At 38.1% G+C, this 72089-nt stretch overlaps 4 protein-coding genes across 5 annotated transcripts; all 4 read right to left on the minus strand.

The window, feature by feature from the left end:
• Positions 1-2974: 2974 nt before the first annotated feature.
• On the minus strand, positions 2975-11760 carry LOC134201602 (CLIP domain-containing serine protease B9-like). 2 transcript variants are annotated; one of them, XM_062676829.1, is made up of 8 exons: positions 11408-11760; positions 10665-10844; positions 9106-9313; positions 8004-8110; positions 7483-7650; positions 5904-6042; positions 5192-5445; positions 2975-4334 (listed from the first exon to the last, which is right to left on the minus strand). In XM_062676829.1, exons 1-7 carry the CDS (start codon positions 11705-11707, stop codon positions 5228-5230), a joined length of 1320 nt encoding a protein of 439 aa, XP_062532813.1. In that variant the 5' UTR covers positions 11708-11760; the 3' UTR covers positions 2975-4334; positions 5192-5227. The 2 variants fall into 2 exon arrangements, with proteins under 2 accessions (XP_062532813.1, XP_062532812.1); XM_062676828.1 differs by having other exon boundaries at positions 5185-5445.
• Positions 11761-15444: 3684 nt separating this feature from the next.
• LOC101738113 (CLIP domain-containing serine protease B9) lies at positions 15445-23854 on the minus strand. The gene is made up of 7 exons (XM_062676830.1): positions 23479-23854; positions 22148-22327; positions 20700-20907; positions 19567-19673; positions 19013-19180; positions 16879-17017; positions 15445-15889 (listed from the first exon to the last, which is right to left on the minus strand). Exons 1-7 carry the CDS (start codon positions 23776-23778, stop codon positions 15672-15674), a joined length of 1320 nt encoding a protein of 439 aa, XP_062532814.1. The 5' UTR covers positions 23779-23854; the 3' UTR covers positions 15445-15671.
• A 4465-nt stretch (positions 23855-28319) lies between these two features.
• Positions 28320-36976, minus strand: LOC134201601 (CLIP domain-containing serine protease B9-like). Its single transcript, XM_062676827.1, has 7 exons — positions 34865-36976; positions 34122-34301; positions 32786-32993; positions 32303-32409; positions 31781-31948; positions 29225-29363; positions 28320-28764 (listed from the first exon to the last, which is right to left on the minus strand). Exons 1-7 carry the CDS (start codon positions 35162-35164, stop codon positions 28547-28549), a joined length of 1320 nt encoding a protein of 439 aa, XP_062532811.1. The 5' UTR covers positions 35165-36976; the 3' UTR covers positions 28320-28546.
• Positions 36977-39237: 2261 nt separating this feature from the next.
• LOC101739378 (CLIP domain-containing serine protease B9) lies at positions 39238-46410 on the minus strand. The gene is made up of 7 exons (XM_062676831.1): positions 45994-46410; positions 45256-45435; positions 43915-44119; positions 42789-42895; positions 42268-42435; positions 39952-40090; positions 39238-39683 (listed from the first exon to the last, which is right to left on the minus strand). The coding sequence occupies exons 1-7, from the start codon at positions 46291-46293 to the stop codon at positions 39466-39468; spliced, it is 1317 nt and encodes a 438-aa protein (XP_062532815.1). The 5' UTR covers positions 46294-46410; the 3' UTR covers positions 39238-39465.
• Between the last annotated feature and the right edge of the window lie 25679 nt (positions 46411-72089).

Here is a 72089-nt window from a genome sequence, read left to right on the forward strand (position 1 = left end):
GTCGAAATCCGACTATAATTATTTGAAATTGTAAGTTTGTACACTATTATGATTGTATTTTATGCTTCTATAATCACAAATTTCGCCAAGACTACACTATAGAAAAATATTAATAAAGACAAATAATATTTAATCTATTCTCAATTTAACCACAGACGTCAAGAAATGTTTGAGAATAAATAGTATGCATGCGTGTGTGCGTCAAATACATGGTATGTAGTGTGCGTAATGTTTTCTTTATTGATTTAATGTATATTTTATGCATTATTTAAAAAAATATTAGCATTGTGCACTTCTTCTCTATATTCTCTATAAGAGTGGAATTTTTCATACTCCCTCGTCCGCGCAATCTTCGTAAAAAGGGATACAAAGTTTTTGCTTCACGTATTAATATATAGATGATAAGGTTCTTTTAATGACATACGTTTTTAATGGCATATGTTTTTGATGACGCGTTTTTAATGACATGCGTTTTAATGGCATACGTTTTTAATGACATGCGTTTTTAATGGCATACCTTTTTAATGACACGTTTTTAATGACATACGTTATTAATGACGAAAATTAATGATACTGTTAAAGCGTATGAGACGAGACTGAGTTAGGTGAAATTATTTTAGTACGCGATAATATCATAAAGTCCACGACTCCCAGTCCTGAAGATATTGACGCGCAGAGGATGACGACGCGGATTCAACATTGATCTCCTTGAGTTACTTTTACTACTTCCAGATCACCCACTCGATATACTTCAAGGCAGAAATGGGTGGGTTGGTGGTACGTACCCTTTTGGATGGACAAACTTACCCAGTCACGGAGTGTCTACCCTATATGACCAAAATCGTAATTTTTTTCACGTTCCTTTATCGTGGTGATTCTTCGTGAACATGAGCTATTTCCGCATTTCAATAAAGAAATTAATAAACAAAATTATAAAATTTGCTGGTTTGGTTTCATTGCATGTGCAATATTGTTACATATATTAACGACTAGCTGACCCGGCAGACTTCGAAGTGCCTCAATCGATAAATAAAAGACCTAAACTTTTGTATAAAATAAACTTAAAGCACACAAAAGGAATCCGTCCGACGGGGGACACATCAAAGGAAAAACAAAATTGTTTGTTTTTATTTCATTCCGAGCATTTTCATATTTATCTACCTTTTAAACCTTTTCTGGACTTTCACAAATAATTCAAGACCAAATCGGTCCAGCCGTTCTCGAGTTTTAGCGAGACTAACGAACAGCAATTCATTTTTATATATAGAGATAGTTGTTACTTGTTACTGGTGGTAGGACCACTTGTGAGTCCGCAAGGGTAGATACACCACCCTGCCTATTTCTGCCGTGAAGCAGTAATGCGTTTCGGTTTGAAGGGTGGGGCAGCCGTTGTAACTATACTGAGACTTTAGAACTTGTATCTCAAGGTGGGTGGCGCATCTACGTTGTAGATGTCTATGGGCTCCAGTAACCACTTAACACCAGGTGGGCTGTGAGCTCGTCCACCCATCGAAGCAATAAAAAAATAAAAAATTCTGTTAGAGTTGCTTGTCGTTAAAAATTCTATCTGATGATATTGCATGGTTGATAGCATACCTAATAGAAATGCTTTAATTTGGAAATCTTCAAGCCTCTTGCTATTAAGGATGTGAACGATACTCCACAGCAGACGCCTTGTACCAAATATGTTTTTTTTATTTTATTGCTTAGCTGGGTGGACGAGCTCACAGCCCACCTGGTGTTAAGTGGATACTGGAGCCCATAGACATCTACAACGTAAAATGCACCACCCACCTTGAGATATAAGCTCTAAGATCTCAGTATAGTTACAACGGCTGCCCTACCCTTCAGACCGAAACGCATTACTGATTTTTTTATTTATTGCTTAGATGAGTGGACGAGCTCACAGCCCACCTGGTGTTTAGTGGTTACTGGAGTCCATAGACATCTACAACATAAATGCGCCACCCACCTCTTGAGATATATTATAATTTCTAAGGTCTTCATGGCAGAACATAGGCAGGGCGGTGATACCTACCGGCGCGGACTCACTAGAGGTCCTACCACCAGTAAAGATGGTGTATTTAATGATGAAGTATTTAAAAAGATGAGCGTCTAATACAATGTCTATAACAGTGAATATCCTAGCAGCCCATCACAACTTTGAACCCTCGTATTTTAAGCTTCCGCGTAGGCGTAACTTTTGCATTTATTTCGCGTTAACCAAAATAAAAACTTTTGCCCTAAAACAATATAAAATCGTCTTCCGATTCAGATATAACAATAAATTTTACACCGAAACAAGAAAGTTCCATTTTTGTTGTCGTCTAGTGTTATTTGATGATAGGTATATAATCATATCACTCAATGCGGTAGGCAGCGGCTTGGCTCTGCCCCCGGACATTGCTGAAGTCCATGGGCAACGGTAACCACTCACCATCAGGTGGGCCGTATGCTCCTCTGCCTACAAGGGCAATAAAATAATAATAAAAAAACTCAAATGGCGATGGGCTGGTCACCTGGTAAGAGGACATGACAAATGAAGCAAAAGGGTGACATGGTGGTACCCACGGGAAGGCAAAAGAAAAAGAGGCCGACCACAGAAAAGGTGGGACGATGACGTTAGACAAGTGGCAGGAGTCACGTGGAACAGAGTGGCTCAAGAAAGAAAGGAATGGAGAAGGTTGGAGGAGGCCTTTGCCGACTCGCAAACAGATCTAGGAAAGATAACCAAGCAACAAATATTAATTTAAATTATAAAATATTAGTTTAAATTTATTCATATCTATTACGTTTAAGATTTTAATGCTATTCTTTTAAATAAGTTTAAAAATTCATTGTACTAAGAAATCTGAATAAATGGCTTTATTATTATTATTATTATTATTATATATAATCATAAGGTTGTTATTAAAATGAATAAATGCCAAAATTCTATCAGTTTTCTTTTCATATTACATTAAATAACGATTGATTTATATTTAACAACGTTTTAATGAGTATTTAATATCATCTTCACAAAGAGTATAATAATTGTCATTTTCGCAGATTTAATAACAATTGTACACTAGAGTTCGCAGGGTTTGATGATTGCAACAAATTCGCTTACACGAAAAAGTGCAAAATTTTGGTCGTTTTCATATTTGAGACCAAAAGCGAGTTATTTAATGTTACCGTAATCATAAGTACTGTAAATTTAATGTCATGACAACAGAGACGTGATCCTATAACTACATATTCGTAAACACTTAAATTTGCGGTAGGCAGCGGCTTGGCTCTGTCCCTGGCATTGCTGAAGTCCATGGGCGACGGTAACCACTCACCATCAGGTGGGCCGTACGCTCGTCAGCCTACAAGGGCAATAAAAAAAAAAACAATTAGGAATTTTACAGTAAAAACTACCTCAAATCTCATTCGTATCACTGGGTCGAAATTCAAATTCTAACTTGTTTGCTATTTTTCCAATAATGCGTGTTGAAATTCGGCAATTTTAGTTAATCAGTATAAAATACAATAATAAAAGAAAACTAACTGGATATTAGAACATTATTAAAAACAAAAGAAATACGATTTCCAAGCTTTTTTAAAAAAAATGCGTGCGTACAAAGTACACATGTCAGAAGTGAAACTTCTTTGGCGAACTAATTTATAAGTCTTGCTTATATTTATACAAATCTAAAACTTTAGATTTCCGAGACTTAGAGGAAGGGAAAAAGGAAGATATTATGTTCGCGCCAAAAGTCTGTCAAATGTCAATCTCAAACCTCAGTGTTGACAGTCACATTATGTTTAGATTTCTAAATTGTAAATGACTAATATTTTGCCAATTGAATTGACTAATTTAATTTCATGCTATTTGATTAATGTTCCAAATTCTTTTCATTTCATCTCAATTCCTATTAACATTTTTCACAAAAAATTTATAAAATATTAGGCTGTATGGTATGATACATTTGCCTTTCCAGTTGGAAAAATACAACAACTACTACTACTAACATTTGACAAGTACGACACTTCCGTTGCATGCCTACGTGACGTTACATCTGTAAAATTTTTACCCTCATGCGCCTAAAGAAGTTTCACTTCAAAAAGTTCCTATTTAGATTGTCATCCGTGATGGCGTTATCAAATTCGTATTTAAAATGAAAAATATAAATGAATATTATATAATATTATCAATAAATGATTAACTTGATTGTGATGAAGCATTTTTTATTTAGAACACGCCTAAATACATAAAAAAAATATAAAAAAATAGAGAAAGTTTAAATTCATGAGATCGTTACATTTTTGTACCGCAAAATTGAAAACGACCCTATTACAATGATGGTAATCTATACATTAATACGCGAAGCAAACACTTTGTATCCCTTTTTACGAAAATTGCGCGAACGGAGGAGTATGAAATTTCCCATACTTATAGAAAACATAGAGAAGGAGTGCACAATGCTAATTTTTTTTAAATAATGCATAAAAGATACATTAAATCAATAAAGAAAACATTACATACACTAACATGTATTTGACACACTCACGCATATATATATTATATTTATATATATTTTTTGTTTATTGTTAAGTCTATAGATTAATATTTATTTCGTCTTTTTTTAAGGGACTTTATGACCTGGTAACTGAGACCTTTAAGTCATGTCTTATTTTAATGTATATTCATATTTTTATGGAAAATGATATTATGGAGTGAAATGAAATGAAGATGATTAATTTGAGACATTAATCAACTGGGATGAAATAAGAATGAAAAAAGAAATGAGATGATATGAGATGAAATATAATCTCAGTAAAATGGTGGTCATTTACTAAAAAATTTTCAGTGGACTTTTTGGAGGATCCCGATAAGTTACGGCTTTGTTTCATTTTCCCACATTAAACAGTTATTAAACAGTTAATAACCAAGATATTAAACAGTTAATAAACCACCATTATTACAAATTTAAATCCGAAGAAACACTAAATAGACAAAATAAAACAAATCACACAACTTCACTCCTCGCGTTCCCGCCAAAAAGTCTATTTATTTCTTTAATATTATTTATCTATAGTGTACCCTTAGCGTAATCTGTGATTATAGAAGTAAAGACTTTGACAATAGAAACAAAATAATGTTCAAACTTATAATTTAAATCAATAATTATAGTCGAATTTCGACTACCGGACGACCACTAGTAACTATTGTTACTCGATAGCAATCAATAAAATAACAAATCTAATAAATACTATAAGATCTGTTCTTTTTGTTCAGGACCCAGCCTCTGAAGTAGTCTAAGTTGATGAAGTCAGTGGGATCGCTAGAGTCGCATCTTAGTGTCGAATCGTTCGTAGCGACGATTCCGTGGATGTACCACGCTCCGGTGCTATTCAATTCACGGGAATCCGGAACAAACACCATAAATCCGCTACCAACTAGCTTGCAGGCTTCGGATTCTACAAAAAAAGGGAGTCATAAAATATCAATGTCATAAAAATATTTTTACTGGTGGTAGGACCTCTTGTGAGTCCGCACGGGTAGGTACCACCACTCCGCCGATTTCTGCCGTGAAGCAGTAAAGCGTTTCGGTTTGAAGGGTGGCGCAGCCGTTGTAACTATACTGAGACCTTAGAACTTATATCTCGAGGTGGGTAGCGTATTTACGTTGTAAATGTCTATGGGCTCCAGTAACCATTTAACACCAGGTGGGCTGTGAGCTCGTCCAACCATCTAAATAATAAAAAAAGGACTTATTTTATTAAGCAAGGTTTTGTTAGTCAGTGATAATAAAATCTACCACTGTTTCAGCTAATAAAGCGCATCAGACAAATACGACAATAGTTGTATGATCCTTAATCCTTTGAAAGCACGTGGGTAGACGGACAGCTACGATAAACTTTATTGTTCCACTTACGATTGATAGACGTGGCGTTGAATTTGGATCCAAATTTCTCCTCCCTATAAACATTTACTTCTTTAGAAGACTTAAGCTTTTTCATATTCACTACCTCGAGACCTTCATCAATATCTTCGCCGAGAGTTGTGCTTATGACCTGAAAAAACCAGTTGTTTATTTGCTGGCGATGGTAGACATGGCCCAATAAATTGGAAGCCAACCAACAATAGCATTACGGTAGTTGAGATGAGACTAATTTAGATTTGTTTTGGATTTCATTTCACATTTCTTTGTACCCATGTTATTTGGTGTAAGCAGTATCTATACCCTTGTTCCGTACTATAGTGTACAATGCCTCTGGTTTTAAAACTGAACAAGGACAATCCAGATTGTAAACCATACGCGCTACCAATAAGTCGTATCAACTTCCCAGATTAATGTCAAAATACACTCTCTATCCTACGGGAAAATATTTTATGCAACATGAGAGCCTATAAAAAAAATCATCCTACACAGAATTATTGCTACTCGGGACGTATGATTGGCATGGAATGTTAATGTTTATAAAGATACTTAAAATCGGGCTGCATTTTGTTTTCTTTTTTTCGCTATGACCAGATAGTAGTCACTATGGCACAAAGCCGTCGTGGCCTAATGGATGAGACATCCGGTGTATTCGTGTTGAGCGATGCACCGATGTTCGAATTTCAGGCGGGTACCAATTTTTCTAATGAAATACGTACTCAACAAATGTTCACGATTGACTTCCGTGGTGAAAATTATAATTTGCGTAATTACTGATGGTAGGACCTCTTGTGAGTCCGCGTGAGTGGGTACCACCACCAGGATAGGACCAGGATACGGCACTGCACCTCCCAAGCGGGGCAGACAGCGAGCGTATGCTCCGCCGTGTCCAGGTCGTGTCCACAATGGTGGGCCTCGTCGTCGGCTCAGCTCCTATCCGGTGCAGGTACTTTCCGAAGCATCCGAGCCCAGTCAGCACCTGCACCAGACGGAAGGTGGGGCGTCCTCTGCCACGATTCACCCAGTCATCAAAGACTGGGTAAACCCGCCTCGGCGGCCCGTAGACGGTAACCCACGGCGGTTGGTAACCCACGTGGGGTTGACTAACCGCCTCGACCACGATTCGAGCACGGACTGCCGAGAATGGCCCTCCGCGCCCGCAGCTCATTTTTGGAGGGACGCGCCACGCCCAGAGCACGAAGCTCGCTGTGCCACCGATAGTCGGCAGCGAGCGACTCCGCCTCCAGCTCCTATGGCGATGTCCCCGCCAACACACACGCCGTCTCGAATGAGACGATGCGATATCCACGGATGACCCTGATAGAAACGATGCGCTGCGGCCGGCGCAGGAACCGAGCCATAGCGGCCTGATGATACAAAGTTAGAACCACTTTAACGATTTAGTTTTGCGTTTTTTTTTATAGTCACCTTGCTTCCAACGCTTAAATAAGTTATTACAGTTTTCGTGGTCGTGTAAAATTAGTTTTAATTATGTCTATGACTCTTGATACTATGTCACGAATTCTGAAGCCGACACGTGCTAAGTATGCAGCGGATAAATCAATATACTCACAGATCCCTTGATGTCTTTCATATTTAACTTCTTGTATGCGCTGAACTCCCACAGACACGCAGGTTGGACTTTTTCGTTAAACACCACATCGTTCTTCAGTTCTAACAACGCAATGTTATTTGTTCCATTTTCATAATTGTATCCGTCGTAAACAAATACTGTTTCCACCTGGAATATTATGAATTAGAGCAATGTTTTTTTTTCTATCAATAAAATACCATCTCCTGATTCGTTTTGCTTTGAAATGCTGTTTTAAACAACGCGAAATGGGAGAAAAATACGTCGTAAGTAGTACTAAGGGAAATAGAAGAATTTTATTTTAGAATTATAGCAATTTTTAATCTTTAATTTAAAAAAAACTGTGCAGTCTTCAGGATCGATCGGTCACTTGTCACTCACTTCAGCTTCCGAACTCATATCTCAAGCCTGGATGAGGATCCGAAAGATTTACGTTGTAATCTTTCGTCGTGACGGTGTCTGATTAGAGATCCGTAAAACGAATGACTAGTAAATTGACTAACCTCCATTTCCTGTAAGCATTCATCACTGGTGTTATTAAATTTCCCAAGAACCACAGACAGAGTTGTGGCGTTCTTCGCAACGCCTAAGTTTGTGACGCATTGAGCGGCTAAAATCAAAGTTTTTCAATTATTAGATTGTCATTTTACCATCTTACCTCTAGACGTAATCAGCGTTGCTTATTTCGGCAGTTTTAGGCATTTTTACTTGTTATCATATATATTATAAAATAAAAAAGCTGACCAGCAAAAAAACCAGCTCTATCTAGTGAGACATGGAAACCACAGCTTGGGCAATGAGGCTTACCCCGGGATCTGAATCGTGCCCCGTAAGGATTCCCGAGAAATCGAGGACTTTTCATATACATTTTAGGATATATATCTTACGCATTATTTTGCCTCTAGTGTTGAACATTTACAAGGTTCGTGTGCCAAGAATGCGTGGGGCTATGTGCTCAATGGTCGAATATGGTAAATGCCTTTCATCCAACGCCCAATCTCCACTCAAGAGAGATCATCATCATTCTCCTGCCCTTCTCTCAGTTACCTGGGATTATCGCAATATGTTTTCTCCTTTTATACTCCTCTATCGTGTACCATTATTTCGCTCACTCCCCTTTTACACATATAGTCTTTCACTCAATCCATCCATTTTTTTCTTACGTCTACCTCTTCCTCTAAAGCCCTCCACATTCATAGTTCAAACTCTCTTACCACTTATCCCACTCAAGACAGATCCCGAGCAAAATTACGATTACGGAGCTTACCGCGGTCAGCACTGTGTAATAAGTTATTATTATTAATTTTTATTTATTTACTTAATGGCTCGAGTATCTTCTTTGTCGAATGACTCTGCCAATGTTAGGTAGATAGAATATCAGTGATATAGTTAAATGATAGTAGACGAGACGAATGAGAACGGGAGAAAATTTGTAAATATTTTTATAGTTTAATATTAGTGCGGGAAATAAAATAAGCTAATGCATTTACAAATTTAGGTTAAGAGATAGTTCATATTAACTGGGAACGGGATGTTAGTGTTAGTTAGTACACAGTATAGTGGTGGGCATTCATCATTAAGATCTATTGTGGGATTAAACCTCACCTGTCAAAACATATCTCTGTAATATCAACGTTCCAGCGCATATTGTAGAGTTGTCGTCTCTGATAAGAGCATGCCAGGGCATAGGTTCTTCTTCGTTTCCACCGCATTGTTTTTCGGAGATTTTAATTCTTCCACAGTTGTCATCGTGTTCTGTATAAGTAGATGAGGCTGTTGATTTATATCCGTTGATATATCCATCTAAGATTCCCTTGTGGAAGAAAATGTAATTTTTTAAATCGTGTGTGGTTTGTACATTTGTTTACGGACAACCATTAAAGGCCGGCTAAAATTGGAAAAGTTAATGTGATTTGTGGCAAATAGAAAATAGTCTGGAAAAAATTGAACAAGTATGTAACTTAAAAATAAAAAAAAATTAAGCCATAAAAGAGTGTTTGATTTAAAAACAGAACATCAACGTTCGTTGGCTTAGCGACTGAACTTCTTAAATATCTTCTTTATGCTGCCTTTGTTGTTAAGTTACTATGATATGGAAAAAACATTGGTGCCTATTCCAGCTACAGGCTCAGAATGGACCAGACCAGATCGAAATAATAGATAAAGTAATAAAAAAATACTGATTGCAAAAAAATACTCTGGAAGAAAACGATGATCAGACAATTCTTAACATTGATGTGAATAAATACTATGTTGGCTTGTTTTCATTCTTTGATAAGTGATTGATCCCACGGTCCATCCGATGTTAAGTTGTTCCATTTGCCGTTGACGGTCACGTCACTCACAAAGGACGACAAACAATTGCGAAAATCATAAAATTCGCGGGTCTGATTTTTATCACTCGATGTTATTCTTTTATACAAGTTGTTGGTGAACATGTGTCAAATACATTTTTCGTTGGGAAATTTGATTAATGATATTGTCTGCGGGATTCGAATAGTCGCATTGCTGGATATGAGTGCATCGGACATCTTATTCATTATCCCATAACAACGATATAGCTTGATTTCACTGCTGCTTGAGATACAGGTTTTATCACCTAGTTCAAGCACAGATGCACATTATGCTTGTGTTTCTACTTCTATGTTAATAATAAATAAATAATAAATAATAAATAATAAATAATAAATAATAAATAATAAATAATAAATAATAAATAATAAATAATAAATAATAAATAATAAATAATAAATAATAAATAATAAATAATAAATAATAAATAATAAATAATAAATAATAAATAATAAATAATAAATAATAAATAATAAATAATAAATAATAAATAATAAATAATAAATAACAAATAACAAATAACAAATAACAAATAATAAATAATAAATAAAATAGTTGTACAAAGTCTACTGAGGTTTATTTTTAATTACTTTCTGAAGCTATAATCCAACTATATTTTCTTTATTGATTTAATGTATATTTTATGCATTATTTAAAAAAAAATATTAGCATTGTGCACTTCTTCTCTATATTCTCTATAAGTGTGGAAAATTTCATACTCCTCCGTCCGCGCAATTTTCGTAAAAAGGGATACAAAGTTTTTGCTTCACGTATTAATATATAGATAAAACATACATTAGGCTTTTACTTACAAGTGCCGGGTGCTCGCAGTATTCGACAAAGTTTAAGTTAATAGTAGTCGGGTAAGGTACTACGGATAAATTTAAACCTATCACATCTGCACTGAAATAGGGTCCGCCTTTAAAGTATTTGATGAAGAACATTCCGTCAGCAGACGAAGACACTCTTGCTAATTTGCCTATGTCGTTGCTCTGAAAAAAATAATACATAAATGTGATTAAATGTAATATAAGAGGTAAAACTAAAAATAGTACCAAATTAAAGGAATTCACAGAACTCAAGACATTTTTACTGGTGGTAGGACCTCTTGTGAGTCCGCGCGGGTAGGTACCACCACCCTGCCTATTTAATTCTGCCGTGAAGCAGTAATGCGTTTCGGTTTGAAGGGTCGGGCAACCGTTGTAACTATACTTGAGACCTTAGAGCTTATATCTCAAGTCGTAGATGTCTACAAGTCGGTGCTCTTAGGCACTTCAAGCACCGGTCATCGTTCTCGTCGAACCCGTCGCCCGCGACGAAGGGTGCGGCGAGTAAATTAAACCACACACACACAGTCCACTGAGTTTCTCTCCGGATCTTCTCAGTTCATTTTAGCAACATCGTCAGGTCTGAACCCGTGAGCTCACCTACTCGTTAAGGTTACGCTGATATGATCTCTCTAGACCATCAGCTTAGGAACAAAAAAAGTTTATGAAGTAAACAAAATATTTGATTTTAACCGAGACGCTTAGAGAAACGATAAAAAATTACTTACCAGAGTCACATTGGCGGGCGAATCAAATTTCATTTTGATTGTCGTGTGTTCGGGGAAAGGGCCGTGTATAAATAAATTGTATTTAGTTTCTACCTCCGGTGCCAGACTCGGTTCATATGATATAGATACTTCACTGTTTCCGATGCACGGGGCTGCATGAAGAAGTGGATTCCCAATCAAAGCCCAATGCTTATCATAATCTTTAGCATTCGTACACACTAAAATCCCAATCAGGAATAAAACTTTGCTTAAGCTGTACATTTTCCCGCACAAAATTTTATTATAATCGGATATAAACATTTTAGCGAAACGTCCAGTCGCTAAGAAGTTTCTATATTGAATCCGCAAGATACAGTCTTGTATTAGATTTTATTCTATTTTTCCTTAACAATGACCTTTGGTAGATAAATCACTAATAACCGGCTTTAGTGGGGATTTGTTGTGATGCTTAGCTAAAACTGGATTCCGTTTTTTAATTTACTTTAGGCTCCGTGATTGAGGAAATTGGTTATATTTAATTCTTTTAAAGTGAATACATAGGTATTACCATGGGAATACACAGTGAGTCATACCAGAACAGAGTAGCAAGTTACATAACCGATCTATTTATAGTAATAATAAATAATATAATTGACATTATAGAGTTATCATAATAATAAAATATATCGTATACATTAAATTGTGTAAAGAAAAAAATGGACAATGGTATGGCGTGGTATGGACATGTGATGCGTGTGAATATAAATTAGCAATAAAAAATATTATTTATGATTTTATTCAATCCTTCTAATTTATCGATATTTAAGTCTCTCTGATGTTTTTGACTTTAAATAAACCTTGGAACTTATAACCTTTGTCATTTTTAACAAACTATGCGAGTATGAGCATCACTTTTTCACTATAGTATTTAAGAGAAAGAGAGAGAGAGAGAGAGAGAGAGCGTATGCTTTATTGTACACCAAAATAAACAAAAACGTAAAACATTAAATACACAAAAATTACAATGGGTGGTCTTCTCGCTTATCACTTCAGGAAATTAACCTCAGTGCACTACTTATCATATAAAATACAAATATTTATAAATAAATTCATTTTACATTGACCTCCCGCAGCCATTGAACTCAGAATCATGTCTGAGAAAACTGGCCAGTCCACAAACAGCTTAGGTAGAAAAAAAAAGACTTTCATTCCTGCGTAGACCAAATTGTACGTCGGCCCTAGTCGGCCTCAGGAACCCAGGCATCTTTTTTTTTATTGCATATGTGGTTGGACGAGCTCACGGCCTACCTGATTTTAAGTGGTTATTGGATCCCATATACATCTACAACTTAAATGTATATGTTATGAATACAGTATTTTCTTTGGTTTTCGCGAGCTGTAGATAAGATTCAAATTGCTTTTACGGCTTAATCTCTCTCTTTCTCTCTCAAAAGTATAATTATTTGGGTATCCATTTTCTTACTTGTCTTTGTTTGCAAACCAGCATACGATCCACTTTTTTTTTAATTGCTCTTATGAGTGGACGAACTCACAGCCCACCTGGGGTTAAGTGGTTACTGGAGCCCATAGACATCTACAACTTAAATGCGCCACCCACCTTGAGATATAAGTTCTTAGATCTCAGTATAGTTACAACGGCTGCCCTACCCTTCAGACCGAAACGCATTACTGCTTTTTTTATTTATTGCTTAGATGAGAGGACAAGCTCACAGCCCACCTGGTGTTAAGTGGTTACTGGAGCCCATAGACATCTACAGCGTAAATGCGCCACCCGCCTTGAGATATATTATAATTTCTAAGGTCTTCATGGCAGAACATAGGCAGGGCGGTGATACCTACCGGCGCGGACTCACAAGAGGTCCTACCACCAGTAAAGATGGTGTATTAAAATTTAATGATGAAGTATTTAAAAAGATGAGCGTCTAATACAATGTCTATAACAGTGAATATCCTAGCAGCCCATCACAACTTTGAACCCTCGTATTTTAAGCTTCCGCGTAGGCGTAACTTTTGCATTTATTTCGCGTTAACCAAAATAAAAACTTTTGCCCTAAAACAATATAAAATCGTCTCCCGATTCAGATATAACAATAAATTTTACACCGAAACAAGAAAGTTTCGTTTTTTAAACTATTGCATAGCTTTTATCTCGAGCCTTGAGCGCGGCAACCGATTCATGAAATTCCGTAACGAAAAAAACCTAACACCCCTCACTCCGCCTATCATGTAGCTTGTGTTCAACACATTCACACGTTGCGCTTGTGTAGTGTTTGTGAATAAGCGCGTGGCGTGACGTCACACTGCATGCGCATCATGAAAAGTCTGCCCATCTCTCTCTCGCGCGGTCTAGCTTATGAGTGTGAAGGGGACAGTTAATGTTTTGTTTTTGTTAACGTTTATAAATATAGCGTGGTCTTGTTTTATTATTGTTTTAATATTAAATTATCATTGTCTAATTATAATTGCATAAATTGATAAAAAATGCCATGCAATAGCATTACCGCGGCAGTTTCCGAGTGCCACACGTTTTTTTTTTTTGTTGTCTAGTGTTATTTGATGATAGGTATATAGTGATAGGTATGTAGGATATAAGGTTGTTATAAAAATGAATAAATGCCAAAATTCTATCAGTTTTCTTTTCATATTACATTAAATAACGATTGATTTATATTTAACAACGTTTTAATGAGTATTTAATATCATCTTCACAAAGTGTATAATAATTATCATTTTCGCAGATTTAATAACAATTGTACACTAGAGTTCGCAGGGTTTGATGATTGCAACAAATTCGCTTACACGAAAAAATGCCAAATTTTGGCCGTTTTCAAATTTGGGGCCAAAAGCGAGTTATTTAATGTTACCGTAATTATAAGTACAGTAAATTTAATGTCATGACAACAGGCGCGTGATCCTATAACTAAATATTCCTAAATACTGTTAAATTAGGAAATTTACAGTAAAAACTACCTCAAATCTCATTCGTATCACTGGTTCGAAATACAAATTCTAACTTGTTTGCTATTTATCCAGTAATGCGTGTTGAAGTTCGGCAATTTTAGTTAATATATAACATATAATACAATAATAAAAAATGTACGAACGGCAGTATATAATACAATAATAATAAAAAAGTAACTGGATTTTTGAACATTATTAAGTACAAATGAAATACGATTTCTAAGCTTTTTAAAAAAGTTAATATTTAGATTGTCATCCGTGATGGCGTTATCAAAAAATCGTAAAATGAAAAATATAAATGAATATTATATAATGTTATCAATAAATGGTTGACTTGATTGTGATGAAGCATTTTTCATGATTCAAATTCATGAGATCGTTACATTTTTGTACCGCAAAATTGAAAACGACCCTATTACAATGATGGTCATCTATATATTAATACGCGAAGCAAACACTTTGTATCCCTTTTTACGAAAATTGCGCGAACGGAGGAGTATGAAATTTCCCATACTTATAGAAAACATGAGAAGGAGTGCACAATGCTAATTTTTTTTAAATAATGCATAAAGTATAAATTTAGCCAATAAAGAAAACATTACACACACTAACATGTATTTGACACACTCACGCATATATACTATATATTTTGTTTATTGTTAAGTCTGTGGTCAAGTTGAGAATAGATTAATATTTATTTCTTCTTTTTTAAGGGATTTTATGACCTGGTAACTGAGACCTTTAAGTCATGTCTTATTTTAATGTTTATTCATATTTTTATGAAAAATGATATTATGGAGTGAATTGAAATGAAGATGATTAATTTGAGACATTAATCAACTGGGATGAAACAAATTAGATGATATGAGATGAAATATAATCTCAGTAAAATGGTGGTCATTTACTAAAAAAATTTCAGTGGACTTTTGGAGGATTCCGATAAGTTACGTCCAGCGGCTTCGTTTCATTTTCCCACATTTTTGCACTTTCACAGATATTAAACAGTTAATAAACCACCATTATTACACATTTAAACCCGAAGAAACACTAAATAGACAAAATAAAACAAATCACACAACTTCACTCCTCGCGTTCCCGACAAAAAGTCTATTTATTTCTTTAATATTATTTGTCTATAGTGTACCCTTAGCATAATCTGTGATTATAGAAGTAAAGACTTTGACAATAGAAACATAATAATGTTCAAACTTATAATTTAAATTAATAATTACAGTCGAATTTCGACTACCGGCCGACCACTAGTAACTATTGTTACTCGATAGCAATCAATAAAATAACAAATCTAATAAATACTATAAGATCTGTTCTTTTTGTTCAGGACCCAGCCTCTAAAGTAGTCTAAGTTGATGAAATCAGTGGGATCGCTAGAGTCGCATCTTAGCGTCGAATCGTTCGTAGCAACGATTCCGTGGATGTACCACGCTCCGGTGCTATTCAATTCACGGGAATCCGGAACAAACACCATAAATCCGCTACCAACTAGCTTGCAGGCTTCGGATTCTACAAAAAAAGGGAGTCATAAAATATCAGTGACATAAAAATATTTTTACTGGTGTTAGGACCTCCTGTGAGTCCGCACGGGTAAGTACCACCACCCCGTTTATTTCTGCCGTGAAGCAGTATTGCGTTTCGGCTTGAAGTGTGGCGCAGCCGTTGTAACTATACTGAGACCTTAGAACTTATATCTCAAGGTGGGTGGCGTATTTACGTTATAAATGTCTATGGGCTCCAGTAACCATTTAACACAGGGTGAGCTGTGAGCTCATCCACCCATCTAAGCAATAAAAAAAAAAATATCAAGTTCAAAACTCTCATTAAGATTAGCTGTGAAAGAAAAACTGTACCCAAGTTATAATCGAATCTTTTTTATCACAGATTTTCAAGTCCATTCTGACTAGCAATTAGTAATTATCACTGGTACTGTTAAAATTCAAAAGTTTATATCTAGTGCACTAAAATCAGTTATGATAAGTTCAGAAAATTCAAAGACATATTTGAACCTGAATATAGATAGGTATAGTTTTAGGTAAAAGAGAAATAGTACAGAATCGAAAACATATGACACTATGTGTGGCATTGCCTAAATTTGTCTTGGTTTTATTAAGCAAGGTTTTATTAGTCAGTGATAATAAAACCTACCATTGGGCTTACGTTCCACTAGTAGTACTCAATATAATGCAAAGAATTAGGGAACTATTAAGGAAATGGGGAAATAGAATAATATCTCTTAAGGAATTATGGAAATCAAGAATTAGGGCTTAGAACTGTTAGGTGTGAATTGGATTGAAAACGGTAAATTAACGGATGAATTTTGAAGAAACCAAAGTCTCATATCCGAGCTTTCTGGTGAATGGCAAAACCATGTTTGACTATGAGATCGTTTCAGTCAAAGCGCATCAGACAAACACGACAATAATTGTATGGTCCTTAATCCTTTGAAAGCACGCGGGTAGACGGACAGCTACCATAAACTTTATTGTTCCACTTACGATTGATAGATGTGGCGTTGAATTTGGATCCAAATGTTTCCTCCCTATAAACATTTACTTCTTTAAAAGGCTTAAGCTTTTTCATATTCACTACCTCGAGACCTTCATCAATATCTTCGCCGAGAGTTGTGCTTATGACCTGAAAAAAAAAAGTTGTTTATTTGCTGGCGATGGTAGACGTGGCCCAATAAATTGGAAGTCAACCAACAATAGCATTACGGTAGTTGAGATGAGACTAATTTAGATTTGTTTTGGATTACATTTTACATTTCTTTGTACACATGTTATTTGGTGTAAGCAGTATCTATACCCTTGTTCCGTACTATAGTGTACAATGCCTCTGGTTTTAAAATAGAACAAGGACAATCCAGATTATAGACCATGCGCGCTACCAATATCAACTTCCCAGATTAATGTTAAAAGACGCTCGCAATCCTACGGGAAAATATTTTATGCAACACGAGAGCCGCTAAAAATAAATCACCCTACACAGAATTATTGCTACTCGGGACGTATGATTGGCATGGAATGTTAATGTTTATAAAGATGCCTAAAATCGGGCTGCATTTTGTTTTCTTTTTTTCGCTATGACCAGATAGTAGTCACTATGGCACAAAGCCGCCGTGGCCTAATGGATAAGACGACCGGTGTATTCGTGTTGAGCGATGCACCGATGTTCGAATCTCAGGCGGGTACCAATTTTTCTAATGAAATACGTACTCAACAACTGTTCACGATTGACTTCCGTGGTGAAAATTATAATTTGCGTAATTACTGATGGTCGGACCTCTTGTGAGTCCGCGTGGGTGGGTACCACCACCCCGCCTATTTCTGCTGGGGAGCAGTCAAACGTTTCAGTTTGAGGGGTGGGGTAGCCGTTGTAACTATACTTGTAACTATACTACTATTTTTTGTGGAAACATAAAAATTCAGATCAAAAAACGTTAAGATAAAGTTCGCATAAAACATTTTTGCAATGAACATTATGATACAAAGTTTTTTTTTCCACAGGAGAAAATCGCCGGATCCCCACCTGCATGGCGGTATGTTGTATGTGGGAGTTGAACCTCACTAAAAACTCCTGCCGCTCACAGTCGGAGCTACTGAGACGGCGGGACAGGGTTTATGCAGAACATATTACATCTACCACGCCGCCCCACGACTAGGCTCCTTCCCGCACAAAGCGAGTGGAGCCCGAAGTTCTTAGGGGGCCGGGTTACGGATGGGATCTCGGTCCCGACCTCCTGCTCGGCGGCGGCGGATTTCTGCGTAGTGAGGAGAGCTTTGACTCACTCGCCCCGCCGCCTCCTTCTGCGAGATGGTGCACTCGCAGAAGTCGAGCATAGCCTTCCAGGACTCGTCACCGCCAAGCATCGACGCCACGACGCCAGGCAACGACAAGTCTGGTCCTATCTTTGCGACCAGGATACGGCACTGCACCTCCCAAGCGGGGCAGACAGCGAGCGTATGCTCCGCCGTGTCCAGGTCGTGTCCACAATGGTGGGCCTCGTCGTCAGCTCAGCTCCTATCCGTTGCAGGTACTTCCCGAAGCATCCGAGCCCAGTCAGCACCTGCACCAGACGGAAGGTGGGGCGTCCTCTGCCACGATTCACCCAGTCATCAAAGACTGGGTAAACCGCCTCGACGGTTCGTAGACGGTAACCCACGGCGGTTGGTAACCCACGTGGGGTTGACCAACCGCCTCGACCACGATTCGAGCACGGACCGCCGAGAATGGCCCTCCGCGCCCGCAGCTCACTTTTGGAGGGACGCGCCACGCCCAGAGCACGAAGCTCGCTGTGCCATCGATAGTCAGCAGCGAGCGACTCCGCCTCCAGCTCCCATGGCGGCGTCCCCGCCAACACACACGCCGTCTCGAATGAGACGAAGCGATATCCACGGATGACCCTGATAGAAACGATGCGCTGCGGCCGGCGTAGGAACCGAGCCATAGCGGCCCGATGATACAAAGTTAGAACCACTTTAACGATTTAGTTTTGCGTTTTTTTTTATAGTCATAACCTTGCTTCCAACGCTTAAATAAGTTATTACAGTTTTCGTGGTCGTGTATTCGTGTCACGAATTCTGAAGCCGACACGTGCTAAGTATGCAGCGGATAAATAAATATACTCACAGATCCCTTGATGTCTTTCAAATTTAACTTCTTGTATGCGCTGAACTCCCACAGACACGCAGGTTGGACTTTTTCGTTAAACACCACATCGTTCTTCAGTTCTAACAACGCAATGTTATTTGTTCCATTTTCATAATTGTATCCATCGTAAACAAATACTGTTTCCACCTGGAATATTATGAATTAGAGCAATGTTGTTTTTTTTTCTATCAATAAAATATCATCTTCGCATTCATTTGAAATGCTATTTTAAACAACGCGAAATCGGAGAAAAATACGTCGTAAGTAGTAAGTACTAAGGGAAATAGAAGAATTTTATTTTAGAATTATAGCAATTTTTAGAGAGAGAGAGAGAGAGAGAGAGCAATTTTTAATCTTTAATTTTAAAAAAACTGTGCAGTTTTCAGGATCGATCGGTCACTTGTCACTCACATCAGCTTTCGATTTCATATCTCAAGCCTGGATGAGGATCCGAAAGATTTACGTTGTAATCTTTCGTCGTGACGGTGTCTGATTAGAGATCCGTAAAACAAATGACCAGTAAATTGACTAACCTCCATTTCCTGTAAGCATTCATCACTGGTGTTATTAAATTTCCCAAGAACCACAGACAGAGTTGTGGCGTTCTTCGCAACGCCTAGGTTTGTGACGCATTGAGCGGCTAAAATCAAAGTTTTTCAATTGTTAGATTGTCATTTTACCATCTTACCTCTAGACGTAATAAGCGTTGCTTATTTCGGCAGTTTTAGGAGCATGATCAAGCAGGCATTTTTACTTGTTATCATATATATTATAGAATAAAAAAGCTGACCAGCAAAAAAACCAGCTCTATCTAGTGAGACATGGAAACCACAGCTTGGGCAATGAGGCTTACCCCGGGGTCTAAATCGTGCCCCATAAGGATTCACGAGAAATCGAGGACTTTTCATGTACATTTTAGGATATATATCTACAGATGGGGTTACGCATTCTTTTGCCTCTAGTGCCGAACTTTTACAAGGTTCGTGTGCCAAGAATGCGTGGGTCTATGTGCTCAATGGTCGAAGATGGTAAATGCCTCACCCAACGCCCAATCTCCACTCAAGAGAGATCATCATCATTCTCCTGCCCTTCTCCTAGTCACCTGGGATTGGCACAATATGTTTTCTCCTTTTATACTCCTCTATCATGTACCATTATTTCGCTCACTCCCATTTTACACATATAGTCTTTCACTCAATCCATCCATTTTTTTCTTACGTCTACCTCTTTCTCTAAAGCCATTCATAATTAAAACTCTTTTACCACTTACCCCACTCAAGACAGATCCCGGGCAAAATTACGATTACGGAGCTTACCGCGGTCAACACTGTGTATTATGTTATTATTATTAATTTTTATTTATTTACTTAATGGCTCGAGTTTCTTCTTTGTGGAATGACTCTGCCAATGTTAGGTAGATAGAATATCAGTGATATAGTTAAATGATAGTAGACGAGACGAATGAGAACGGGACAAAAATTTGTAAATATTTTTATTGTTTAATGTTAGTGCGGGAAATAAAATAAGCTAATGCATTTACAAATTTAGGTTTAGGGATTGTTAAGAGATAGTTCATATTAACTGGGTACGGGATGTTAGTGTTAGTTAGTACACAGTATAGTGGTGGGCATTCATCATTAAGATCTATTGTGGGATTAAGCCTCACCTGTCAAAACATATCTCTGTAATATCAATGTTCCAGCGCATATTGTAGAGTTGTCGTCTCTGATAAGAGCATGCCAGGGCATAGGTTCTTCTTCGTTTCCACCGCATTGTTTTTCGGAGATTTTAATTCTTCCACAGTTGTCATCGTGTTCTGTATAAGTAGATGAGGCTGTTGATTTATATCCGTTGATATATTCATCTAAGATTCCCTTGTGGAAAAAAATGTATTTTTTTATATCGCTTCTGTGTGTGGTTTGTACATTTGCTTACGGACAACCATTAAAGGCTGATTTAAAAATGAAATGTTGACGTGCTTTTTGCCAAAGAGAAAAAATCTAGCAAAAACTGAATAGACATTTAAATAGAAAACAAAATTATCTTAGAAGAGTTTTTGATTTAAATACAGTACAACAATGTCCGTTAGCTTGGCGACTGGACTGCTTAAATATTATATTCTTTGTACTGTCTGTGTCGTTACCGTCACGTTACCATCATATGGATAAAGCTTTGGTGCCTATGCCAGCTACAGGCTCAGAATGGAATAAAACGATGGTCAGACAATTCTTAACATTAATTTGAATAAATACTATGTTGGCTTGTTTTTCCATCCGATGTTAAGTTGTTCCATTCGCCGTTGACGGTCACGTCACAGAAGACGACAAACAATTGCGCAAATCATAAAATTCGCGGGTCTGATTTTTATCACTCGTTGTTATTCTTTTATACAAGTTGTTGGTGAACATGTGTCAAATACATTTCTCGTTGGGAAATTTGATTAATGATATTTGTCTGTGGGATCCGAACAGTCGCATTGCTGGATGTGAGTGCATCGGACATCTTATTCATTAGGCCATAACAACAATATAGCTTGATTTAAGACTTTTGTACTTTAAATCGTTTAACAACCATAAGCCTTTAACTTCGACCAATTATTCTTACTCTTCAGAGTCTACCACCTCATCTGTATGTACGATCTATCACTTTTTTAATAATACTAGAGGTCCCGCAGTAGTCGAGATTCGACTATAATTAATTGGAATTGTAAGTTTGTATACTATTATGATTGTATTTTATACTTGTATAATCACAAATTTAGCCGAGACTACACTATAAAAAATATTAGCAAAGACAAACAATAGGTATTTAATCTATTCTCAATTTGACAACAGACGTCAAGAACAAAAGTTTGACAATAAATAGTATGCATCCGTGGTGCGTCAAATACATGATATGTAGTGTGTGTAATGTTTTCTTCATTGATTTAATGTATATTTTATGCATTATTTTAAAAAAATATTAGCATTGTGCACTTCTTCTCTATATTCTCTATAAGTGTGGAAAATTTCATACTCCTCCGTCCGCGCAATTTTCGTAAAAAGGGATACAAAGTTTTTGCTTCACGTATTAATATAACTATATAGATAAAACATACATTAGGCTTTTACTTACAAGTGCCGGGTGTTCACAATATTCGACGGAGTTTAAGTTAATAGTAGTCGGGTAAGGTATTACGGATAAATTTAAACCTATCACATTTGCACTGAAATAGGGTCCGCCTTTAAAGTATTTGATGAAGAACATTCCGTCAGCAGAGGAAGACACTCTTGCTAATTTGCCTATGTCGTTGCTCTGAAAAAATTAATACATAAATGGGATTAAATATAATATAAGAGGTAAAACTGAAAATAGTACCAAATTAAAGGAATTCACAGAATACAAGAAATTTTTACTGGTGGTAGAACCTCTTGTGAGTCCGCGCGGGTAGGTACTACCGCCCTGCCTCTTTCTGCCGTGAAGCAGTAATGCGTTTCGGTTTGAAGAGTGGGGCAGCTGTTGTAACTATACTTGAGACCTTAGAGCTTATATCTCAAGTCGTAGATGTCTATGGGCTCGAGTAATCAGTTAACACCAGGTGGGCTGTGAAATCGTCCACCCATCTAAGCAATAAAAAAAAATTCAATAAAATGTTAGTTCTTAAATTTTTCGAAGTTATCTTCAAATAGTTTCTACCTTAAAATAAATGAGTTTACTGAATCGATCGACTGAACCTCAAGTTTCGTGATACGCAAAAGGAATTAACGCTATTATGAGGCGTCCATTAATAACTTGCTTTACAACAAAAAGAGTTGAACCAATAATACAATGAAGCGGTGAATAATTTTAAACAATACCGATTTTCTAATATACAAACAGTTCATTAAACAGTTATTCAACTAAAGACAATGCTTCTTCAGTCGTTCAGTGACCAGGAAAACTGTATTTTTCCTAAAATAATACTTTATGGTGATCACTCCGATAAAGCGACACGACATGAGAATCCTCTCATTGTGGCCGCCGGAAACTACATGGCCGATCCTGCGGACCAAATGGTAAACAGTCGACGTCGCCCAAAACACGTCATTTCGGATCCTCCCGATCCACTAACGGTGCTCTTAGTTACTTCAAGCACCGGTCATGGTTCTCGTCGAACCTGTCGTTCGCGACGAAGGGTGCGGCGAATAAATTAACACACACACACACACAGCCCACTCAGTTTCTCGCCGGATCTTCTCAATGGGTCGCGTTTCCAATCCGATGGCAGATTCTGCGAAGCACGGCTCTTGCTTGGGTTCATGTTAGCAACATCGTCAGGTTTGAGCCCCGTGAGCTCACCTACTCGTTAAGGTTACGCTGATATGATCTCTCTAGACCATCAGCTTAGGAACAAAAAAAGTTTATGAAGTAAACAAAATATTTGATTTTAACCGAGACGCTTAGAGAAACGATAAAAAAATACTTACCAGAGTCACATTGGCGGGCGAATCGAATTTCATTTTGATTGTCGTGTGTTCGGGGAAAGGGCCGTGTATAAATAAATTGTATTTAGTTTCTTCCTCCGGTGCCAGACCCGGTTCATATGATATAGATACTTCACTGTTTCCGATGCACGGAGCTGCATGAAGAAGTGGATTCCCAATGAAAGCCCAATGCTTATTATAATCCTTAGCATTCGTACACACTAAAATCCCAATCAGGAATAAAACTTTGCTTAAGCTGTACATTTTCCCGCACGAAATTTTATTATAATCGGATATAAACATTTTAGCGAAACGTCCAGTCGCTAAGAAGTTTCTATATTGAATCCGCAAGATACAGTCTTGTATTAGATTTTATTCTATTTTTCCTTAACAATGACCTTTGGTAGATAAATCACTAATAACCGGCTTTAGTGGGGATTTGTTGTGATGCTTAGCTAAAACTGGATTCCGTTTTTGAATTTACTTTAGGCTCCGTGATTGAGGAAATTGGTTATATTTAATTCTTTTAAAGTGAATACATAGGTATTACCATGGGAATACACAGTGAGTCATACCAGAACAGAGTAGCAAGTTACATAACCGATCTATTTATAGTAATCATAAATAATATAATAGACATTATAGAGTTATCATAATAATAAAATATATCGTATACATTAAATTGTGTAAAGAAAAAAATGGATAATGGTATGGCGTGGTATGGACATGTGATGCGTAGAGAGAAGATGCATGTGACTAGGAGATTTATGGAAACGGTAGTGCAAGGTAGAGGGGGAAGAGGTCGACCGAAGAAGACATAGATGGAGTGTGTGAATGACGATATGAGAGAGAGAGGAGTGAGTGTTGAGATGACGGCTGATAGAAGAGAATGGAAGAGAAAAATTAGCTGTGCCGACCCCACCTAGTGGGATAAGGTAGAGAAAAAGAAGAAGAAAGAAAAAAATAACTAAAAATAGAAACATCTGTAAATCTCTCATTATTTGCCTTTTAGTAAAGGCTTCCTCTGTGTTTTAGCAATCATGTTCCATGTTGCCGTATTTCCCGTGGCCACTTATAAGTTTTTTTTATTTCTTTGTGTAAATATTGCCATTCGAATTTCGAATATAAATTAGCAATAAAAAATATTATTTATGATTTTATTCAATCCTTCTAATTTATCGATATTTAAGTCTCTCTGATGTTTTTGATTTTAAATAAACCTTGGAACTATAACCATCGTAATTTTTAACAAACTATGCGAGTATGAGCATCACTTTTCAACTATAGTACTTAAGAGAAAGAGAGAGAGAGAGAGAGAGAGAGAGAGAGAGAAAGAGAGAGAGAGAGAGAGAGAGAGAGAGAGAGAGAGAGAGACAGAGAGAGAAAGAGAGAGAGAGAGAGAGAGATTATGCTTTATTGTACACCAAAATAAACAAAAACGTAAAACATTAAATACACAAAAAATTACAATGGGTGGTCTTCTCGCTTTTCACTTCAGGAAATTAACCTCAGTGCACTACTTATCATATAAAATACATATATTTATAAATAAATTTGTAATGTTACATTGACCTCTCGCAGCCATTGAACTCAGAATCATGTCTGAGAAAACTGGCCAGTCCACAAACACCTTAGGTAGCAAAAAAAAAGACTTTCATTCCTGCGTAGACCAAGTTGTACGTCGGCCCTAGTCGGCCTCAGGAACTCAGGCATCTTTTTTTTTATTGCATATGTGGTTGGACGAGCTCACGGCCTACCTGATTTTAAGTGGTTATTGGATCCCATATACATCTACAACGTAAATGTATATGTTATGAATACAGTATTTTCTTTGGTTTTCGCGAGCTGTAGATAAGATTCAAATTGATTTTACGGCTTAATCTCTCTCTTTCTCTCTCAAAAGTATAATTATTTGGGTATCCATTTTCTTACTTGTCTTTGTTTGCAAACCAGCATACGATCCACTTTTTTTTTAATTGCTCTTATGAGTGGACGAACTCACAGCCCACCTGGGGTTAAGTGGTTACTGGAGCCCATAGACACCTACAACTTAAATGCGCCACCCACCTTGAGATATAAGTTCTTAGATCTCAGTATAGTTACAACGGCTGCCCTACCCTTCAGACCGAAATGCATTACTGCTTTTTTTATTTATTGCTTAGATGAGAGGACGAGCTCACAGCCCACCTGGTGTTAAGTGGTTACTGGAGCCCATAGACATCTACAGCGTAAATGCGCCACCCGCCTTGAGATATATTATAATTTCTAAGGTCTTCATGGCAGAACATAGGCAGGGCGGTGATACCTACCGGCGCGGACTCACAAGAGGTCCTACCACCAGTAAAGATGGTGTATTTAATGATGAAGTATTTAAAAAGGTGAGCGTCTAATACAATGTCTATAACAGTGAATATCCTAGCAGCCCATCACAACTTTGAACCCTCGTATTTGAAGCTTCCGCGTAGGCGTAACTTTTGCATTTATTTCGCGTTAACCAAAATAAAAAATTTGCCCTAAAACAATATAAAATCGTCTCCCGATTCAGATATAACAATAAATTTTACACCGAAACAAGAAAGTTTCGTTTTTTAAGCTTTTGCATAGCTTTTATCTCGAGCCTTGAGCGCGGCAACCGATTCATGAAATTCCGTAACGAAAAAAACCTAACACCCCTCACTCCGCCTATCATGTAGCTTGTGTTCAACACATTCACACGTTGCGCTTGTGTAGTGTTTGTGAATAAGCGCGTGGCGTGACGTCACACTGCATGCGCATCATGAAAAGTCTGCCCATCTCTCTCTCGCGCGGTCTAGCTTATGAGTGTGAAGGGGACAGTTAATGTTTTGTTTTTGTTAACGTTTATAAATATAGCGTGGTCTTGTTTTATTATTGTTTTAATATTAAATTATCATTGTCTAATTATAATTGCATAAATTGATAAAAAATGCCATGCAATAGCATTACCGCGGCAGTTCCCGAGTGCCACACGTTTTTTTTTTTTTGTTGTCTAGTGTTATTTGATGATAGGTATATAGTGATAGGTATGTGGGATATAAGGTTGTTATAAAAATGAATAAATGCCAAAATTCTATCAGTTTTCTTTTCATATTACATTATAACGATTGATCTATATTTAACAACGTTTTAATGAGTATTTAATATCATCTTCACAAAGTGTATAATAATTATCATTTTCGCAGATTTAATAACAATTGTACACTAGAGTTCGTAGGGTTTGATGATTGCAACAAATTCGCTTACACGAAAAAATGCCAAATTTTGGCCGTTTTCAAATTTGGGGCCAAAAGCGAGTTATTTAATGTTGCCGTAATTATAAGTACAGTAAATTTAATGTCATGACAACAGGCGCGTGATCCTATAACTAAATATTCCTAAATACTGTTAAATTAGGAAATTTACAGTAAAAACTACCTCAAATCTCATTCGTATCACTGGTTTGAAATTCAAATTCTAACTTGTTTGCTATTTATCCAGTAATGCGTGTTGAAATTCGGCTATTTTAGTTAATCAGTATATAATACAATAATAAAAGAAAACTAACTGGATATTAGAACATTATTAAAAACAAAAGAAATACGATTTCTAAGCTTTTTTAAAAAAAATGCGTGCGTACAAAGTACACATGTCAGAAGTGAAACTTCTTTGGCGAACTAATTTATAAGTCTTGCTTATATTTATACAAATCTAAAACTTTAGATTTCCGAGACTTAGAGGAAGGGAAAAAGGAAGATATGTTCGCGCCAAAAGTCTGTCAAATGTCAATCTCAAACCTCAGTGTTGACAGTCACATTATGTTTAGATTTCTAAATTGTAAATGACTAATATTTTGCCAATTGAATTGACTAATTTAATTTCATGCTATTTGATTAATGTTCCAAATTCTTTTCATTTCATCTCAATTCCTTTTAACATTTTTCACAAAAAAATTATAAAATATTAGGCTGTATGGTATGATACATTTGCCTTTCCAGTTGGGAAAATACAACAACTACTACTACTGACATTTGACAAGTACTTAAGACACTTCCGTTGCATACCTGCGTGACGTTACATCTGTAAAAATTTTACCCTCATGCGCCTAAAGAAGTTTCACTTCAAAAAGTTCCTATTTAGATTGTCATCCGTGATGGCGTTATCAAATTCGTATTTAAAATGAAAAATATAAATGAATATTATATAATATTATCAATAAATGATTAACTTGATTGTGATGGAGCATTTTTTATTCAGAACACGCCTAAATACATAAAAAAAAATAAAAAAATAGAGAAAGTTTAAATTCATGAGATGGTTACATTTTTGTACCGCAAAATTGAAAACGACCCTATTACAATGATGGTCATCTATATATTAATACGCGAAGCAAACACTTTGTATCCCTTTTTACGAAAATTGCGCGGACGGAAGAGTATGAAATTTCCCATACTTATAGAAAATATAGAGAAGGAGTGCACAATGCTAATTTTTTTTTTAAATAATGCGTATAAATTACATTTAGCCAATAAAGAATTTTAATGTATATTCATATTTTTATGAAAAATGATATTATGGAGTGAAATGAAATGAAGATGATCAGTTTGAGACATTAATCAACTGGGATGAAATAGATGAGATGATATGAGATGAAATATAATCTCAGTAAAATGGTGGTCATTTACTAAAAAATTTTCAGTGGACTTTTTGGAGGATCCCGATAAGTTACGGCATTGTTTCATTTTCCCACATTTTTGCACTTTCACAGATATTAAACAGTTAATAAACCACCATTATTACACATTTAAACCCGAAGAAACACTAAATAGACAAAATAAAACAAATCACACAACTTCACTCCTCGCGTTCCCGCCAAAAAGTCTATTTATTTCTTTAATATTATTTGTCTATAGTGTACCCTTAGCGTAATCTGTGATTATAGAAGTAAAGACTTTGACAATAGAAACAAAATAATGTTCAAACTTATAATTTAAATTAATAATTACAGTCGAATTTCGACTACCGGGCGACCACTAGTAACTATTGTTACTCGATAGCAATCAATAAAATAACAAATCTAATAAATACTATAAGATCTGTTCTTTTTGTTCAGGACCCAGCCTCTGAAGTAGTCTAAGTTGATGAAATCAGTGGGATCGCTAGAATCGCATTTTAGCGTCGAATCGTTCGTAGCAACGATTCCGTGGATGTACCACGCTCCGGTGCTATTCAATTCACGGGAATCCGGAACAAACACCATAAATCCGCTACCAACTAGCTTGCAGGCTTCGGATTCTACAAAAAAAGGGAGTCATAAAATATCAGTGTCATAAAAAAATATTTTTACTAGTGGTAGGACCTCTTGTGAGTCCGCACGGGTAAGTACCACCACTCCGCCGATTTCTGCAGTGAAGCAGTAAAGCGTTTCGGTTTGAAGGGTGGCGCAGCCGTTGTAACTATACTGAGACCTTAGAACTTATATCTCGAGGTGGGTAGCGTATTTACGTTGTAAATGTCTATGGGCTCCAGTAACCATTTAACACCAGGTGGGCTGTGAGCTCGTCCAACCATCTAAATAATAAAAAAAGGACTTATTTTATTAAGCAAGGTTTTGTTAGTCAGTGATAATAAAATCTACCACTGTTTCAGCTAATAAAGCGCATCAGACAAACACGAAAATAGTTGTATGGTCCATAATCCTTTGAAAGCACGTGGGTAGACGGACAGCTACCATAAACTTTATTGTTCCACTTACGATTGATAGATGTGGCGTTGAATTTGGATCCAAATGTTTCCTCCCTATAAACATTTACTTCTTTAAAAGGCTTAAGCTTTTTCATATTCACTACCTCGAGACCTTCATCAATATCTTCGCCGAGAGTTGTGCTTATGACCTGAAAAAAAAAAAGTTGTTTATTTGCTGGCGATGGTAGACATGGCCCAATAAATTGGAAACCAACCAATAATAGCATTACGGTAGTTGAGTTGAGACTAATTTAGATTTGTTTTGGATTTCATTTTACATTTCTTTGTACACATGTTATTTGGTGTAAGCAGTATCTATACCCTTGTTCCGTACTACAGTGCACAATGCCTCTGGTTTTAAAATTGAACAAAGACAATCCAGATTATAGACCATGCGCGCTACCAATATCAACTTCCCAGATTAATGTTAAAAGACGCTCGCTATCCTACGGGAAAATATTTTATGCAACATGAGAGCCTATAAAAGTGTTGGGCGACGAAAGTTAAGCATGAAAGAGGAGTGCATGCGGCAGAGATGCGAATGTTGAGATGGATGTGTGGAGTAACAAGAATGGATAAGATAAAGAATGAGTACATCAGAGGAAGTGTGAAAGTGGCCCCGGTAAACAACAAATTAAGGAGCGGACGGTTAGCGTGGTATGGACATGTGATGCGTAGAGAGAAGATGCATGTGACTAGGAGATGTATGGAAATGGTAGTGCAAGGTAGAGGGGGAAGAGGTCGACCGAAGAAGACATGGATGGAGTGTGTGAATGACGATATGAGAGAGAGAGGAGTGAGTGTTGAGATGACGGCTGATAGAAGAGAATGGAAGAGAAAAATTAGCTGTGCCGACCCCACATAGTGGGATAAGGTGGAGAAAAAGAAGAAGATGAGAGCCTATAAAAATAAATCACCCTACACAGAATTATTGCTACTCGGGACGTATGATTGGCATGGAATGTTAATGTTTATAAAGATGCCTAAAATCGGGCTGCATTTTGTTTTCTTTTTTTCGCTATGACCAGATAGTAGTCACTATGGCACAAAGCCGCCGTGGCCTAATGGATGAGACGTCCGGTGTATTCGTGTTGAGCGATGTACCGATATTCGAATTTCAGGCGGGTACCAATTTTTCTAATGAAATACGTATTCAACAAATGTTCACGATTGACTTCCGTGGTGAAAATTATAATTTGCGTAATTACTGATGGTAGAACCTCTTGTGAGTCCGCGTGGGTGGGTACCACCAGCCCGCCTATTTCTGCTGGGGAGTAGTCAAGCGTTTCAGTTTGAGGGGTGGAGTAGCCGTTGTAACTATACTTGTAACAATACTACTATTTTTTGTGGAAACATAAAAATTCAGATCAAAAAACGTTAAGATAAAGTTCGCATACAACATTTTTGCAATGAACATTATGATACAAAGTTTTTTTTCCACAGGAGAAAATCGCCGGATCCCCACCTGCATGGCGGTATGTTGTATGTGGGAGTTGAACCTCACTAAAAACTCCTGCCGCTCACAGTCGGAGCTACTGAGACGGCGGGACAGGGTTTATGCAGAACATATTACATCTACCACGCCGCCCCACGACTAGGCTCCTTCCCGCACAAAGCGAGTGGAGCCCGAAGTTCTTAGGGGGCCGGGTTACGGATGGGATCTCGGTCCCGACCTCCTGCTCGGCGGCGGCGGATTTCTGCGTAGTGAGGAGAGCTTTGACTCACTCGCCCCGCCGCCTCCTTTTGCGAGATGGTGCACTCGCAGAAGTCGAGCATAGCCTTCCAGGACTCGTCACCGCCAAGCATCGACGCCACGACGCCAGGCAACGACAAGTCTGGTCCTATCTTTGCGACCAAGATACGGCACTGCACCTCCCAAGCGGGGCAGACAGCGAGCGTATGCTCCGCCGTGTCCAGGTCGTGTCCACAATGGTGGGCCTCGTCGTCAGCTCAGCTCCTATCCGGTGCAGGTACTTCCCGAAGCATCCGAGCCCAGTCAGCACCTGCACCAGACGGAAGGTGGGGCGTCCTCTGCCACGATTCACCCAGTCATCAAAGACTGGGTAAACCGCCTCGACGGTCCGTAGACGGTAACCCACGGCGGTTGGTAACCCACGTTGGGTTGACCAACCGCCTCGACCACGATTCGAGAACGGACCGCCGAGAATGGCCCTCCGCGCCCGCAGCTCACTTTTGGAGGGACGCGCCACGCCCAGAGCACGAAGCTCGCTGTGCCATCGATAGTCAGCAGCGAGCGACTCCGCCTCCAGCTCCCATGGCGGCGTCCCCGCCAACACACACGCCGTCTCGAATGAGACGAAGCGATATCCACGGATGACCCTGATAGAAACGATGCGCTGCGGCCGGCGTAGGAACCGAGCCATAGCGGCCCGATGATACAAAGTTAGAACCACTTTAACGATTTAGTTTTGCGTTTTTTTTTATAGTCATAACCTTGCTTCCAACGCTTAAATAAGTTATTACAGTTTTCGTGGTCGTGTATTCGTGTCACGAATTCTGAAGCCGACACGTGCTAAGTATGCAGCGGATAAATAAATATACTCACAGATCCCTTGATGTCTTTCAAATTTAACTTCTTGTATGCGCTGAACTCCCACAGACACGCAGGTTGGACTTTTTCGTTAAACACCACATCGTTCTTCAGTTCTAACAACGCAATGTTATTTGTTCCATTTTCATAATTGTATCCATCGTAAACAAATACTGTTTCCACCTGGAATATTATGAATTAGAGCAATGTTGTTTTTTTTCTATCAATAAAATACCATCTCCGCATTCGTTTTGCTTTGAAATGCTGTTTTGAACAACGCGAAATCGGAGAAAAATACGTCGTAAGTAGTACTAAGGGAAATAGAAGAATTTTATTTTAGAATTATAGCAATTTTTAATCTTCAATTTTTAAAAAAACTGCAATTTTCAGGATCGATCGGTCACTTGTCACTCACATCAGCTTCCGAACTCATATCTCAAGCCTGGATGAGGATCCGAAAGATTTACGTTGTAATCTTTCGTCGTCACGGTGTCTGATTAGAGATCCGTAAAACAAATGACCAATTAATTGACTAACCTCCATTTCCTGTAAGCATTCATCACTGGTGTTATTAAATTTCCCAAGAACCACAGACAGAGTTGTGGCGTTCTTCGCAACGCCTAAGTTTGTGACGCATTGAGCGGCTAAAATCAAAGTTTTTCAATTGTTAGATTGTCATTTTACCATCTTACCTCTTATTTACGTTATTATTATTAATTTTTATTTATTTACTTAATGGCTCGAGTATCTTCTTTGTCGAATGACTCTGCCAATGTTAGGTAGATAGAATATCAGTGATATAGTTAAATGATAGTAGACGAGACGAATGAGAACGGGAGAAAATTTGTAAATATTTTTATTGTTTAATGTTAGTGCGGGAAATAAAATAAGCTAATGCATTTACAAATTTAGGTTTAGGGAATAGTTCATATTAACTGGGAACGGGATGTTAGTGTTAGTTAGTACACAGTATAGTGGTGGGCATTCATCATTAAGATCTATTGTGGGATTAAACCTCACCTGTCAAAACATATCTCTGTAATATCAACGTTCCAGCGCATATTGTAGAGTTGTCGTCTCTGATAAGAGCATGCCAGGGCATAGGTTCTTCTTCGTTTCCACCGCATTGTTTTTCGGAGATTTTAATTCTTCCACAGTTGTCATCGTGTTCTGTATAAGTAGATGAGGCTGTTGATTTATATCCGTTGATATATCCATCTAAGATTCCCTTGTGGAAAAAAATGTAATTTTTTAAATCGTGTGTGGTTTGTACATTTGTTTACGGACAACCATTAAAGAACGGCTAAAATTGGAAACGTTAATGTGATTTGTGGCAAATAGAAAATAGTCTGGAAAAAATTGAACAAGTATGTAATTTAAAAATAAAAAAAATTTAAGCCATAAAAGAGTGTTTGATTTAAAAACAGGACATTAACGTTCGTTGGCTTAGCGACTGAACTTCTTAAATATCTTCTTTATGCTGCCTTTGTTGTTAAGTTACTATGATATGGAAAAAAACATTGGTGCCTATTCCAGCTACAGGCTCAGAATGGACCAGACCAGATCGAAATAATAGATAAAGTAATAAAAAAATACTGATTGCAAAAAAATACTCTGGAAGAAAACGATGATCAGACAATTCTTAACATTGATGTGAATAAATACTATGTTGGCTTGTTTTCATTCTTTGATGAGTGATTGATCCCACGGTCCATCCGATGTTAAGTTGTTCCATTTGCCGTTGACGGTCACGTCACTCACAAAGGACGACAAACAATTGCGAAAATCATAAAATTCGCGGGTCTGATTTTTATCACTCGATGTTATTCTTTTATACAAGTTGTTGGTGAACATGTGTCAAATACATTTTTCGTTGGGAAATTTGATTAATGATATTGTCTGCGGGATTCGAATAGTCGCATTGCTGGATATGAGTGCATCGGACATCTTATTCATTATCCCATAACAACGATATAGCTTGATTTCACTGCTGCTTGAGATACAGGTTTTATCACCTAGTTCAAGCACAGATGCACATTATGCTTGTGTTTCTACTTCTATGTTAATAATAAATAAATAATAAATAATAAATAAAATAGTAGTACAAAGTCTACTGAGGTTTATTTTTAATTACTTTCTGAAGCTATAATCCAACTATATTTTCTTTATTGATTTAATGTATATTTTATGCATTATTTCAAAAAAATTATTAGCATTGTGCACTTCTTCCCTATATTCTCTATAAGTGTGGAAAATTTCGTACTCCTCCGTCCGCGCAATTTTCGTAAAAAGGGATACAAAGTTTTTGCTTCACGTATTAATATATAGATAAAACATACATTAGGCTTTTACTTACAAGTGCCGGGTGCTCGCAGTATTCGACAAAGTTTAAGTTAATAGTGGTCGGGTAAGGTACTACGGATAAGTTTAAACCTATCACATTTGCACTGAAATAGGGTCCGCCTTTAAAGTATTTGATGAAGAACATTCCGTCAGCATACGAAGACACTCTTGCTAATTTGCCTATGTCGTTGCTCTGAAAAAAATAATACATAAATGTGATTAAATATAATATAAGAGGTAAAACTAAAAATAGTACCAAATTAAAGGAATTCACAGAACTCAAGACATTTTTACTGGTTGTAGGACCTCTTGTGAGTCCGCGCGGGTAGGTACCACCACCCTGCCTATTTAATTCTGCCGTGAAGCAGTAATGCGTTTCGGTTTGAAGGGTCGGGCAACCGTTGTAACTATACTTGAGACCTTAGAGCTTATATCTCAAGTCGTAGATGTCTACAAGTCGGTGCTCTTAGGTACTTCAAGCACCGGTCATCGTTCTCGTCGAACCCGTCGCCCGCGACGAAGGGTGCGGCGAGTAAATTAAACCACACACACACAGTCCACTGAGTTTCTCTCCGGATCTTCTCAGTTCATTTTAGCAACATCGTCAGGTCTGAACCCGTGAGCTCACCTACTCGTTAAGGTTACGCTGATATGATCTCTCTAGACCATCAGCTTAGGAACAAAAAAAGTTTATGAAGTAAACAAAATATTTGATTTTAACCGAGACGCTTAGAGAAACGATAAAAAATTACTTACCAGAGTCACATTGGCGGGCGAATCAAATTTCATTTTGATTGTCGTGTGTTCGGGGAAAGGGCCGTTTATAAATAAATTGTATTTAGTTTCTTCCTCCGGTGCCAGACCCGGTTCAAATGATATAGACACTTCACTATTTCCGATGCAAGGGGTGGCATGAAGAAGTGGATTCCCAATGAAAGCCCAATGCTTATCATAATCCTTAGCATTCGTACACACTAAAATCCCAATCAGGAATAAAACTTTGCTTAAGCTGTACATTTTCCCGCACGAACTTTTATTATAATCGGATATAAACATTTTAGCGAAACGTCCAGTCGCTAAGAAGTTTCTATATTGAATCCGCAAGATACAGTCTTGTATTAGATTTTATTCTATTTTTCCTTAACAATGACCTTTGGTAGATAAATCACTAATAACCGGCTTTAGTGGGGATTTGTTGTGATGCTTAGCTAAAACTGGATTCCGTTTTTGAATTTACTTTAGGCTCCGTGATTGAGGAAATTGGTTATATTTAATTCTTTTAAAGTGAATACATAGGTATTGCCATGGGAATACACAGTGAGTCATACCAGAACAGAGTAGCAAGTTACATAACCGATCTATTTATAGTAATAATAAATAATATAATTGACATTATGGAGTTATCATAATAATAAAATATATCGTATACATTAAATTGTGTAAAGAAAAAAATGGATAATGTTATGGCATGGTATGGACATGTGATGCGTAGAGAGAAGATGCATGTGACTAGGAGATGTATGGAAATGGTAGTGCAAGGTAGAGGGGGAAGAGGTCGACCGAAGAAGACAGGGATGGAGTGTGTGAATGACGATAGGAGAGAGAGAGGAGTGAGTGTTGAGATGACGGCTGATAGAAGAGAATGGAAGAGAAAAATTAGCTGTGCCGACCCCACCTAGTGGGATAAGGTAGAGAAAAAGAAGAAGAAAGAAAAAAATAACTAAAAATAGAAACATCCGTAAATCTCTCATTGTTTGACTTTTAGTAAAGACTTCCTCTATGTTTTGTCAGTCATGTTCCATGTTGCCGTATTTCCCGTGGCCACTTATAAGTTTTTTTATTTCTTTGTGTAAATATTGCCATTCGAATTTCGAATATAAATTAGCAATAAAAAATATTATTTATGATTTTATTCAATCCTTCTAATTTATCGATATTTAAGTCTCTCTGATGTTTTTGACTTTAAATAAACCTTGGAACTTATAACCTTCGTCATTTTTAACAAACTATGCGAGTATGAGCATCACTTTTTCACTATAGTATTTAAGAGAAAGAGAGAGAGAGAGAGAGAGAGAGAGAGAGAGAGAGAGAGAGAGAGCGTATGCTTTATTGTACACCAAAATAAACAAAAACGTAAAACATTAAATACACAAAAATTACAATGGGTGGTCTTCTCGCTTATCACTTCAGGAAATTAACCTCAGTGCACTACTTATCATATAAAATACAAATATTTATAAATAAATTCATTTTACATTGACCTCTCGCAGCCATTGAACTCAGAATCATGTCTGAGAAAACTGGCCAGTCCACAAACAGCTTAGGTAGAAAAAAAAAGACTTTCATTCCTGCGTAGAGCAAGTTGTACGTCGGCCCTAGTCGGCCTCAGGAACCCAGGCATTTTTTTATTTATTGCGGTGTGGTTGGACGAGCTCACGGCCAACCTGATTTTAAGTGGTTATTGGATCCCATATACGTCTACAACGTAAATGTATATGTTATGAATACAGTGTTTTCTTTGGTTTTCGCGAGCTGTAGATAAGATTCAAATTGCTTTTACGGCTTAATCTTTCTCTTTCTCTCTCAAAAGTATAATTATTTGGGTATCCATTTTCTTACTTGTCTTTGTTTGAAAACCAGCATACGATCCACTTTTTTTTTAATTGCTCTTATGAGTGGACGAACTCACAGCCCACCTGGGGTTAAGTGGTTACTGGAGCCCATAGACCACCTTGAGATATAAGTTCTTAGATCTCAGTATAGTTACAACGGCTGCCCTACCCTTCAGACCGAAACGCATTACTGCTTTTTTATTTATTGCTTAGATGAGAGGACGAGCTCACAGCCCACCTGGTGTTAAGTGGTTACTGGAGCCCATAGACATCTACAGCGTAAATGCGCCACCCACCTTGAGATATATTATAATTTCTAAGGTCTTCATGGCAGAACATAGGCAGGGCGGTGATACCTACCGGCGCGGACTCACAAGAGGTCCTACCACCAGTAAAGATGGTGTATTTAATGATGAAGTATTTAAAAAGATGAGCGTCTAATACAATGTCTATAACAGTGAATATCCTAGCAGCCCATCACAACTTTGAACCCTCGTATTTTAAGCTTCCGCATAGGCGTAACTTTTGCATTTATTTTGCGTTAACCAAAATAAAATCTTTTGCCCTAAAACAATATAAAATCGTCTCCCGATTCAGATATAACAATAAATTTTACACCGAAACAAGAAAGTTTCGTTTGTTAAGCTATTGCATAGCTTTTATCGCGAGCCTTGAGCGCGGCAACCGATTCATGAAATTCCGTAACGAAAAAAACCTAACACCCCTCACTCCGCCTATCATGTAGCTTGTGTTCAACACATTCACACGTTGCGCTTGTGTAGTGTTTGTGAATAAGCGCGTGGCGTGACGTCACACTGCATCATGAAAAGTCTGCCCATCTCTCTCTCGCGCGGTCTAGCTTATGAGTGTGAAGGGGACAGTTAATGTTTTGTTTTTGTTAACGTTTATAAATATAGCGTGGTCTTGTTTTATTATTGTTTTAATATTAAATTATCATTGTCTAATTATAATTGCATAAGTTGATAAAAAAAGCTATGCAATAGCTTTACCGCGGCAGTTCCCGAGTGGCACACGTTTTTTTTTTTTTTTTGTCTAGTATTATTTGATGATATGTATATAGTGATAGGTATGTAGGTTATAAGGTTGTTATAAAAATGAATAAATGCCAAAATTCTATCAGTTTTCTTTTCATATTACATTAAATAACGATTGATTTATATTTAACAACGTTTTAATGAGTATTTAATATCATCTTCACAAAGTGTATAATAATTATCATTTTCGCAGATTTAATAACAATTGTACACTAGAGTTCGCATGGTTTGATGATTGCAACAAATTCGCTTACAGGAAAAAATGCCAAATTTTGGCCGTTTTAAAATTTGAGACCAAAAGCGAGTTATTTAATGTTACCGTAATTATAAGTACAGTAAATTTAATGTCATGACAACAGGCGCGTGATCCTATAACTAAATATTCCTAAATACTGTTAAATTAGGAATTTTACAGTAAAAACTACCTCAAATCTCATTCGTATCACTGGTTCGAAATTCAAATTCTAACTTGTTTGCTATTTTTCCAATAATGCGTGTTGAAATTCGGCAATTTTAGTTAATCAGTATATTATAATACAATAATACAAAAAAAAGTAACTGGATGGATATTAGAACATTATTAAATACAAAATAAATACGATTTCTAAGCTTTTTAAAAAAGTTAATATTTAGATTGTCATCCGTGATGGCGTTATCAAAAAATCGTAAAATTAAAAATATAAATGAATATTATATAATGTTATCAATGAATGATTGACTTGATTGTGATGAAGCATTTTTCATGATTCAAATTCATGAGATCGTTACATTTTTGTACCGCAAAATTGAAAACGACCCTATTACAATGATGGTCATCTATATATTAATACGCGAAGCAAACACTTTGTATCCCTTTTTACGAAAATTGCGCGAACGGAGGAGTATGAAATTTCCCATACTTATAGAAAACATGAGAAGGAGTGCACAATGCTAATTTTTTTTTAAATAATGCATAAAATATAAATTTAGCCAATAAAGAAAACATTACACACACTAACATGTATTTGACACACTCACGCATATATACTATATATTTTGTTTATTGTTAAGTCTGTGGTCAAGTTGAGAATAGATTAATATTTATTTCTTCTTTTTTAAGGGATTTTATGACCTGGTAACTGAGACCTTTAAGTCATGTCTTATTTTAATGTTTATTCATATTTTTATGAAAAATGATATTATGGAGTGAATTGAAATGAAGATGATTAATTTGAGACATTAATCAACTGGGATGAAATAAATGAGATGATATGAGATGAAATATAATCTCAGTAAAATGGTGGTCATTTACTAAGATTTTTTCAGTGGACTTTTTGGAGGATCCCGATAAGTTACGTCCAGCGGCTTCGTTTCATTTTCCCACATTTTTGCACTTTCACAGATATCAAACAGTTAATAAACTACTATTATTACAAATTTAAACCCGAAGAAACACTAAATAGACAAAATAAAACAAATCACACAACTTCACTCCTCGCGTTCCCGCCAAAAAGTCTATTTATTTCTTTAATCTTATTTGTCTATAGTGTACCCTTAGCATAATCTGTGATTATAGAAGTAAAGACTTTGACAATAGAAACAAAATAATGTTCAAACTTATAATTTAAATTAATAATTACAGTCGAATTTCGACTACCGGCCGACCACTAGTAACTATTGTTACTCGATAGCAATCAATAAAATAACAAATCTAATAAATACTATAAGATCTGTTCTTTTTGTTCAGGACCCAGCCTCTAAAGTAGTCTAAGTTGATGAAATCAGTGGGATCGCTAGAGTCGCATTTTAGTGTCGAATCGTTCGTAGCGACGATTCCGTGGATGTACCACGCTCCGGTGCTATTCAATTCACGGGAATCCGGAACAAACACCATAAATCCGCTACCAACTAGCTTGCAGGCTTCGGATTCTACAAAAAAGGGGAGTCATAAAATATCAGTGACATAAAAAAATATTTTCACTAGTGATGGTGAGAAAATGGTAAATTAACGGATGAATTTTGAAGAAACCAAAGTCTCATACCCGAGCTTTCTGGTGAATGGCAAAACCATGTTTGACCATGAGATCGTTTCAGTCAAAGCGCATCAGACAAACACGATAATAATTGTATGATCCTTAATCCTTTGAAAGCACGTGGGTAGACGGACAGCTACCATAAACTTTATTGTTCCACTTACGATTGATAGATGTGGCGTTGAATTTGGATCCAAATTTCTCCTCCCTATAAACATTTACTTCTTTAGAAGACTTAAGCTTTTTCATATTCACTACCTCGAGACCTTCATCAATATCATCGCCGAGAGTTGTGCTTATGACCTGAAAAAAAAAAGTTGTTTATTTGCTGGCGATGGTAGACATGGCCCAATAAATTGGAAGCCAACCAACAATAGCATTACGGTAGTTGAGATGAGACTAATTTAGATTTGTTTTGGATTTCATTTTACATTTCTTTGTACCCATGTTGTTTGGTGTAAGCAGTATCTACACCCTTGTTCCGTACTATGGTGTACAATGCCTCTGGTTTTAAAACTGAACAAGGACAATCCAGATTGTAAACCATACGCGCTACCAATAAGTCGTAATCAACTTCCCAGATTAATATCTCTACATCTAATACACTCTCTATCCTACGGGAAAATATTTTATGGAACATGAGAGCCGTTAAAAATAAATCACCCTCACAGAATTATTGCTACTCGGGACGTATGATTGGCATGGAATGTTAATGTTTATAAAGATGCCTAAAATTGGACTGCATTTTGTTTTCTTTTTTTCGCTTTGACCAGATAGTAGCCACTATGGCACAAAGCCGCCGTGGGCTAATGGATAAGACGTCCGGTATATTCGGGTTGAGCGATGCACCGATGTTCGAATTTCAGGCGGGTACCAATTTTTCTAATGAAATACGTACTCAACAAATGTTCACGATTGACTTCCGTGGTGGAAATTATAATTTGCGTAATTACTAATGGTAGGACCTCTTGTGAGTCCGCGTAGGTGGGTACCACCACCCCGCCTATTTCTGCTGGGGAGCAGTCAAGCGTTTCAGTTTGAATGGTGGAGTAGCCGTTGTAACTATACTTGTAACTATACTACTATTTTTTGTGGAAACATAAAAATTCAGATAAAAAAACGTTGAGATGAAGTTCGCATACAAAATTTTTGCAATGAACATTATGATACAAAGTTTTTTTTTCCACAGGAGAAAATCGCCGGATCCCCACCCGCATGGCGGTATGTTGTATGTGGGAGTTGAACCTCACTAAAAACTCCTGCCGCTCACAGTCGGAGCTACTGAGACGGCGAGACAGGGTTTATGCAGAACATATTACATCCATCCCGCCGTCCCCCAGACGCCGGACCGGCGGCCGCCAGTGACACGACCGCCGGTTCCCTCGATCGACGGGCCAAGAGCCCGCATTGATGGTGCCGCGCTTAACCTTCTCCCGGAGCGGTCGGGGGAACGCGGTCCACCACGCCGCCCCACGCCTAGGCTCCTTCCCGCACAAAGCGGGTGGAGCCCGAAGTTCTTAGGGGGCCGGGTTACGGATGGGATCTCGGTCCCGACCTCCTGCTCGGCGGCGGCGGATTTCTGCGTAGTGAGGAGAGCTTTGACTCACTCGCCCCGCCGCCTCCTTCTGCGAGATGGTGCACTCGCAGAACTCGAGCATAGCCTTCCAGGACTCGTCACCGCCAAGCATCGACGCCACGACGCCAGGCAGCGACAAGTCTGGTCCTATCTTTGCGACCAGGATACGGCACTGCACCTCCCAAGCGGGGCAGACAGCGAGCGTATGCTCCGCCGTGTCCAGGTCGTGTCCACAATGGTGGGCCTCGTCGTCGGCTCAGCTCCTATCCGGTGCAGGTACTTTCCGAAGCATCCGAGCCCAGTCAGCACCTGCACCAGACGGAAGGTGGGGCATCCTCTGTCACGATTCACCCACTCATCAAAGACTGGGTAAACCGCCTCGACGGTCCGTAGACGGTAACCTACGGCGGTTGGTAACCCACGTGGGGTTGATCAACCGCCTCGACCACGATTCGAGCACGGACCGCCGAGAATGGCCCTCCGCGCCCGCAGCTCACTTTTGGAGGGATGCGCCACGCCCAGAGCACGAAGCTCGCTGTGCCACCGATAGTCGGCAGCGAGCGACTCCACCTCCAGCTCCCATGGCGGCGTCCCCGCCAACACACACGCCGTCTCGAATGAGACGATGCGATATCCACGGATGACCCTGATAGAAACGATGCGCTGCGGCCGGCGCAGGAACCGAGCCATAGCGGCCCGATGATACAAAGTTAGAACCACTTTAACGATTTAGTTTTGCGTATTTTTTATAGTCTTAACCTTGCTTCCAACGCTTAAATAAGTTATTACAGTTTTCGTGGTCGTGTAAAATTAGTTTTAATTATGTCTATGACTCTTGATACTATGTCACGAATTCTGAAGCCGACACGTGCTAAGTAGGCAGCGGATAAATAAATATACTCACAGATCCCTTGATGTCTTTCAAATTTAACTTCTTGTATGCGCTGAATTCCCACAGACACGCAGGTTGGACTTTTTCGTTAAACACCACATCGTTCTTCAGTTCTAACAACGCAATGTTATTTGTTCCATTTTCATAATTGTATCCATCGTAAACAAATACTGTTTCCACCTGGAATATTATGAATTAGAGCAATGTTTTTTTTTTTCTATCAATAAAATACCATCTCCTGATTCGTTTTGCTTTGGAATGCTGTTTTGAACAACGCGAAATCTGAGAAAAATACGTCGTAAGTAGTACTAATGGAAAGAGAAGAATTTTATTTTAGAATTATAGCAATTTTTTATCTTTAATTTTTAAAAAACTGTGCAATTTTCAGGATCGATCGGTCACTTGTCACTCACTTCAGCTTCCGAACTCATCTCAAGCCTGGATTAGGATCCGAAAGATTTACGTTGTAATCTTTCGTCGTGACGGTGTCTGATTAGAGATCCGTAAAACAAATGACCAATAAATTGACTAACCTCCATTTCCTGTAAGCATTCATCACTTGTGTTATTAAATTTCCCAAGAACCACAGACAGAGTTGTGGCGTTCTTCGCAACGCCTAAGTTTGTGACGCATTGAGCGGCTAAAATCAAAGTTTTTCAATTGTTAGATTGTCATTTTACCATCTTACCTCTAGACGTAATCAGCGTTGCTTATTTCGGCAGTTTTAGGAGCATGATCAAGCAGGCATTTTTACTTGTTATCATATATATATTATAGAATAAAAAAGCTGACCAGCAAAAAAACCAGCTCTATCTAGTGAGACATGGAAACCACAGCTTGGGCAATGAGGCTTACCCCGGGGTCTGAATCGTGCCCCGTAAGGATTCCCGAGAAATCGAGGACTTTTCATGTATATTTTAGGATATATATCTACAGATGGGGTTACGCATTCTTTTGCCTCTAATGTCGAACTTTTACAAGGTTCGTGTGCCAAGAATGCGTGGGTCTATGTGCTCAATGGTCGAAGATGGTAAATGCCTCTCACCCAACGCCCAATCTCCACTCAAGAGAGATCATCATCATTCTCCTGCCCTTCTCTCAGTTACCTGGGATTGGCACAATATGTTTTCTCCTTTTATACTCCTCTATCATATACCATTATTTCGCTCACTCCCCTTTTACACATATAGTCTTTCACTCAATCCATCCATTTTTTTCTTACGTCTACTTCTTTCCCTAAAGCCATTCATAATTAAAACTCTTTTACCACTTACCCCACTCAAGACAGATCCCGGGCAAAATTACGATTACGGAGCTTACCGCGGTCAACACTGTGTATTATGTTATTATTATTAATTTTTATTTATTTACTTAATGGCTCGAGTATCTTCTTTGTCGAACGACTCTGCCAATGTTAGGTAGATAGAATATCAGTGATATAGTTAAATGATAGTAGACGAGACGAATGAGAACGGGACATAAATTTGTAAATATTTTTATAGTTTAATATTAGTGCGGGAAATAAAATAAGCTAATGCATTTACAAATTTAGGTTTAGGGAATAGTTCATATTAACTGGGAACGGGATGTTAGTGTTAGTTAGTACACAGTATAGTGGTGGGCATTCATCATAAGATCTATTGTGGGATTAAACCTCACCTGTCAAAACATATCTCTGTAATATCAACGTTCCAGCGCATATTGTAGAGTTGTCGTCTCTGATAAGAGCATGCCAAGGCATAGGTTCTTCGTTTCCACCGCATTGTTTTTCGGAGATTTTAATTCTTCCACAGTTGTCATCGTGTTCTGTATAAGTAGATGAGGCTGTTGATTTATATCCGTCGATATATTCGTCTAAGATTCCCTTGTGGAAAAAAATGTAATTTTTTAAATCGTGTGTGGTTTGTACATTTGTTTACGGACAACCATTAAAGGCCGGCTAAAATTGGAAACGTTAATGTGATTTGTGGCAAATAGAAAATAGTCTGGAAAAAATTGAACAAGTATGTAATTTAAAAATAAAAAAAATTTAAGCCATAAAAGAGTGTTTGATTTAAAAACAGAACATCAACGTTCGTTGGCTTAGCGACTGAACTTCTTAAATATCTTCTTTATGCTGCCTTTGTTGTTAAGTTACTATGATATGGAAAAAAACATTGGTGCCTATTCCAGCTACAGGCTCAGAATGGACCAGACCAGATCGAAATAATAGATAAAGTAATAAAAAAATACTGATTGCAAAAAAATACTCTGGAAGAAAACGATGATCAGACAATTCTTAACATTGATGTGAATAAATACTATGTTGGCTTGTTTTCATTCTTTGATGAGTGATTGATCCCACGGTCCATCCGATGTTAAGTTGTTCCATTTGCCGTTGACGGTCACGTCACTCACAAAGGACGACAAACAATTGCGAAAATCATAAAATTCGCGGGTCTGATTTTTATCACTCGATGTTATTCTTTTATACAAGTTGTTGGTGAACATGTGTCAAATACATTTTTCGTTGGGAAATTTGATTAATGATATTGTCTGCGGGATTCGAATAGTCGCATTGCTGGATATGAGTGCATCGGACATCTTATTCATTATCCCATAACAACGATATAGCTTGATTTCACTGCTGCTTGAGATACAGGTTTTATCACCTAGTTCAAGCACAGATGCACATTATGCTTGTGTTTCTACTTCTATGTTAATAATAAATAAATAATAAATAATAAATAATAAATAAAATAGTAGTACAAAGTCTACTGAGGTTTATTTTTAATTACTTTCTGAAGCTATAATCCAACTATATTTTCTTTATTGATTTAATGTATATTTTATGCATTATTTAAAAAAATAATATTAGCATTGTGCACTTCTTCTCTATATTCTCTATAAGTGTGGAAAATTTCGTACTCCTCCGTCCGCGAAATTTTCGTAAAAAGGGATACAAAGTTTTTGCTTCACGTATTAATATATAGATAAAACATACATTAGGCTTTTACTTACAAGTGCCGGGTGCTCGCAGTATTCGACAAAGTTTAAGTTAATAGTGGTCGGGTAAGGTACTACGGATAAGTTTAAACCTATCACATCTGCACTGAAATAGGGTCCGCCTTTAAAGTATTTGATGAAGAACATTCCGTCAGCAGAGGAAGACACTCTTGCTAATTTGCCTATGTCGTTGCTCTGAAAAAATTAATACATAAATGGGATTAAATATAAGAAGTAAAACTAAAAATAGTACCAAATTAAAGGAATTCACAGGATACAAGAAATTTTTACAGGTGGTAGGACCTCTTCTGAGTCCGCGCGGGTAGGTACCACCACCCTACCTATTTAATTCTGCCGTGAAGCAGTAATGCGTTTCGGTTTGAAGGGTCGGGCAACCGTTGTAAATATACTTGAGACCTTAGAGCTTATATCTCAAGTCGTAGATGTCTACAAGTCGGTGCTCTTAGGTACTTCAAGCACCGGTCATCGTTCTCGTCGAACCCGTCGCCCGCGACGAAGGGTGCGGCGAGTAAATTAAACCACACACACACAGTCCACTGAGTTTCTCTCCGGATCTTCTCAGTTCATTTTAGCAACATCGTCAGGTCTGAACCCGTGAGCTCACCTACTCGTTAAGGTTACGCTGATATGATCTCTCTAGACCATCAGCTTAGGAACAAAAAAAGTTTATGAAGTAAACAAAATATTTGATTTTAACCGAGACGCTTAGAGAAACGATAAAAAATTACTTACCAGAGTCACATTGGCGGGCGAATCAAATTTCATTTTGATTGTCGTGTGTTCGGGGAAAGGGCCGTGTATAAATAAATTGTATTTAGTTTCTACCTCCGGTGCCAGACCCGGTTCATATGATATAGATACTTCACTGTTTCCGATGCAAGGGGTGGCATGAAGAAGTGGATTCCCAATGAAAGCCCAATGCTTATTATAATCCTTAGCATTCGTACACACTAAAATCCCAATCAGGAATAAAACTTTGCTTAAGCCGTACATTTTCCCGCACGAAATTTTATTATAATCGGATATAAACATTTTAGCGAAACGTCCAGTCGCTAAGAAGTTTCTATATTGAATCCGCAAGATACAGTCTTGTATTAGATTTTATTCTATTTTTCCTTAACAATGACCTTTAGTAGATAAATCACTAATAACCGGCTTTAGTGGGGATTTGTTGTGATGCTTAGCTAAAACTGGATTCCGTTTTTGAATTTACTTTAGGCTCCGTGATTGAGGAAACTGTTTATATTTAATTCTTCTAAAGTTTATAAATATTACCATGGGAATACACAGTGAGTCATACCAGAACAGAGTAGCAAGTTACATAACCGATCTATTTATAGTAATAATAAATAATATAATTGACATTATAGAGTTATCATAATAATAAAATATATCGTATACATTAAATTGTGTAAAGAAAAAAATGGACAATGGTATGGCGTGGTATGGACATGTGATGCGTGTGAATATAAATTAGCAATAAAAAATATTATTTATGATTTTATTCAATCCTTCTAATTTATCGATATTTAAGTCTCTCTGATGTTTTTGACTTTAAATAAACCTTGGAACTTATAACCTTTGTCATTTTTAACAAGCTATGCGAGTATGAGCATCACTTTTTCACTATAGTATTTAAGAGAAAGAGAGAGAGAGAGAGAGAGAGAGTGTATGCTTTATTGTACACCAAAATAAACAAAAACGTAAAACATTAAATACACAAAAATTACAATGGGTGGTCTTCTCGCTTATCACTTCAGGAAATTAACCTCAGTGCACTACTTATCATATAAAATACAAATATTTATAAATAAATTCATTTTACATTGACCTCCCGCAGCCATTGAACTCAGAATCATGTCTGAGAAAACTGGCCAGTCCACAAACAGCTTAGGTAGAAAAAAAAAGACTTTCATTCCTGCGTAGACCAAATTGTACGTCGGCCCTAGTCGGCCTCAGGAACCCAGGCATCTTTTTTTTTATTGCATATGTGGTTGGACGAGCTCACGGCCTACCTGATTTTAAGTGGTTATTGGATCCCATATACGTCTACAACGTAAATGTATATGTTATGAATACAGTATTTTCTTTGGTTTTCGCGAGCTGTAGATAAGATTCAAATTGCTTTTACGGCTTAATCTCTCTCTTTCTCTCTCAAAAGTATAATTATTTGAGTATCCATTTTCTTACTTGTCTTTGTTTGCAAACCAGCATACGATCCACTTTTTTTTTAATTGCTCTTATGAGTGGACGAACTCACAGCCCACCTGGTGTTAAGTGGTTAGTGGAGCCCATAGACATCAACAGCTTAAATGCGTCGCCCACCTTGAGATATAAGTTCTAAGGTCTCAGTATAATTACAACGGCTACCCCGCCCTTCAAACCGAAACGCATTACTGCTTCACGGCAGAAATAGGCAGGGTGGTGGTACCTACCCGCGCGGACTCACAGAGGTCCTACCACTGTCATTGACATTGACAATGCTAGGAGCACAGCCATGCTTGTCTACTGTTGAAACCTGTCATTAAAGCCTCTTTCACACAACTTAGGATATCTCTTGTTATTATATATTTGGCAATCAAAAACGAAGACAATGAACTTTATATTCATGGACGTATTACAGATTTTTACATCTGCCCCGAAATACGAATGGCTTTTGAAGTGTGAACCGAAGAATATTTTACTATCAGCAGAGTTCAGTCTCGCAGCATCAGCTGCGCTGCCACTCAAATAGAATAGACATATTCGCGCTCAAAATTTAAATCGAAAGTGTGCATCGGACGAAACTTGTTATCCTCACAAGCTGTTGCACTGAATCAGTTAGTTTGAGTCAAGTAACTTATTTTATTTGGTTTTTAGCTCGCTGCTTTCGCCTGTGTGGACTATAATATTATTATTTTTTGCTTAGATGGTTGGACGAGCTCACAGCCCACCTGATGTTAAGTGGTCACTGGAGCCCATAGACATTTACAACGTAAATGCGCCACCCACCTTGAGATATAAGTTCTAAGGGTCTCAGTATAGTTACAACGGCTGCCCCACCCTTCAAACCGAAACGCATTACTGCTTCACGGTAGAAATAGGCAGGGCGGTGGTACCTATCCGCGCGGACTCACGAGAGGTCCTACCACCAGTAAAAACTAGTGGTCCCGCAGTAGTCGAAATTCGATTATAATTAATTGTAATTATAAGTTTGAAGGTTATTACCGTTCTATTGTCAAAAGTTATATCTATACTAATATTATAAAGAGGAAAGATTTGTTTGTTTGTTTGTTTCGAATAGGCTCCGAAACTACTGGACCGATTTGAAAAATTCTTTTTCCATTAGAAGCCGACATTGTCCCTGATGAACATAGGCAACTTTTTTATTTGTTTTTTTCATTTTTTTTTATTAAATTTTTTTGGTTTCATGTGTGTTTTAATGTTTCCGAAGCGAAGCGAGGGCGGGTCGCTAGTACTTCTATAATCACAGATATCGCCAAGGCTACAACTATAGATAAACAAATAATATTAAAGACAAACAACATTAATCTATTCTCAATTTGACCACAGACTTTACAATAAACAAAAGATATTATATGCGTGTGTGTGTGTTTCAAATATATGTAGTGTGTGTAATGTTTTTTCTATGTAAATTTTGTTGTAATTTATCTATGTAATTTTTATTTATTGCTTAGCTGGGTGGACGAGCTCACAGCCCACCTGGTGTTAAGTGGTTACTGGAGCCCATAGACATCCACAACGTAAATGCGCCACCCACCTTGAGATATAAGTTCTAAGGTCTCAGTATAGTTACAACGGCTACCCCGCCCTTCAAACCGAAACGCATTACTGCTTCACGGCAGAAATAGGCAGGGTGGTGGTACCTAAACGCGCGGACTCACAGAGGTCCTACTACCAGTAATTCCGAAATAAACAGACAAAGTGTCTATCATATTAACAATATGAGCCAGGTAATTTCTAATATCAAACTGAATCAAAATAAAATCTTTAAATGACATAAACTTTTTTGCATCACGCATTAATATGAAACAAATATTCTGCTCCAAGCAAACATCTGCCTATGAGTCAAAACTATATGAAACCTGTTAGGTAGTTTCAAACACATGAGCAAACAGACAGACAAGAATTCTAAAAGTATGTATCTGATTTGATCTCTTTTTGTCTTTGATCACAGATTATTATCTTTAGGTAGTAAGAGTAGGAAGTCGCCTTTTTATTTTATGATATTTATTAAATTTACAAACAGATCGGTTTACTACTGCATTCTTATATGTATTGATCGTTTTTCCCAAGAAATAGCCTGGTTAACATATCACTGTGATACAATATAACTCAATTAGCATTATCCTACCAGGGAATGAGGAAATAATATTTACTTAACTCTTCATATGAGGAAATCTTACGATAGGAACGCAAGAGTAGTTTAAAAATACAGGAAAATCTAGGTTCCTTTTAAAAAATATAAAAATAAATATGCACCTAGAGATTTGCAAAACCGCTAGTGATAATCGAATGTACAGGCCACTTGATATAAAATTTATATTAACCATAAGCACAAGCTAAAATGAATACACATAATTCCAATTTAAGTCAGATAAAAGGGCAGATGAGTTCTTAAGGCCTGCATTTTTTCCTACACACGAGAAACAAGTTAGGTTACGAAGAATTTCAACAGATTTTTTTTAATCCGAACACGCATTTGGTTTTGTGCAGAAAATGTGTGAAAGATACCATCAGGTGTTATATGCTTAGCTGTGTTTATAGATTAGCTGTTCGAAAATGTTAGCCCATTCTTTGAGGATACTCTGATATTTTTTAGATTAATGACTACATATACGCACACTTTGGAAAAAATAATGTAGCAGGAGCAAATAGGTTGAATTGTAGCGGGAGGACTGCAAGTGCCTTTCAAACAGGCTCCCGACAAGTACTCTTAAAGGCCACAGGAGTATACTGGATGTGGAAAATGCTGGACCGGTCGTGCTGGACCGGTCGTTGCTGTGCACTTTGAAAGCCTTTGTTTAGGCAGTTTGTAAGTTAATGATACGTATTGCCTGATCGAAAAGTTGGGTGGGTGACGCATTTACGTTGTAGATGTCTATGGGCTCCAGTAACCACTTAACACCAGGTGGGCTGTGAGCTCGTCCATCCATCTAAGCAATAAAAAAAAACTTGACCGACACTGTTCAACAATAACTAGCGTAAACTCAAAAATACTGAAGCGGGTTAGTAGCAATCTAACCGATTCTTGGACAAATCTTCCGGAGCCAAAACTTATTCACTAGATGCTGATCGATGACTCGAACAAACAAAAAAAAAAGCAGAAAACACATCGCGTATATCCGTATATACCTACACCGGCCGAAAAACAAAACATGTAAATTCATGAACACGACGTGAATAAATAGTTGGTTCGAATCCCGAACGCGGCGCAGATGGTCGAAAAATTTTTGCACTCCTCCTCTGACGGATGGCGGGACGGACAGCCGATCCAAGTTTTTTGCGTACACTCATCAATATTAAAAAGTTCGGCACATGCCTTTTATGGGGTGCCCGGTTTGTGTTTTTTGGGTTACGTCAAACGATAAAAAAATTTGACCGATAGGAATGCGGATGGTTCGATGTGTATACGTATGTAGATAAGGCAATTGGAACACAGCAGAATTGATACCACGGTCATTTATGAGAATATGAAATCGAAAATTCGATTGCAGGAACAGCAAATCCATTGACTTTTTTTTTCCAACCCAATTTTTATTTGGTCTTATATGTCCAAACATACACCGAAGCTATAGCGAAAAGGCTTCCATCTTTTTTTTATTGCTTTGTTGGAGGACGAGCTCATAGCCCACCTGGTGTTAAGTGGTTACTGGAGCCCATAGACATCTACAACGGAAATGCACCACCCACCTTGAGATTTAAGTTCTTAGGTCTCAGTATAGTTACAACGGCTGCCCCACCCTTCAAACCGAAACGCATCCTTCGCTTTATGAATAGGCAAAAATACATGACCTGAGTGTATTTATTAAGTTCTATTAAGTTCAAATAGCTCCAAATCAAACAAAGGCTTTCGTTGATTGTGCAATTACGAATCCTTAATATGTTTGGACATATCATTCGTAATGAAAGCTCATTGGAACGTTTAGTGGTTCAAGGAAGAGTAGACGGTCAACACTCTCGCGGCCGATCATCCACAAGGTGGACAGACTTGGTTAAGTTATCTACGAAGTGTTCCCTTACTGAGTGTACACGTACCGCCACAAATAGAGAAAGATGGAGAAGTCTCTCAAAAGCCGCAATCAAATATTAAGACTTACGTAACCACGACCATTCAGCCAGGAGTGAACGACTGAGTAGAAGAAGAATTAAGTTCAACCATGAGTAAAATTAAATTGCAAATCATAGTTACATCATTTCATTCTAATCCTCAAATACGCAGACACCAAACGTGACGCCAAATAAAACCCGGTCAATGTGAACCCAATTGGAAAAACAACGAAACTTTGTATATAGGAATATTCCTTTCCCAAAACTCATTACGCTAACGCGGAAACATACATGCTATCTTTTTTATTGAATTTCGACGGTCAAAGCGACTGGCGGTGCTTTGTGAAGTTGCCGGTTGCCCGATCAACTTTGTGCTTTTTGCCAGTACCTACTGCTAGAAATTTGAATATTTGGTGCAAGTTAAAAGATTCCTTTTTTTTTTCTACTTAAGCTGGTAGCCTTGAGAGGCTATTCCAGCGTAACCATAACTAGTAGTTAAGCTCACGAGGCTCAAACCTGACGACGTTGCTAACACGAACCCTAGCAAGAGCCGTGCTTCGCAGAATCTACCACCGGATCGGAAACGCGACCCACTGAGAAGATCCGGCGAGAAACTCAGTGGGCTGTGTCTGAGGGTTAATTTACTCGTCGAGCCCTTCGTCGCAAGCGACGGGATCGACGAGAACGGTGACCGGTGCTTGAGGTACCTAAAAGCACCGTTTGTGGATCGGGAGGATCCGAGATGACGTGTTTTGGGCGACGTCGACTGCTTTCCATTCTTTAAAAGATTGCCATTGTTTGAGTTATCTTTTTTTAGACATAGACTTCGGTTTACCGTCATCTATACATTTAAGTGACGTAATTAATCTAATCTGTATGATTTAGACTGAGAACCCGGTCAGAAGAACCGCACTGTTTATATAAACCGTGCAGATAACATTGATTCATTAGCTATTCTAATGCTACCGAGAATGACACCCAAAAACGGGCTTTGAGAACCGACTATCTACATTGGCTACAGCTTGTATTTAAATATTATTTGGCATTTCATTATAAGGCATTCTAATTAATTTCCTATTGTAATACAACGAAGGAGCTGATGAACAAGGATAAAAGCAAATGAGTTATTACAACGTGTATTACATAGATACACAGTGCTAATATTATCCAATTAATTTAGTCTCTAGATAAAAGACACAGGTAAACTAACCCGTCCTAAAACTACCACAATATTATTAGCCAGTGCTACTTTTGAAGGAAAAATCACAGTGTTTGTATCCTGACTTTGTATCTTCCCATCTTTATCTGAAATTCTTTAGTTTCAGTCTAGTTGGGTTTTTATCTGCACGTGTTCAAATATCTACTCTTACTCCAATTCTATACTCACTAGTTCAATTCACTACAGCAAAGTAGTGAGAAATTTACATTCTTGCATTTGGCTCCAGTTAAAGCTCGAAGCGAAGAACGTGAGCTTTTCTACTCGTCTACCTCAATAAAATCCTGGCGTCTATAATCTACACCACACTCCAGTATAAGAGTAAATCGTCTCTGGAAACTTGGCCAGCGTCCAGATCACGTACTGCCGTGGTATTATAAAACATTTAGTTATTGAACTTCAGTCTTTTGAGGTTTCATTGGTTTGCATTTCAGAAAATAGTAGAAGCGCAGAGGAGTATTAGGAATGGGCTTGAAGATTGACAGGGAATAAATTCAAATGCCAATTGTCTTAAAAGTATACTTTTTTGGCCGACTTAATAAAGACTTTTCAACTGGACTTTTCAACTTTGGACCGGTTTTTTATCTCTTATTGGTCAAACCTCGCACTTTACGGCCATAGCAGGAACGGATCCTCAAAATAGACAAAAGCATCGACAATGTAGAATCTACAGAGATCATTCCTTCGGTGCATAGCCGTATTCACGCTGTCATGCTTATGGGATACTTAAAACTAGATGATCCTTGAGTATATCAAATGTTCGCAAAGACATAAGTAAATCATTCGAATAAATATATCAAGCATTTTACACATTAAGGAATGATACTGCAAGTCACATTGACGCAACTAAACGCAACCTTGAAGCTCCGAAATATAAACGTTTTGAGTTAAACATTATATAATGAGAAACTTCCATGATATCCGGTAATCAAAAAACTCCGCGTCGTGGCGTTATTCCCTCCATGAATTTTTTAGAGCCACGTACCCGTTTAGAAGATAAGATTAATTGAAAAGTTAACATGAGTTATTTCGGCTCGTAATGAGTTACCAGTTTCAAACGGTGAACGTATATGCAAAAGGACACGAACTGAGATTCGAGGAACTAAGGGAACTGTTGGTCTTATGCTCGCGTACCTTTGTTAGCATGCAAGTCATGTAATGTGAAAGTCATTCGTGTCCTTTTTTTGCCTGTGTCCAAACCTCCTGTGAGGTCCCCGCACCTAAGGCACGCGCGGTGTATATGGAACTGTAGATTAAGGTATTCGAGGCTAGAGGAAGCTGAATTTTTTTTCATTATTGCCCCTCTCAAATATGTAAATAGCCCGCATATTGCTAATGTTATTACCGTCCCTTGACGCTGGCAAATGGCAGGGACAGAGCTAGGGTGCTGCCTATTAGAAACAACTCATTAAGAGTGGTGCATGGCAAAAAATATTACTGGAAACACTCTCTTTTAGGTAACCGGTAATAAGTTGCTTTGACGGCAGATGCTGTGATGGTAAATCGAAGGGACGTAACATTGGAACATTAATATAGAACAGAAGATAATGAAATTCTCACAAATCATTTGGAAATTTGTGAGAAAGAATTTTTTATAAATATTGTAAATTAGTTAAACATATTCTCAAATAATTAATATCGTCCAGTTAATAATACATTAGATCTAATTTAATCAGATAGTAACTTACATATGTGTGTGAGTGTGTGTGCGTGCGACTGCGTGTGTGTGTGTGTGTGAGCGTATGTGTGTATGTATACATGGTATTTAGGCATCTGTTCAGTTGTAAAAAAAAAACTGTATGCACCTGTTTTGAATTGCAATCCAGATTGTTATGTTAAACATTTAAACTTATAATTTCTTTGGTTGTAATTTGTTTTGTGCATCAATAAAAAGAAAAAAAAAATCGGCTCGTCTACAATCTGAATGGCACTCTTCTCTTTGTATAAAGTCAAATGGAAGCGCTAGTTCTAGAAATAGCTTTTAATTAATAATTATTAAACACGAGTATGACTCAAGGTAATATTTTATTATTAAATCTTTCTTTTAGTAGTCTTCTACAGCTTTTTGCTCGGTTTGTGTCCAATGAATTCATTGCATGTTTAATTTCCACGTTCAGTTCGAGGTAACCATTTCAGTACTATTGTGCCCCTTCTATAATCATTGTATCGTATGAAATATGTGGATACTACTGCCATTTGTGGGCTCAGACTTTTGGTGCGACGTCGAGACTTGGATTTTTTTTTAGATTTCCATCTTTCTAACACAGGCTTTGTAGGGAAATTCCAAGTATAGCTCGCTCGGTATTTTATTGACTTTAATTTTGATAATAGTTTGCTTAGTAAGTGACCATGTTTTCGTTTCATATAAATTTTAAGGCTTGTGGGTTTTACAAATAAACAGAAACCCTTGTGTATAGAATTGAGTTTGAAAGTTTTTTATGCTTCTATGTCAGTTCTGAGGATAAAAAGTTTGTTTTTCTTTTAATTCCTTTTTTGTGGGACTATAGGAAGTCACTGCTATTCCGTTTAAGAATTAGTGATGATAGGAGTACTAAAGGAGACATATGAGATAGAATTTACTACGATGATAGCGTGGGAAGTTTATGGATGTAATGCTGCGGGCGTCCTATGCCTGAACCAACGCGATAGCAATGCACCTACTACTGCACTATACTCTTGACTGTTAGAAGTGATCAAAAATATTTGCAGAGTTTACAGACAGATTGGCATTTACGTCACGACCAGTTATCCTCTCGATACATCTGACATTCCATCAATGGACTTTTTATTGCTTTAAATAGGTTAAGTATTTGATGATCCATCATGTATTAGATGGTTACTGGTACTCATAATACGAACACGAATACCGCCACGCATCTAACACAGGAAGCAAAAGTTTCAATTCTAAAGTTTAGTGGATTCCCAAATTGGAACGCTAATTACCTACTCGAGACCACGAAACAGCCAATGCTGGTTTAAAGTATCTTAATATTTAATGTAATATCTACTGTGGATGAACAGTAATTAGTGCAGATTAACAATCAGGACACCCAGAAGTGATGGGACCGAGAGCGTTTAATGAGAGGGTCATTAGGACGGCACGTGATCTGATTACCATAGATTTTTTTAGCCTTGCGACAAAGTGGTTCGGTCAGCGAGTCAAGAAGCGATTAGAATGTAGTCCAAACATTTTAATGCTCAGATTTCTGAGCAGTTTACTCGCCACGTCTATAGTTCACGTCACAAAAAACTAATCAGTTCTAAATTAAAGCTTGTAATCCTTTCATATTCTTTTTATTTTTAACATAAGAAAGCGGGTTTTTGAAAGAGGGTTTTGGATGAGAAAGAAGGATGTAAGTGAGCTTACTGTTTTTTTTAATGATTGAAAATTTACTGGTGGCCCGGAGGCCTTTTCAGTTTCACCAGGACAGGTGGGCGAGCAAAGGCTTAGCTAGGAGGGGTAGAATTTGCTAACAGGAGGAGACCTAACAACTCAAGAGCAGCTGCTTCGCGAATTAATCTACTACCGTATCGGAATCGCTGCAAAGATCCGGCGAGAAACTCAGCAGGCTGATGCATGGGTTAGATTGCACGTCGAACTCTTTGTCGAGTTCCACGAGTATGGTTACTGGATTGGGTCTGATGGATGCTATTGGATCTGATGGATCCGTAAGGACGTGTAGTGAGCTTACTGTGAATTGCAGAACGAAACTACTGTTTTCTTTTTTTCCATCAGACTTCTATTTACACAGCGGCGACATATAAATATTAACAAATATTTCCCATTTAAAATCAATATTTATAAAAATACATATCCACGGTGAGGAATTTCAACTGTTATTCATGAACCATTCAACATTAGATGTACCTATTGTGCCTATTTATTACAGCACAATAAATAAAATAAAACATTATTTTCCGCTCATCTTCACAATGAATACGTACCGTTAACAAAAGAAATTGCCATTTTATAGCCTTTATATTTATGTTAGTAGAGGTCGGAGGGGCACCAAAATTTTCAACAATAATTTTTTGGCACTGAACCCCCCTACTTATCGTAAGGTTCGCTTTGTTATTATTTCTTTTGTTTTCATTAAATTTTACCTCTAATACCTGTAAACAATAATACCGAGTTTAATGATACTTTACTATACCTTTTAATTGCGATATTTAGTTGCTCAAATCACCACTTATGCATGAGTGTGAGTGTAGTCGTGAGTTTTGTGCTCATTGATTATAATACTTAAAGAGACAGAGAGATGATGTTTGTGCAATTGCGAAATCAGAATCCCGATTTGCTGACCCTACTTCATGACTATCGCACCTTCAAGGTCACCAATGCCAAGATACTATCATAAAGTATCCTCCTAAAATCTTCTTGGAAGAACAAACAGTAATAGTACTAATTTTACAGGAATACAGGAATGAAAGAGTTCGGAATTCCGTTTTAACTATTTATTATCGCTAAGGTATATCTTCTGCGTTCTATTCTGAACTGCCTTATACATCTATTTATCTATTACAAGATTGATCATGCCCCCGTAAAAGTATGACAGAGCAAAAATTGTGATAGCTCTCCTCCGAAATGGTTCTCCGCGTCTTCATTTATCTCGAAGATGTATTTCTTGCATTCGCTGTTTCACACACACACGGGTATAGGACTGACCTAGATACTGAACGATTTTGAAGTGAGATGTTGTATTTTTGACATTATTTACTGCAGCATATGTGGTTTTTTTTTATTGCTTAGGTGGGTGGACAAGCTCACAGCCCACCTGGTGTTAAGTGGTTACTGGAGCCCATGGACATCTACAACGTAAATGTGCCACCCACCTTGAGATATAAGTTCTAAGATCTCAGTATAGTTACAACGGCTGCCCCACCCTTCAAACCGAAACGCATTACTGCTTCACGGCAAAAATAGGCAGGGCTGTGGTACCTACCCGCGCGGACTCACAAGAGGTCCTAACCACCCAGTGAAAAGTAGTATAGTGTAGTGTAGTAGTAGTATTGTTTGTATGGACTGCAGTAATTGACGTCTAATGGCTACCCTAGGACTTAGTTTGGCAAACTTGGCTTACCTTATCTTACCTAGCATTTTGGTTGGAGCCAAAAACTATATTCATAATATACAAAACTAGTAAATTGATTTTTGATAAGTTCAATTAGATTTTTAAGAAAGAAACTGGAAAAGAACTTAGCGAAGACTGAATACGCTCCACTGCAGCTATGGCTAAATCAATTCAAGGACTCTCATCAAATAACACATTCCAGTCAGATCTGTTGAAGCTATTCCCGTGTCATATTTGATGATACTACGAGAAGAGAATTTCACTGAAGTGTCAAAATCAACTGTACCAAGGCTCAAGTCAATGCGATTAACTATGTGTATTCATATTACAAGATTACAAACACTGGTGGTAGGAGCTCTTGTGATTCCGCGCGGGTAGGTACCACCACCCTGCCTATTTCTGCCGTGAAGCAGTAATGCGTTTCGGTTTGAAGGGTGGGGCAGCCGTTGTAACTATACTTGAGATCTTAGAACTTATATCTGTCTATCTAGGGGCTCCAGCAATCACTTAACACCAGGTAGGCTGTGAGCTCGTCCACCTATCTAAGCAATAAATAAATAAAAACATAGACTCATTCATTTTTGGAACGAATTTCCTTAATGCGGCTTGCGATAGTTCGTCACGCAACAAAAAATACCGATTTACTTTAAGAATATCTTTGCGAAGCAAGTACACTTTACCGGCGTCTAACTTTTTAAGATACGCACGTTTCAATCGATGATCAACTACTGTTCGCTATAAAAATTAAAAGACTATTGTCACTTATACCAATAAATACGTTGAAAGTAAGGTTACGAGATAAGAACTCACTCGCAAAAGTCTTTTACTAAATATAATAATATGCAGATACCCGCAAACATTACTTTAGGCGTCGGCCAAAGTTTAAATTGGTTTGGTGGAAATTTCGATAAGAAAATGATTTAAGCTCGAAACTTTATATTTAACTTTGGTTATTTGAACAATACATCTGTGATTGTAATTTAGGATGTATGCTTAGTTTCGTAATTAATTTTGTTCATCAATCGTTATATTGGGTGTAGAGAGATATTTCTCTAACCGTAATAAGTAGTATTGTATAGGTATAAGCTTCGGCAATTGGATCCGGTTGAGGATGTGCCAATTGCTTAGGTACGGAACAAATTGAAATCTATATATATAAAAGAAAGTCGTGTTAGTTACACTATTTATAACTCAAGAATGGCTGAACTGATTTGGCTGAAAATCGGCGAGGAGCTTAGAACCAGGAGAAGGACATAGGATACTTTTTATCACGTTCCCGTGGGACGTGACATGAAACGTGATATAACAAAACGCAACTGATATGGAATAACAAAACGCAACTGACAGCTAAACGTAATATATTCTATGCTTAATTATTAGTAGAATTTTGAAGTTGACATGTTTAAAACAAACAGTGTGGCGGAACAAAGTTCGCCGGGTCCGCTAGTTTTTAATATCAGAAAGTCCTTCAATTGTCAGCCAATGGGTGACTAGAAAAATAATAACTCAATATTATGAGTTTCATTAGTACAAAAGTGCCGGTTCAGTGCTCTCTCACAATATTTGCTCAGTTCGAATATTTAAAATGCAAATCAGCTTCACGTAGTCCTTGTTGTCGAGGAATAAGAAACTTCATAGATTTTTCAATGAAGCCTCATTAAGAATGTTAATTATAACGGGCAGACTAGAATTTTAAAAACTAAGGAACTTGGTAATTAAATGTTAGGTGTCCTCTTTCCAGTAAGCGAATCGGGCCTTCATGATTGGATAGAGGCTTTTGCTCTAAAAGCACAAACATCTTCTGAAACATCTTCAGAATTCTGCATATGAGATGAGGTTCACAAGTATCAGCTATTTTTATTTGACTCCCCGTTGTAGACTTGCCCACTGAGTTTCTCGCCGGATCTTCTCAGTGGGTCGCGTTTCCGATCCGGTGGTAGATTCTGCAAAGCACTGCTCTTGCTGGGGTCAGTGTTAGCATCACTCCGGCTTGAGCCCCGTGAGCTCACCTACTAGTTAAGGTTACGCTGAAATAGCCTCTCAAGGCTATCAGCTTAGGTAGGAAAAAAAAAGCTGTAGACTGTCCGAATCTTTATCTGGCGGTACCGTAATTTCTGACAAAACGCCTTGCTCCGACTATCGTGCGAAGAGACAGGTTTTGCTGGGCCTGTAACCTCTCCCGCAAAGTTTGCGGGATGCCAGGCCGAAACTGCGTACGTGATACGGGAACGGACATACGTCTTGTAAATGGCGAACTTAGTCCTGACCGGCAAACGGAGGCTAACCGGAGGCCTATACCGGCCGGAGGAGGTATCTTGCAAGAGTTTAGCCGCAGTCTTCCCCACATTGACCGCGACCCTCCATTGTTCCAGCCACTGGGGCTTATATAACATGGTAATAATTATATGACAATTAATTACTATGTGGGTTACGTTGCTATATGTTTAAGTTTCGTGCTATCCACAGTTTGCCCACTGAGTTTTTTGGCCAGATACTCTCAGTGAGTCGGGATTCCGACCCGGTAGTAGATTCTGCAGCACTGCTGTTGCTAGGGCTACTCTTGGCAAATTCAAACATCAGGTGGAGCCCGTGAACTCACCTACCCGTCCAGTCGTAACCGGAATAGCCCCATTAGGCCACCAGCGAATAGGTAGAATAATAAAACCCCAATGCATTTCAAGAGATATTCTTGCCAAGTATCATTATATGTCTAACTTGAAACAACATTTAAAACAGCCTTTGTTGTACAGATTTAAAACAGCCTTGGTGAAATCCATTCCAAGCTTAACTGCCAACGTAATCAATTGAAAAGGTTAACTACGTGGGTGCATTTATATATAGATGGTACTTATGATTGAGAAACAATCAATGTATTTGTTTTAAAATCAGAATGCCAAAATAACTAATTACAAGTTACAAATAATCCAATACTTTATAGACTATCTTTCCGAAATTTTGAGAAATATACAATTCCCGTGATCTCGTCATCATCATCAGCCTGCGGCAGTCCACTGCTGGACATAGGCTTTCCCCCGAAGCTCGCCCCTGAACCCGATCTTCGGTTCTACGCATCCAGTTACTGCCAGCTGTCTTGCACAGGTCATCTAGCAGGAGGGCGTCCTACACTACGTCTGCCGGTTCGCGGTCTCCATTCCAGAACACGTCTTATCGGTAGCTGTAGGGTCTGTCCTAGGTAGACATACTCTTGAACAACTTCCAGAGGTGAACCATCAACATCGAGTGGTCTCGGGGTGACGTTTCCGTTAAACATTACCTTGGTTTTATCCAAGTTCATACCGAGGCCAACCCGTTGGGATACAGTATTAAGGCTGTTCTTGTAGGTCCTGCAGCGATCACGCCGTGATCTCATACAACTAAGGAATTATTCGTCAGTAATTATCGTCATTTTTATCTATACTAATATTATAAAGAGGAAATATTTGTTTGTTTGTTTGTTTCGAATAGGCTCCGAAACTACTGGACCGATTTGAAAAATTCTTTTTCCATTAGAAGCCGACATTGTCCCTGATGAACATAGGCTACTTTTCTTAATTTTTTTTTATTTTATTTTTTTGGTTTCATGTGTGTTTTAATGTTTCCGAAGCGAAGCGAGGGCGGGTCGCTAGTTTTGTATATAGCTAAAATCAGGCGCTGTGATTAATTACAATTGTGGCTGCGATTCACGAAATGCGAGAAAAAACTAACTATATAATTCGATATTTGAATCGACATCCAAGGTCTTCTTGTTCATATGTGAATATGCTTTGGGGAAAAACCATAAATGTATTTTGATTGCAGTTTAAAATTGCCGATTGTCTGTCTGTCGTTTGTTTGAAACTTGAACATATCAAACCGGTTATTTTCTTGAGAACAATTCTTAGTTTTGTCTACATTACCTAAAGCGGTTAGCGTTTTAATACTGGTAGTATACTGGTGGTAGGACCTCTTGTGAGTCCGCACGGGTAGGTACCACCGTCCTGCCTATTTCTACCGTGAAGCAGTAATGCGTTTCGGTTTGAAGGGTGGGTCAGCCGTTGTAACTAGTGATCTTGGAACTTATATCTCAAGGTGGGTGGCTCATTTACGTTGTAGATGTCTATGGGCTCCAATAACCACTTAACACCGGGTGGGCTGTGAACTCGTCTAACCATATAAGATATTAAAAAAAAAGAAAAATGTTGCGGCTTCTCATGGGGTTTCATGTAGCGAACTTTATAATTGATTTGAACGATTCTTAAGTAGACAACCCATTTTCAAATCGAATAGTAAGCTTACAGCAAGCTTTTACCGAATAGACATGGACTATTTGTTGATTAAGTAATATTGAGTGCATGCTGGTTGGATTTCGTTCCAGCTCAGATAGGCTGGTAGGAAAGGATTGGATGTGAAAATCATGAAGTGCTGAAACACAGGTTGGATGATATTTCTCCGAACGACTTGACGGATAACACATTGAAGCGGTGACTCAATTGCTTCTTAGTCGGTGCGTGGGCTTAATGATTACCAGAATATTTAGATGTAAACGTCATCATTGATGTTAACAAACTTCATAGAATTCTCATAGCCCTCTGCCTCTTCAAACTGTTATGTGATTATTCTGTGGGCGAAATTCTTACGTTGTGGAACTCTTTGGAGTACACACGTGAATGGGGCAACTCTTTACCGGTGGTAGGACCTCTTGTGAGTCCACACGGGTAGGTACCACCTCCCTGCCTATTTCAGCCGTGAAGCAGTAATGCGTTTCGGTTTGAAGGGTGGGGCAGCCGTTGTAACTATACTGAGACCTTAGAAATTATATCTCAAGGTGCGTGATGCATTTACGTTGTAGATATCTATGGGCTCCAGTAACCACTTAACACCAGGTGGGCTGTGAGCTCGTCCACTCATCTAAGCAATAACAAAAAAAAAAAGCTTTGGAACAATCATAGTTATAGAACGTGATGCAAGGAATCCAGCTATCTTACTCGTTAGACCATGAAGGCTTTTACGAACGGATTAGCTCTTTTCCATTGCCATTAGTAGTTTTATATGTACCTCAATTGTTCTTTCTTATACCTTCAGCTGTTTCTTACTTCAATTTCACTCATCCGAATGTATACTACAGACAGCTTAATACAGCCTTTTGATGCCTTATTTTGTTTATCCTCGGATAATCCCGCCTTATTGGACGAATCCAAGCGAAATTGTCTGTCGCGAGCAGCGACGGAGTCAGGAAAATATTCAAAAGATATTAGGAATATCCTTATTACGTATGTAGATCCGTAGCTTAGTTATTTAATATTTACGAAAGCAGGCGAGGGAATTATATCGCAGATCTCTTTTTAAGCCTAGTTTGGATAAGGTCGCAGTCCCACGAGATGATCGGACCAAATTGATCTTCTCTGAACATCAAGTTCCACGAAGCCCAGCGCAGCAGATGTAGAGAATCGTACATGAGAGAATGATGCTAATGATCAGCAATCGTGACTCCCCACGACCGACAGTAATGAGGATGCGAAACGAGGTGAAGGTGGACAAGGACACATAAATACCCAGTCCTCGTGGCCTAATAGGATAAGATACCCAATGTATTCGTATCCTTCGATGCGACTATACCGGTGTTCGAATCCCGCAAGCAGGTACCAAATATTAGTATTGAAATATTTACTTACCATATCTCACGAACGACGATTCCACGATAATAATAACTAGGAACAAATCACGCACGGTCATCCGGCCCCAATTTAGGATTCCCTGCCTGAATCCCGGTACTAGAGACTGATAAACACACTTATATACATATAATAAATACCCAGGCAATTTTATACAGTCAGGGCTGCTGACTACTGTACTACCAAGACGGTCACCATGATGAAGGAGTATCATCATTCCGCCGATGGCAGTCTCTTTCTCTCTCTTCGATCGGTTCCTCACTGCTGAGGATCGTGACTCCGTCCGATTTCGTCAACCAACTGTCTCCATCGATCTGCAGCCCGGTGGAGTGCGTCGCTGATAGGTATCCCCAGTTCCTCCGCTATTTGGTCCGACCGTCGTTTGGGACCTCTACCCCTAGGCCTTTTTCCCTCTATTTTACCGGTCACCACAAGGCGTTCCAAATTGCCGATGGCAGTATGATGGTGAAAATGAGGTGAGATCATCTCAAATTAGTCTTCAGAGCACTTTAAGTTATATTTGTAGTTCATTAAAGTAGCATTTCACAGCGGCTTCATATTTTTCGCTCACGAAATACTAGCCTATATCTAATTAGTTATTACTAACTAGTTACTAGTAATTCCCGACCTCTGAGGTGTCGTAAAAGGCGACTAAGGTAAAGACCTGCACAAATCAATCATAACATACGAATATTCGCGTTAACCGATTGATGGCGATATATCCGTTACGAAACAGGTGGAGTTACCAAAATTCAACAGGCTGATGACGGGCAGCAGCGTCATCAGCGCGAGTAGCAACACCCTGCGATTGCCAACCCGCATTCCCAGCGTGGCGATTGTGGGTAAACCCTCCAATTATGGCAAGTCAGAATCAGTAGCGAACAATTGGAGAGGCCTATGTCCAGCAGTGGACTGCTATTGGCTGATAATGATGATGATGATGATGACTAGTAATTAGTAAATGTTACTAGTTGAAATTTACCTTGAAGGTACGGATTATTTTATTCTCTGTTCAGTATCATTATCGTATACTGTAATATAAAATGGATAGAACTTCGAAGCGACATATCCTCTATTGAACATTTTTTAATGAAAGCAATTAAGATCCTAATACCTCCCCCTGCGTATAATCGAACAAGCGTGCTCTAACTCCGTATTCCCTTATTGAATCTTTGTTAAGTGTACCAGTTATATTTGTGCTTCTTCATTGATGTTGCAAATGTACCATCGAGGAAAACACTCTTGCAATGGACGGTCGACATTTATTGGCTTTTCGTATTGGTCGTCTTTCTATTTTGCTGCATGTGGATTTTGAATGAGTTTTACGGCCGGTCACCTTCCTGACATCAACCTTGAGATGTTTTTTTTTATTGCTTAGATGGGTGGACGAGCTCACAGCCCACCTGGTGTTAAATGGTTACTAGAGACCATAGACATCTACGACGTAAATGCGCCACCCACCTTGCTATATCAGTTCTAAGGTCTCAGTATAGCTACAACGGCCGCCCCGCCCTTCAAACCGAAACGCATTACTGCTTCATGGCAGAAATAGGCAGGGTGGTGGTACGCACCCGCGCGGACTCACAAGAGGTCCTACCACCAGTAATTACGCAAATTATAATTTTGCCTGTTTCATTTTTATTACACGATGTTATTCCTTCACCGTGGAAGTCAATCGTGAACATTTACGTATTTCATTAGAAAAATTGGTACACGCCTGAGATTCGAACACCGGTGCATCGTTCAACACGAATGCGCCGGACGTCTTATCCGTTAGGCCACGACGACTTCAGAATGTCTCTTCATATGCACTCCATTCTTTTCAGCCTCTTGCTTTTCGCATTAACCAGCTATTTTGACAAGGTCGCTGATCCTCCTCATTCGTTGTCTGCACACATTATAACGTCCAGTAGAGTAAAGAGTCTCTACTCCAGTATTTCAACCTTTGTGATGTCTATCAGTATTGCTTACACGTAATTTAAGAAGGGTGATGTTTTTTTGTTGGGTCAGGAGGAAATCGTCGATGTTCTACGCCATGGCAGTCATGGCTTGGAATGTCAGAGATGAACGTTCCGAAGAATTCCAAAATTCGCGTTCCAGTCTTGAATGAGATGAACTCACTCGACGCTAAATTAATTTTAATAAATAGGCGATTTACTATATATATATTATAAATCTGACTTGGAAAACCTACGACTATAAAATTAATAAAATAAATAATTTAATAATTTACAAATTTGAAACTATATTACTGAATAATGTTATAAAGCGTAAACGGATGAATATAATCACGCGTCACCAAGTATTCAATGAAATCCCAGAGACAATACTACGTGAATGTTGCCATCTACAATGACAATGACAATAGATTTTTAAGTCGTCGTGGCCTAAAGGATAAGACGTGCGGTGCATTCGTATGTAGCGATGCACAGGTGTTCGAATCACGCTGGCGGGTACCAATTATTTCTAATGAAATACGTACTCAACAAATTGTTCACGATTGGCTTCCACGGTGAAGGAATAACATCGTGTAATAACAATTGAGCCCGCAAAATTATAATTTGCGTAATCACTGGTGGTAGGACCTCTTGGGAGTCCACACGGGTAGATACCACCACCCCGCCTATTTCCGCCGTGAAGCAGTAATGCGTTTCGGTTCGAAGGGTGGGGTAGCCGTTGTAACTATACTGAGATCTTAGAACTTATATCTCAAGGTGGGTGGCGCATTTACGTTGTAGATGTCCATGGGCTCCAGTAACCACTTAACACCAGGTGGGATGTGAGCTCGTCCACCCATGTAAGCAATAAAAAAAAAGATAATGATATAAAGTTTAGTGAATTTTCCGCTATAACGACGGACGCTCCTCCTTTTCGTCACCCTCCAACCCTTATAAAACACAAATAATAATTTCTTATAAATAAATAGATTTTAAAAATAAAAGTTAATATATATAATTTATATTTATATGTATAAAAATATACGGAATCAAAATATTTTCGGCGAAACTTAATTACGGCCGATCTTGTGAAATTAGAACGCTGTAACAGAATAAACAATTATACTCTCGCCAATTAAAGATCCTCTTCTATTTATTTAGTATTTATCATTATTTATTATCTAAACGAATCTATAGAAAATGTTATAAGTCCTTTCTAAGTAGCCATTAGTACTAAAAGGAAAATTGAACGTTCGTCCATTGAATTACATCCAACAAAAGAACGAACTTCTTTAAGAATACAACACAAAGTATCACTAATTAACGATTCTTTTTCTCTTAAGAATTGGTTCTACCCTGTTTATTTTTTTAGTTCATTTGTCATGGTTTTTTTGTTTTAAATGAAGTTGTTAGTTTTTCGAGGGATTGTCGTATCGTGAAGAGTCTCTAAGGTTTGTTCTAGTTCATTGTTTGTTTTGTAAAAATGCTCCGAGGAATCGTTTGGGTAGTTTCCTCATATACTTAGTCTGGCCATAAATAATGTTACAATTAAAAATAAACAAAATATTACATTTGAATTTGGAATCTGTCATTTTATATGATTGCTCATTGAGTTTTCTCATTTTGGCGCCAATACATTGTACAATATTTTGCGATATTAAAATGGAGTGAGGTGATAAAGAGAACCGAATCGCTGTGATTGCATTACACAAAGTAGGTATGGAGCCAAATGCAATTTTTAAAACTCTCCATGCGCTTGGTTTTCGTAAAATGTTTGTGTACCGGCCTATTAATAGGTGTGTGGCGGGTAGCCATCATACAACGCAAGATAATTGACAGATGCCTGAATCTCGCTTACGACATTTTCAAGATAAGCTTGCATATATACAAGTTCCGAACAACAATATTCGGACCGTCGGTTTACCGAGCAATATCACCCCAAAGGTGCAATAAGACCTCCTCTGTTTGTGACAGAAAAAGATCTGGATCTGGAAGAAATCCTGTCCGAAAGCAAAAGATTTTATCTCGGGAAATGGAGATAGCACCTAGAACCATGTTGCGTCCATTTTAAAAGACGACTTAGGATTTGCAGCCTATAAGAGACGTACTGGTCATTTTTTAACTGATAATTTAAAAGAGAATAGGGTGGTAAAATCGAAACAACTACTGAAGCGGTACGCAAAGTGAGGTCATAGAAAAATTTTGTTTACGGATGAGAAATTTTTTACAATTGAGCAACATTTTAACAAAGAAAATGACCGTATTTATGCTCAAAGCTTTAAATAAGCTTCCCAATTAGTCGACAGAGTGCAACGTGGGCACTATCCGACTTCAGTGATGGTTTGGTGGGGTATTAGCTATGAAGCAGTAACTGGGCCATACTTTTGCGAAAAAGGTATCAAAACATCGGCACAAGTGTATCAAGATACCATTCTTGAGAAGGTAGTGAAGCCCCTCAACAACACCATGTTCAATAATCAAGAAAGGTCCTTCCAGCAAGACTCGGCGCCAGGTCATAAAGCTCGGTCTATGCAGTCTTGGTTGGAAACGAACGTTTCGGACTTCATCAGAGCTGAAGACTGGCCGTCGTCTAGTCCCGATCTTAATCCGCTGGATTATGATTTATGGTCAGTTTTAGAGAGTACGGCTTGCTCTAAACGCCATGATAGTTTGGAGCCCTCAAAACAATCCGTACGATTGGCAGTGAAAATTTTCGAATGGAAAGAGTGCGTACTTCTATTGATAACTGCCCTCAACGTTTAAAGGACTGTATTGCAGCCAATGGAGACCACTTCGAATAAGCTTTTTGTACTTTAAATTGTTTTATTATTATGTATTAAACTAACACACTGTCCTCCTCCTCCTCCTTGCGTCGAAAATCCTCAATCCTGAGGGTCGTGGCCTCATGAGGCTTTCTTGAGAAAATACACATGGTGGGTTCCCGCTGTAAAAGTAATGAATGTTATTTGCCATAGATTTTTTTTTGTTTTCCTTTGTAACAATATTTATGGCCAGACTAAGTAATTTGCGTTCAGTGCGTACTATCCGCTTTTAGAACTCAACTTCACGGTTTTCTAAGAACTTTATGAAGCGTTCTTTAAGTGGGGTTCGAAAAGAGTTCTTACCGAAAAACAGCGGCTGTAACCTTATTGTTAATGTCGACTCTTGTAAAACATAGACACATACTAGAGTGTATTTAATACCTCGGTCGTTACTAAGCGTTGAGTGTAGCCAGTTGTGAGCGAAAAATAATTTAGAAAAAATATCTCAACTTTATATAAATATAATAATATGAAAACTAGCGGACCCGACAGACGTTGTCCTGCATACACAAAATTAATGAAATGAATGAATGCATACACAAAAAATCATTCAAGTCGATCCAGTCCTTTAGTTTCAGTATAGATAAATAATCTAGATACCGACTGCAGCGCCATTTGCCGGGCTGATTAGTGAATTTAAGCCATCCAGAGCGCCACCCAAACGCATACAAAAAAAAGTGCGTGTGTACAAAGTACACATGTCAGAAGTGAAACTTTTTTGGCGAACTAATTTATAAGTTTTGCTTAAATTTATACAAAACTAAAACTTTAGATTTCCGAGACTTAGAGGAAGGGAAAAAGGAAGATATGCTCCCGCCAAAAGTCTATCAAATGTCAATCTCAAACCTCAGTGTTAACAGTCACATTATGTTTAGATTTCTAAATTGTAAATGACTAATATTTTGCCAATTGAATTGACTAATTTAATTTCATGCTATTTGATTAATGTTCCAAATTCTTTTCATTTCATTTCAATTCCTATTACCATTTTTCACAAAAAAAATATTAAAATATTAGGCCGTATGGTATGATACATTTAATCTTGCCTTTCCAGTTGGAAAAATACAACAACTACTACTGCTGACATTTGACAAGTACTTAATTTCAATAGTAGTTTGATGTCACTTCCGTTGCATACCTGGGTGAAGTTCTGTAAAAATTTTACCCTCATGCGCCTAAAGAAGTTTCACTTCAAAAATTCATTCAAATCGGTCCAGCCGCTTAGGAGGAGTTCAGTGGCAAAGACACGTACAGTAGAATTACATATTATTATATAAAGATTAGAATGGATGAATCGCATATTTCATCATAAATATGTAACTACACAATATTCTCGTAATTGGTTTAACATTTATAAAATTTTAATTTACTTATCACGAATTGTAAATTATTATTATTTAAGAAACGTAATTTACGACCGTCTGACAGAAATCTTCTTCAGAATATAAAACTCATATTTGCCTTTGAAGCTGGCTGGCTGACCGGAAACCAGCACCAATTTCCCTTCATCCGGTCAAGACAGCATCGTCAAACGAGTCTTTTTTCTCTACCAAACGAAATCCGGTTCAAAACGCATCTTAACCGGTTCAACGCTTGTCGATATCCGGATTATCCGAATTTACGGTTTGACACTAACAAGGGTTAGATTTTCTGGGCCGCCAACGCGGGCCGAAAGTACCGAGGGGTTAATTGGACACTTTCACTCGATATTTCAAGTCTTTTATCTATGTGGCCCGTTTGATATTTGATAGAGGGTTAAGCGGGATCAGAGGCTTTTTTAGCGAAAGCCTAATACGAAGTTTACTAGGAACCGGATAACCGACAGATATGATTGCTGCGTATTTGTGATTGAATGGTTTTTATTGAAGATTGATTGAATTGTGCGTGAGATCCAGCCGGACAAGGGTAGAGTTAATGAGGCTTTCATCATCTTGCGATATCTTGGGCTTGGACCTCTGCATTACGCTAAGACCATCGAAATTTAGAAGGTAGATTTAGGGTTTGATATTTTTCTGTTATTTTTCTTGTAACATAAATAAGCAACTAAATATGATATACACCGGTCCGTAAAGTGTTACCGTTAAAAAAACAAAAATCCATCAAGGCCACCGCCATATTTCTACTTACTTCGAAATATTCTTTTGGAACCTCGTTTAAACCTTTTTGTAGCATACGAAAAGAAATGTCGAAGGAAGATAATTCAAGTTGAGTAAGTGACTGAATCGATCTCTTAGATGCACGGCGATCGAATGCAGTAGGTACAGATAATAAGAAAATATCATTGTGCCTTCAAGAATAGAGTTTTGGGTGTGTTAATTTAGTGCGATGCGCTTGTGTTTCAAAATCGGCAGCATTATAAGGAGTTAAGTATTTAACACATAGTCGTCGTCGTGGCCTAAAGGATAAGACGTCCGGTGCATTCGTGCTCAGCGATGCACCGGTGTTCGAATCTTGCAGGCGGGTACCAATTTTTCTAATGTAATATGTACTTAACAAATGTTCACGATTGACTTCCACGGTGAAGGAATAACGTCGTGTAATAAAAATCAAACCCGCAGAATTATAATTTGCGTAATTACTGGTGGTAGGACCTCTTGTGAGTCCGCGCGGGTAGGTACCACCGCCCTGCTTATTTCTGCCGTGAAGCAGTAATGCGTTTCGGTTTGAAGGGTGGGGCAGCCGATGTAACTATACTTGAGACCTCAGAACTTATTTCTCTATGGGCTCCAGTAACCACTTAACAGCAGGTTGGCTGTGAGCGCGTCCACCCACTTAAGCAATAAAAAAAAAGACACAGACGAAATCTGTCTCGTTGAAGGATTGATTCAATTAGGAAAATCCTATTTTAAATGAGACTTAGCTGTGTAATCTTATCAGTTTGAATCATCCAAAATCTGCACAAGAACCTTAGAAAGCATATTGTGTACATGTGTAAATATTCATCAAGTACTTTGGCCCTTCTAAACGAAATTAATAAGTCAGGCTCGTGAGATTGATCCCCACGGACCTCTCTGGCTTTAAGACACGTCAGCTCCGTTAAACTCCTAACTCATCGTGTGCTGATAACATCTGCGTCCTTTAATTATTTACGAGACAGCCCAAGTTATGAAAGAGACAGCAAAGTCAAAGGTATTTTCAGATATGCCAGCATACTGCAATCGCCAACGGTATTTACTGAAGGGAGACTGTGTAGTCCCATGCGTTTTGGTTTGAAAGAAAAGCCCGTGGAAGATACAATTGAGATTTGGATCGGAAGGGTAAATTGGAGTCTATGAAGTCTGTAAAGTCTGGTAGAAGGCATTAGAAAGCATGATGGTGACCCTTACAAATTCGCAGTAAACTGACGCGGATCTTTTATTCTTTTTCACTCCAGGACCCGTGCCCAAGCTTCGGTTTTTTATTTATTGCTTAGATAGGTGGACGAGCTCACAGCCCGCCTGGTGTTAATTGGTTACTGGAGCCCAAAGACATCTACGACGTAAATGCGCCACCCACCTCGAGATATCAGTTCTAAGGTCTCAGTATAGTTACAACGGCTACCCCGCCCTTCAAACCGAAATACATTACTGCTTCTCGGCAGAAATTGACAGGGTGGTGGTACCTACCCGCGCGGACTCACAAGAGGTCCTACCATCAGTAAAAAATGATGATGATGTGACAAGGTGACGTGTTCCGTGGTTCCGCTTCTACTTCCACGGGAAGCTACGACCGATAGTTGTCAGTGACACTAAAACCGGGTTTTGCGGTCGGCGGGCTATCCGAATCTCGCCTAGATTGTGCCGCCAATATTAGCCCTCAGTGTAGTCCGCCGAACCAGAACCAACTTGGGTCATAGAATACGATGATTCATGACCAGGTTG

Source organism: Bombyx mori, chromosome 28 (genome assembly GCF_030269925.1).
Source record: "Bombyx mori chromosome 28, ASM3026992v2".
NCBI classification, from domain to species: domain Eukaryota; kingdom Metazoa; phylum Arthropoda; class Insecta; order Lepidoptera; family Bombycidae; genus Bombyx; species Bombyx mori.

What these genes read in the sequence shown, in the direction of transcription:
- LOC134201602 (XM_062676829.1), bottom strand. Translation starts at nt 11,707, where the DNA reads ATGTTTATATCCGATTATAATAAAATTTTGTGCGGGAAAATGTACAGC. An exon ending in CGCCCGCCAATGTGACTCTG is followed by an intron (nt 10,845 to 11,407) that starts GTAAGTAATTTT and finishes TATTTTTTTCAG; the next exon opens with AGCAACGACATAGGCAAATT. An exon ending in ACAGAGATATGTTTTGACAG is followed by an intron (nt 8,111 to 9,105) that starts GTGAGGTTTAAT and finishes CTTTGATTTTAG; the next exon opens with CCGCTCAATGCGTCACAAAC.
- LOC101739378 (XM_062676831.1), bottom strand. Translation starts at nt 46,293, where the DNA reads ATGTTTATATCCGATTATAATAAAATTTCGTGCGGGAAAATGTACGGC. An exon ending in ACTGCGAGCACCCGGCACTT is followed by an intron (nt 44,120 to 45,255) that starts GTAAGTAAAAGC and finishes TTTTTCCACAAG; the next exon opens with GGAATCTTAGACGAATATAT. An exon ending in AATGCTTACAGGAAATGGAG is followed by an intron (nt 42,436 to 42,788) that starts GTTAGTCAATTT and finishes ATAATATTCCAG; the next exon opens with GTGGAAACAGTATTTGTTTA.
- LOC134201601 (XM_062676827.1), bottom strand. Translation starts at nt 35,164, where the DNA reads ATGTTTATATCCGATTATAATAAAAGTTCGTGCGGGAAAATGTACAGC. An exon ending in ACTGCGAGCACCCGGCACTT is followed by an intron (nt 32,994 to 34,121) that starts GTAAGTAAAAGC and finishes TTTTTCCACAAG; the next exon opens with GGAATCTTAGATGGATATAT. An exon ending in CAACGCCACATCTATCAATC is followed by an intron (nt 28,765 to 29,224) that starts GTAAGTGGAACA and finishes CTTTTTTTGTAG; the next exon opens with AATCCGAAGCCTGCAAGCTA.
- LOC101738113 (XM_062676830.1), bottom strand. Translation starts at nt 23,778, where the DNA reads ATGTTTATATCCGATTATAATAAAATTTCGTGCGGGAAAATGTACAGC. An exon ending in ATTGTGAACACCCGGCACTT is followed by an intron (nt 20,908 to 22,147) that starts GTAAGTAAAAGC and finishes TTTTTCCACAAG; the next exon opens with GGAATCTTAGATGAATATAT. An exon ending in AATGCTTACAGGAAATGGAG is followed by an intron (nt 19,181 to 19,566) that starts GTTAGTCAATTT and finishes ATAATATTCCAG; the next exon opens with GTGGAAACAGTATTTGTTTA.